The sequence below is a fragment of the Cyprinus carpio genome, chromosome A22, assembly GCF_018340385.1.
Source record: "Cyprinus carpio isolate SPL01 chromosome A22, ASM1834038v1, whole genome shotgun sequence".
Lineage (NCBI taxonomy): Eukaryota > Metazoa > Chordata > Actinopteri > Cypriniformes > Cyprinidae > Cyprinus > Cyprinus carpio.
The window spans coordinates 11,028,942-11,101,030 of NC_056593.1; the positions used below are offsets into that span (position 1 = coordinate 11,028,942).

The following is a 72,089-nucleotide window of genomic DNA, read 5'->3' on the forward strand; positions in this document are numbered from 1 at the left end:
CAAATGATTGCACAGATACTATTTAAACTGAACTGAGCTGAATGATGACATCACTGAATTCAATGATGAACTGCCTTTAACTGTCATTTTGTATTATTGACACACTGTTTCCTAATTGATGTTGTTCAGTTGCTTTGACACAATTATTATTTTTTGTTTGAAGTGCTATATAAATAAAGGTGACTTGACTATAACTGAGGGTTTGTGAAAATACCTTAACTAGCTTTAAAAAAAAAAAAAAAACTCTTCTCTTAATCCCTCTCTAGTTAAATCCAGGCGAAAACATGAATTCTCAAAGTAAAGGGCATCCTCCTCCCTACAAATAATCCCACAATAAAGATATAACAAAGTTGTAAAACAGATAATCTTGAAGGTAACTGGCCACACAGGCCAACACGGCACAACAGCACACAATTAGGTTTACTGTAACACTCTCCAAATATTTCATGGCAACTGTTCACACAGAGTTACCATACTCACATAGAAGTTAGCACACAGCATACCTTCTTTATTGTTCACGCAACCCAACAAGTTACAACATACACATTGAAAGTGGCAAGTGCTGGGACCATTCTTCTTCTTCCTTGGTATTTATTGGCGGTTAACAAACCAACTTGTAGGTGCATTACCGTCACTGACTGGACTACAGTGTGGAGCAGAATATGTTCTTATGGGATTGACATACAATTGACATACACAATTGCATCTTGCATTTTTTTTATTAATATGATATATTTCGACCCCTAATCCATAAAGCCCCATCATCTACATATAAAGATTTTCCAATGTTATGTTCAACTTGAGAGAAAATGTCATTAATTATTATATTGAATAATAACGGACTACATACACTACCTTGTGGTGTCTCATTCTCCACTGTATACACCCTGGAGTATTCTTCACCTACTTTCACTTGTATTTTCCCATCAAATAAACAGTCCTGACCCCAATTCTAAATTCTACCACCAATTCCCAAAGACTTTATCTTTATTAATAATCCTTCTTTCCAGAGCATATCATGTGCCTTTTTCACATCAAAGAAGACAGCAACTACAACTTCTTTGTTGGTCTGTGCTTTTCTGATGTCTGACTCTGGACATTATATAGAGTCCAGTTAAGTTAAGGCAATAGGCCTATAACTAGAAGGATCTGATGGGGTTATCCCAGGTTTCAGAACAAGGTACTATTATTGATTGTTTCCAAACTTCCAAGGCTATCACAGTACTGCCTCCAAAAAGTAGGCTTTTGTGTTTTTATTTATTTCCGTACTATCGCCTGGGACCTTTTATACTGGATCATAGAATACTGTTTTTTAAGTTGCCTAAATGCATTATTTCTTGCTTTTACTGCTGGTTTACAATCATCATTCCACCAGGGTACATTCTTGATACGTAACTCCTGTAGTTTTAGGTATTATTTCCTCAGCCAACTAATTTAATTCATGAACTAGTTTATTGTTGAATATATTTACATCCATCTGGTTTTCTTCTAGTTGTCACAGTTATGGACTTCTGTTCTCACTTAGTTTCCTTATTTGTCCATGTTCCTGTTCTTGTTTAGTTAATTAATTAGCCACACACCTGTTTCTGTTTTCCTCTGATCATGTTCTCTATTTATAGTCTGTGTTCTCCAGTATTCCTTTGTCCGCTATTGATGTTTGATCTTTTGGATTTGTATTTGGTTGTGCCCATTTCTCCTGTGGATTATTAAAAAGAACTATTTGTCATCTCCTTCGTCGTGCATTTTGCTTTACACACCAACACGTGTGACAGAATAGTGGACCAAAAAAGTGAGTTTAGCCGCGTTTTTCTTTCTTTTTTGTTTTGTTTTTTCCCCTCTCCCAGAACGGATTTACCAGCTGTCCAGCTCCTAGGCCTGGAGCAGTCAGACCGTTCGTTGGAGGACCACACCAGGGACTTTCTCGATCTGGCGTGCCTTACCCACTTCCCAGACTGCTCGCTCTGTACTTTTTATTATCATGGCCTCAGCGAGTGGTGTAAGGCACGCCTACCAGCGAACTGTCTCAGAGAGGAGATTAACGGATCCCCGTTCACCGTCTGCCCCACTGATGAGGATATCTCCAGCCCCACTCCCGAACCAGAGACCAGCCAGCCGTCATCCCATGGCACGGAGATACTGCCTGAGCCCACCGCAGATGGAGAGCCTGAGCCCCTCACGACTGAGCCATACATCGCCATGGAGCCTGAGCCTCGATCAGCATCTGACCAAGTGTGTGAGCCGGCAACATCGTCCGTTCCTGAGGGAGTTTTGGTGGAGATTGAGGGCTTGGAGGGAAGCCCCGCCCACCCTCCCGCCCCTGAGGGTAAGCTGCAATGAATCTCTGGAGTTTATTATGAGCAACTTATAGACGATTTCCAGACAGATTTAATTGATTGGTTTGGTGAGGCATTACACAATTCCCCTGTGTCTCTGCTGCTTCCGCCAAGCCCTGAAACTCCTGTGTCTCCGCTGGTTCCACCCAGTCCTGAAACTCCTGTGTCTCCGCTGGTTCCGCCCAGCCCTGAAACTCCTGTGTCTCCGCTGGTTCTGCCCAGCCCTGAATCTCCTGTGTCTCCACTGGTTCCGCCCAGCCCAAATCCTTCTGTGTTCCCTCCCAGCCTCCCTCTCCTGCCTCCTCCCAAACCAGCCAGTTCCTCAGCTCCATCTCCGCTGGTGCCTGTCAGTCCCTCAGCTCACCCTCAGTCAGCACCATCTGGGCACGATGATTCGCCATGAGACTTCCAGTCTCCAGCTCCAACTTGGCGTGAGGATTCCCTGTCTCCGCCTCCAGCCTCTGAGCCCTGGACTCCACCTTGGTCCTTCGAACCATCGGTTCCGCCTTGGCACCTAGCTCCCTCGTCTCCACCGTGGCCTGTCATCCCACCAGCTCCACCGGGCTTTCTCATCCCTCCGGCTCTGCCTTGGTCAGTCATCGACCATCAGCCACCTCAGGACTCCACTCCTATGGCTTCGCCTCGTCACTCCATCCCTCCGGCTCTGTCAGGCTCCTCCTTCCCTCCGGCTCCACCTCCATCCTCAGTCGCTCTGACTCCGCAGCAGGTTTCCAGAGCCCTGCCTCCACCTTGGTCGCCGGTGCCTTCAGCGCCCCCTTGGACCTCCGGACCCTCTGTGTCACCCTGGCTCTCTGTCTGCTCGGCTCCAACTTGGGCTCCTCATCCGTCATTGCAGTCTCCGTCAATCGGCCCCCTGGTGTTGTCGGCTCCACCTCCACCATGGCTCCTCCCACTGTCAACACCACCATGGGCCGCTATCCTGGCTGGCCTCTGGATTACCATCTATCTCTTCCTGCTCCGGGCTCCTCCCTCCATCCACTCCACCCTGGTACTGTGCTCCATGCTCCCGCTCCATTGCCTGCCCCTTGCCTGCCCCACGCCCGCCTCCTGAACCTCCACCCTCCCTCCGCTGGACTATCCTTTTTGGTGCGAGGACGCATCATTCCAGGCGGGGGCGAACTGTCACAGTTATGGACTTCTGTTCTCACTTAGTTTCCTTATTTGTCCGTGTTCTTGTTTAGTTAATTAATTAGCCCCACACCTCTTTCTGTTTTCCTCTGATTATGTTCTCTATTTATAGTCTGTGTTCTCCAGTATTCTTTTGTCTTGCTATTGATGTTTGAACTTTTGGATTTGTGTTTGGTTGTGCCCATTTCTCCCGTGGATTATTAAAAATAACTATTTGTCATCTCCTTCGTTGTGCGTTTTGCTTTACACAAACACGCGTGACATTAGTGGAGTCATACATCTGTTTTCACAAATTACGTAAACTTCCCAATTTACCATCTCCAGTTTCCATCTAGGACTTCTCTTTTCTTTTTCATAACATATCTTTGTACCAGCTGTAATCACTACAGTCACTCCCTATTGTAGTATGTTTGATCACACTCAATGTACTGATCCCTGCTATTACAGTAGATTCAAATGTCAGGTCAAGTGACGTTTCTGTAATTTGTATACTGTTATATCGTGTTCCTCTCCATTATTAATACACACCAAATAATTATCATCAATTAATTCTTCAATAAGTTGATCATTAACATCAGTATTACTCACCCATAATAAATTATAAGAATTAAAATCAACACACCACACTACATTGCCATGCAAAGGACCCACCACAGCTTCTAAAATGATTTGACTTAATTTTTCACATGGATTATAGTAATTTATAATACCAGTACACCCTCTTTCAGTCCATAGACCAATTCAAAGTAGATGTCACAGTTACGTCACTTGCGGCTGCATGCGCATATAGTTTGCAGAAAAACACTGGGAACAAGTGGAGGAAAATGGGTAAAATCCATGGAATAAGATGAAAAAATGTTTTTGTGCCTTTTGATGTCAAGATCTGAATGCAAATAATTTTTATACTGTCGTCAAAAATGTCATTTGAAGCTAAATGCAGACATTTAAATGGGCATATTATTGATGAAAACTGCTATGATTACTCTACTTTTAAAGCATAATAGGTCTACATAATATTCACATGCAGTTCATAGGCAATGTATTGTATTAGCCCTACAGTTACAGCATGAAATATTATTTAAACCTTACTATTACCATTTTTACATAACATTTATTTAATGTCACAATTCTGATTTATTTATTTATTTTTTTTTTTTTTGCAAATGCAAGTTTATATATCCTAATTGACTTTATAACTCGACTTAACTCAAAAATAGTGAGTGTCAATTCTGAGGGGAAAAAAGCCAGAAGAGCCGAGGGGAAAAGAGAGAATGACAAGTTGGTTTTTCTTATTAGAATTGTGAGATATAATCTCGGAACTGCGAGAATGAAGTCAGAATTTTGAAATATAAAATCTAATTTACCTTATTTTTATTCTTTTATTCCATGGCTCCATAGACTGCCACTTGAAAATCGTAATTTTCTGCCATCAGATAGGCCCTGCCCACAAAAAAACATCATCCCTTTTTTGGATCTGTAATACTATCCCACTATCTTACGTCAATTTCGTTGAATAACAGTGCTTATTGTTGGGTGACAAGCTCTTGTAATATGCGGAGAACATTTTGAAAATGACATCTAATCTATATAATCTGTTATTTTTTAAAACCTAACTATTTTGTACCGTATCCGTGTAATTCTCTATCCGTAAAGGCTATCTCTCCCGAGTATTCTGCAACCATGATGCGTGTGCATCCTGAATGTTTACAAACCTATAATTGGTCTATACCTGACTTATAATTGATGCATAATCTTTATTTATTTGTACTACCTTATATTTCATCCCATTTTGTATAAATGCAGCTATTCCTCCCCCTCTTCCTCCCCCTCTGCCAGATTCTCTATCTAAAGTGTAAATCTATCGGATACATTTACCGGAATCCCTGTAATGACTTATTTTGTGAATTTCCTACAAGCCATAGAACATTCTACTTTCTTTCTATTTATTATGTTAATTTTGATTGCTTTCCCTTGCTGCCTTTCATCCTTACACATAATTATCAGTACTCCATTCCTTAAAACTTTAGCACTCTTTATTTCACCAATTTCCTTATTTAGAGATTTTGTTAGCTGTATTGGATTCATACTGTACCTCCAAACGAGTCCCCTTCTTCCAAAAGTTTTGCAAAAACCACATACTCCTCCCACCGCTTCTCCTCCATAGCTGATCACCTGTCAGAGTTATTTTCATCTGTTTTATTTTTTTATTTTATTTTTTTTCAAGAAGATTTTTATTGGGATTTCACAAAATTGCAAGAAAAACAAATGCAAGTTAATTCACATGACCAAAACATTGCATCACATTTTTAAACATTTCATTAACAACAATGTTTGGGCACCGGGCAGGTGAAGTCAGGGGTGCTTATGTTTCTTAAAACAACCTCTACGATTCAAGTAGGGTCTTAGCACATTTTCACATGCAAGCTGCCATATTCGAGGTCAGTACATGGCGGTCTGTACTACTTGTTAGTTGCCACAATCAGATAAATCACAAATGGGCTTCCACTTCTTTGTTAGCACACCATTATCACAGAAGAAAGCAGTTCTGTCCTCAGGCACTTGCCCAGAAGTTGACACTACACCAGAACACCAACCAAGGGAAGGGGCTGTTTCCTCCACACCACTTAACTGAGCTTTACCAATGTAAAGTTCAAGTGCATTTTTACTCTCAGTTCTCTCACTAATGCTGATCTGCTCACATCTGGGAGATTCAGAGGGGGCTTGCCAGGGCAAGTCAGTAAGGTCCACACTGTCTTCAGACACGTCCAGCTGGTGGTGGGCCACTGCACACACAGAAAAGGTGGACAGAGACTTAGGGAATACTTAGTGCTTCTACTTCTACAACTTTGCGTTTTAAGCGCAAATTTTAATTTTTAATGTTAATGTTGTTTTATTTTGAGGTCTAGTCCTTTAAACGAATGGCCAAAACAGGATCATAATTGGCAGTCTCAATAACATCTATACCAGATGAACTTCCTTAGCTACACCCTCTGCTACAGGAGGTCCTTCATTCTCACTGTCTGGAAAGATGCCAGCACACACCAGCGGATCAAAAAGAGATGCTTGGATTACCTGTTCGGGAGAAATGGTAAATGCGGTCAATCAAACTTCATCACTTTAAATACTATTTCAGTGACATGACACCCATATCTGGTGCTTGCCTAAAATGACGGGTTTATGATGTGCGTATAGTTAATATTACACTAACACTACTATTAGCCTTAACTGAGTTAGTGAGTTTACCTTACCTCTGAAACTAAATAGTGACAACTATTTCAACTCTCCTCATTTCTCTTCTCCCTTTTCTTTTACATTTGTTTTACTTATTATTTGTACTTTATGGGAAACAATAATTAACATTAAAATACAAATAAACTTAAAAAACAAAAATGGGAAAAATTCAACTCATAACTAACCCTAATCAAAATAAACAAGAAAATAAACAAACAAGCAAAAATAATACAATCTCAAAATAAAAAGAATATTAAATTCAGACGTGTGAATATGAAGGTAATGAAAACGGAATTAAAAAAAGGAGTTTTGACAGAAACTATGATTACCATTGTAAATGTTTGGAAAACACAGTTTCTGTGTCCTTAAAAAGAGTATTTTATTCAGACGTGTGAAACAGAAGAAATATGAACATTGAAACAAGCACTAATCAAATGGTTTGATACCTTTATGTATTATTTAAACTGAAAGTGAATGTGACATTAAAGTTCAATCAAGTTTGATTAAATCAATCCTGTGGTAATATTCAGTATGATAATGTGTTTTAGGGTCACTAGGTGGTAGACACACATCAGAACATCACAGTTATAATAACAAACAAAGAAATCAGTATGAATCGCAACACATACTGTATCTGACTTACTGACACAGAAACACAGTGAATGTGTGAGCATTTGTGAACTGAAGCAGGATGTGACAGGAAGAGGTTTTCACAACTGTCACTCACATCCCTCATGTGACCTATGACTGATGTGTTGACCTCTTCCACAGACCTCGTTCTATTTTCTCTATACTGATGGCTGTCTTCTTACATTTTATTTATTTAAATTATTTTTGTTAACCAGTGAACCAGTTTCAGATGCACACGGACAGTGTGCTTTCTGTGAAGTTTGTCTTTTGTGAAGAATTTTCCTGTGCAGTGGTCAGTGAAACCCTGTCCTGAGTTTGCAGTGTCGCCAGGTAGTGATTGTACTGTACAGTGCTTGTTCTTTAATACCACAAAAATATGAGCACATTACATTTATTAGATAAATAAAGAATATTTGAAGAAAAGTTTCACATTTTATTTACACTGAACTAACACTGAACTGAAATGCTAATGATGCGGTGAGAAAACTCGGACAAAATCCAAACAATTTCACTGCATGCTGCTCTGTTCAGGACACTGCAGTTTAATTTGGATTAAAGAGTAATCACATAAACACAAGTGGGGCTTATAAAGTTTGCAATAGCATGCGAAGGCACCATGAGTTATTTTTTATTGCACCGTGCTCCCATCTGTGTAATTCATAAAGTGCATTTTTTATGCATAGTACAATAAGATGAATGACTTTTAAACCGAGTACGTTTTCTGTAAGGATAAAAGGCTTGTACTAATAGTGGAGTGTTTATTTGCAAAGGCTAGCACCGGTATTGCGGGGCTTGAGCTCTTGAAGCTCCGCCCTCTGCCCCGGAGCACCAGCTCATTTGCATTTAAAGGAAAAGACACAAAAATGGCGCGTTTTGGCTCATACCCTAAAAGTCGCAAATTTAACAAGCTATAAAAAATGATCTGTAAGGTATTTTGTGTTAAAACTTCACATACACACTCTGGGGACATCAGAGACTTGTAGAAAGGAATGTCTCAAGAGGAATTTAGAAAGCTCAAGCAGACTAACAAAAAACTTTGTCCCCATGTTTCCTGTCAAACGTGCGTCAGCATTTTGTATGAAAAGAGCAGCATTGCTGAACCAGAGCCAGAGCAATAGAGGACTATTATAGTCTGCATCATGGTTGTTTAAACCAATGATTATTAAGCTGTGTTGCCAGAAAGGCGTCTCCCATCATTTACTCAGACCAGTTGAGGAAGAGCAGTCGCTGACTCACTATCACAACATAATCAAACAATACATCAAACCACACCAGCACACAATTCTAACCAAACACAACCATAAACATGCTCAATGTTTTTTATTTCTTTAAAAGGAAAAAATGTTTGAAGTTTATATCTTCCAATAAATAATCAATTGCTGTATTTCTGCCTGTTGTTTTTGGGATATTCAAGAAGAGTGAAGGAAAAGGAAAAAATGTTTGAAGTTTATATCTTCCAATAAATAATCAATTGCTGTATTTCTGTTGTCTCTGACCCAAGACTTTTTTTTTAACAGTTTATCAAACATCACTTTTGATGGACTTGTCACTTTATTTCACTGCTCTGTGTAGAGATGAATTCAGACTGTGAGGTTCACAAACAGAAGGACAGGATGTTGTTACGTTCCCCTCAGTGTCTAGGGGTCAGAAGGGGAAGTTACAAAAAGAAAAAAAAAAGGTAACAAGGCAACAAAATGCGAGAACACACTTCAATCCAATGTCAATCTTCAATCCTTCAATCCTCTCCTGCACAAGCTGTTTGTCCAATGAACAGATCCATGTTTCTGAAGAAATCAAACCACAGCAGGTTTTAGTTTCAACCGGAAGCTGAACTTCATATGAGTCAGAAGAATATTAACTATAAATATGCATTCAGTGTGTGTGTGTGTGTGTGTGTGTGTGTGTGTGTGTATTAGGAGGGTCAAACGCTATCATGGGTGGATTCACATACCAGAGGAACAGCTTGAGTGTTTTTGGTTTTATTAAATCAGTCTTTTCACCGATCAATTGAAGAAAATGTTTCACATGTTTGTTTTGTTCTGTTTGTGTTGGCAGCATCTGATTTGTAAGTTATGAAAACATACATATGGCTTAGTATCAGTAACAGAAACTACAGAGAATTTATAGTTCTCTCCACTTGAGTTTGCATTTAAACATTTTAAAACTGACTTTGGGCTTGGTAAACCAACAGAATGTTTAATCTGTTCCTGTTCTTGTTTTTCAGGTGTGTTTGGTTCTGAATCAAATGAAATACAGTCAGTGTCAGTGATGGAGGGTGAGTCTGTCACTCTAAACACTGATGTTACTGAAATACACAAACATGATGACATACTGTGGAAATACGGAGCTGAAAAATCTCTCATAGCTAAAATTAATCAAGAGACTGGAAACTCCTCCACATATGATGTTCCTGACGGGAGATTCAGAGACAGACTGAAGCTGGACGATCAAACTGGATCTCTGACCATCACAAAAAACACAACACAAAAACATTTAATCTATGAAGTAAAGATAGCTGCGGCTAAACTGTCATCAAAAACATTCATTGTTTCTGTCTATGGTAATATTTTTTTCTGATCTTCTCATATATCATTTTTTTTAAAAGTTTACAAATTTCACCTGTCAGTAAACTTAACTGAGGCAGATTCTGTGTGTTAGTGCTAGTTTATGATTAACTACGGTGACTGGGAGGGGACATGTTCAGGTTCACTTAGTTTTGTCGAGGTATAATGACAGCCATATAGTGGTCATGTGAAGTTGTGGCCTCAAGATCCTATGTTGGGGAACAACATCTATATAATATTAGCCTACATGTTTTTCAAGCTGTTTTTTCTCTAACAGTATGAGGCTTATATAATATCCAAATGCTGCGTTGCCAGGCTGCAATGTAAACTAAACCCAGGCTGCAATGTAAACTAAATGCAATTGTTTTGTTTTTTGTTTTGTTTTAAATAAGGGGGATGAGTCATTCAGTGTGTCTTGCGCTATCTTCCTGTTTCACTGGAAGTTACTTCAACACATTCCTCATCACAATCTTATTTTATCAATGCTTTATCCCCCTCAGAAGTCCACACTCATCTGTGTGGTTCTACTGAAGCTGTGATCCGACTGGTCGTCTCCGCTCTGGTGGGCATCGCTACTGTTGCTGTTCTGGTTTATGACATAAGATCCAGAAGATGAGGAGACAAAACAGATTTTAATTTAAATAAGCTTTAATTTAAGTTTATTAAAATAAATCACTGTTTAAGGGAAAAAAATATAATAAGGCAAAAGTATATAATTTATTATGTAAGAGAAAGAGCCTCCCCTGTTGCCACAAATTCCATTTTATTATTGATACCTTGCGCCAATTTAACAAGATTTCTAATTCAATTTCGACTAGTCACAGTTATAGTTTAAGATATCTGAATTGCGATTGTTCCTAGTCGAATTGCTCCTGTGGGACGTCAGAATAAATTTACTCAGCTCCTCCCTGCCTACTCTACTAACTGCTAACAACATAATAAAAGTCTGCTTTTGTTGTCATGGAGAGAAAAGCTGCTGGATGAAGTGCTTCATGGATTATTAAATAAATTTGGATGCAGCCTTATGTGGTTAAAGGTCTCCAGTGTGCATGTATGTATAGCGCTGTTTTAATTGAATCGTGTTGCGAAACGGACCAAATGCAGAGTAATCACAAACTGCTCATCTGAATTTATTTATTATATATATTTAGAGATAATGAAAAACAATGGAATTGTACAAAAAAAAAATAGTACAAATAAATGCATGACGGACAAAAACAATGCCTCATAATCAGATGCAGTCAAAAAAGGTGAAGGCTGATTTTAACAAGATTACAATTTAATGAAAGTTTAACTAACATTGATGACATTTATTAGTAGGTTACGTTACATTATGTATGAATTCAGGTTCACTTGTGTCATTATGGCAGCTTGATTCTCTGCAAAACAGACCAAATGCTGTGTAATGTTCAATAAAGGCAGAATACTGCAAACTGTTCGTCTGAATTTATTTATTATATATTTAGACATAATGAAAAACAATGGAATTATACAAAAAAAAAGTAAAAAAAAAATAATAATAAATAAATAAATAAAAAATACACACATGAAAAATAGTACAAATAAATGCATGACGGACCAGAACAATGCATCATAATCAGATGCAGTCAAAAAAGGTGAAGGGTGATTTTAAAAAGATTACAATTTAATAATTGTAATCTGGTAGTTCATAATAAAGTTTATAATAAAACTTATAATAAAGTTTATCTGGCATTGATGACATTTATTAGTAGGTTACATTATGTTGTGTATGAATTCAGGTTCACTTGTGTCATTATGGCAGCTTATTTCCACCAAAAAATAAAGGTAATTTGCAGCTTTTTATCTTACCATTCATTCTGACTTTTTTTCTCATAATTGCAAGATATAAACAATGCGAGTTATAAATTGTATAATTGATAATCTATATATAAAATTTGCTATTTAATTATTAATCAATTAATTATTTCTGCTTCCATAGGAAATAGCCCACAAGGTGGGAGTATTGTATTGTATTATAGCAAGAGATCCATGATGATGATATTCTGCTGTTTTCAGTGATGAGCGCCAAATGAATTCTTTTAGGTTATTTGCACTAGTGTAAATAGCAATTCAATTATATTTACACTAAGTGCAAATAGCAATGGATTCTATTTACACTAAGTGAAAATAGTATTTTTTTAACGATATGCTATTTACACTTAGTGCAAATAGCTATATCTATTTACACTATGTTAAAATAGCAAGATTTTCTGGTATTTATACTACTTATTTCAAATAGTGTCAATTATCTGCACCTCAGTATTGTAGTTCATTATAAAACAGTATGCAGTAATAACGTATTGAATGTGAATTATAATTTTAATTCAACTTTTTAAATGGATGCCACCTTATTAGGACAATAAAGCCCTCCCTACACCTACCCTAACCCTACCCAATATTTATTTTCAAATTCCTTCATTTTTTTTTTTTATTAAATGTCTTTCCGATACGATATGAGATTTGAAAAGGGAGAAAAAATGTTCAGCAGAAGGCAGATGCAAACTCGGGTCGGTCGTGTCAAAGAGCACACACTTTTTTGCTACTCCACTGAAACTGACACTGATTTAGCGTCGTTTTTTAAGTCTTGATTATCGTAATCACACATTGGTGCGCGGATAGCGTAAACAAGGCGGGCTATATGCACTTAGTGTAAATAGACACTCTGATTCTTTTAAACATTATATCAAATGTTGCAACGGCTGACATGAGGCTTACACATGTGTTCATTTGTAAGTAAAGGCTAACAAAATTTAATCCACAGCACACACGTCTCAACATTACGATATAAAACAGAACAAAAGCCTGTTTAAGTCCCCTCTGTATAGCCTACCACTTTTACACATGCTCCAGCTACATTTTTATTTCCATACTTTTGAATTATTTCTGTATAAAACAGTTTAAAATCACCCAAAGACAGGACCTTTATTATACAACTCTTAGACAAAATTGTGGATGACAACAGTTTCCAAGCTATGATTGGTTAAATAAAGTGTTTAAAGTGGGGCTCAACAAAGGTGTATTTGCATGCACTTTGTAGATATCTATAAACGTATTTTGACTAGTCAAATTGTAAATTCCAGATATCTACATTTCAATTATGCCTAGTCACAAAGCTAAATGCAGATATCTCTTAATCTAGTTCTAGTCATAATTCCAATTCAAGATATCTTTAAATATGATTTGCCTAGTCAAAATTCCAATTCAAGATATATACAACTCTGATTTGACTAGTCATAAATGAATTGCAGATATCTACAAATGTATTTTGGATATCTTTACTCTAATTAGAATTTTGACTAGGCATCTTAAATTGTATTTTGACTAGTAAAATCAATTTAAAGATATCAACTGAAATTGGATTCTGACTAGTTAAAACTCAATTAGAATTACGACTAGTCAAAACTAACTTGAAAATAACAAAAAAGAAGATAACTCTAATTAGAATTTTGACTAGGCAAATCATATTTTAAGATATCTTGAATTAGAATTACGACTAGTCAAAACTAACTTGAAGATATCTGAAAAGATTTTTCAATAGAAGTCAATGGAAGATTATGACTAGTCGTAATAGCGTTGTAGATATCTGGAATGTGTATTATGACTAGTCATAATCACATTGTAGATATCTTAATTCCAATAACGAGGAGTCATAATTGCAATATAGATATTTTTAACAACTGGAGAAAATCTGATTTTAACCCTAAAATGGCTTGCCAAAGCCTAAATGCTTCTTTAACTTTAGCTATGAAGTTTGTTAGCTTGTATTTTTTTATTTTATTTTTTTAACAACTGGAGAAAATCTGATTTTACCTGCAAATGTAAAGTCACTCGCTTATTTTAAAAGGTTAACTTTAACAGACGAAACCAGATTGGCCAACTCTACACGCTAGCTCAAAGCATGAATGATGTGACAGGATTACCTCAGGCTGAGTGATTCACATCCAGAGAAACATAACATGTAACGTTATAATAAAGAGAAACTCATCTGTGCCTGTCTAGTCATGAAGATGCATACAAATATCAATACAACCACACAACAATTTAACACAGCAAAAAAATAAATAACTAAAAAAATAAAATAAAATAAATAATAAAAAAATAAAAATAAAATAAACATTCAGTGTGATGTATATATTATTTCAATATGTGTGTGTCATGTAATGATATAAATAGTTATTTTAAAGTATATACCTCCTGTAATGATGTAAGCTTGCAGTGACATTACATACCTTTACTTTACATACAGTACATTTCAATTATGTGAATATTTTCTAGAAATAAAAATTCCAGAAACTAATTTTGAACTTTCTGTATTTGATTTTTTTTTCTTACCAAGTTCTTAAAAATTCCAGCCACACATCAATAACAACAATGAATGTACAATTACAGATCATTAAGCATATAAATCGTCAGTTTGTTATCCATATGCACACAGACATTATTTCATACTCGACATAGTCATGAGATGCATAAGAAATTTTAACATTTTCTGAAAAGAAGTGGGCGCTGCAAATGCGAGCATTTTTGACAGTCGTTTCTGTTCAGTTTTATTGCATTTAACCAGTGCTTGAAGTGGGCCGGTGCCAGTATATTTTAACCTTTAGATTACCTGCACTTTTTTGTGTGTACCAGCACTAGAGTAAAAGCGTCAGGGTATGGGTGATTATAAGATCCCATATATCAGGGGTTTTCAAACTTTTTTGCCAGCCGAACCCCTTTGACCTAAATTATGTACTTGAAGAGATTTTAAGTAAATATTTAAATTATTTAATGGCACATTTGCATGTTTATCTTTAAAAACAATTTTTTATCAGTTTTAATAGTATTTTAGTAGTATTTACATGTGTAATAATATTGTTATTATTACACTCAACATATTATAAAAAAATAATATTACTGTAATTTAATAATAATAATAAATATTTTTTATAAAGGGTTTCCCCAAAATATAATTATTTTTATACATTTAAGATTTTACATTTACATCACATTTGTATAAACCTGTAACATTTCTTTGCAAAAAAAAAATTAATTTTTCTTTATTATTCAATTCAATCACCAAACAAACCAATTATTATTATTATTATTATTAATTTGTTAATGGTATTAACTCGCAGGCATACCATGTGTACCAACCATAGACTGTATAGTACCAACTCACAAACCCCCTGCAATTCCCTCACGAACCACCAGGGGTTTGCAAACCCCACTTTGGGAAACCCTGCCATATGTGATTAGAAAAGACACTGTATAAATCACACTACCCACGTGGGATCACCTCTCATCTCGACCAATCACGTGAATGAATGCAAGAGGAGTGTATAGGGCGCGAGTGCAAGTCAGCAGAGGCGCGCAGTAGTAGAATAATAATGAATTACAGATTACTTATTTGATTTAGTACTTTATAACGAAAATATTATCTTAAAATGAAAATAAGCAGGCTTTTGCGATCACATCATTTTAAACCAGTAGACTCCTGGAAAGTCCAAGTATCCAGTAAACAAATTCAAACAGAAAGTTCAAAACAGCGCTAATGCATAGAAAACACAATTTCATCAACGATTGCGGAGAGAATAGTGACTTGCGTCCAGATTTCAGTAAAATTATTCTTTTTAGCGTGTATTTGGCTTACAAGCAAGAGTGTTTTACAATGAGCACTGATTATGCAGTGGTCAGAGATTTAGCAATTCTGAATGGATCCGTATAGTAGTAAAAGGCAGGTGATTTACAGTTTTTTACAATCGTTATCACAATTTTTTCAATACTTTAAACAATTTTCCTAAACTCTTAACACAGTTAGCACAACATCCGTCTGTGTAGACTATACAATTAACACATTTCTTGTTGCTTTGACACAAAATGCATACAGTTAACACAAATTTAAAATGCTTGAACTTCTTTTACACACAAGCTCAACCAAGACCAAAACAATGTAATTTTACTGCCAAATTTTCAAATGCTTTCACACTGTATGTCAGATCAGATGACATCATTTTCTAAAGCTAACTTATAGGCTAAAGTCAAAGTGAATGGCTGTTTATATTGTGAATCAAACACAAATATGTCTCCTGTATTTTATGCCATTGCTAATGAGCTGATTGAAATTATGCAAATACAAATTATGCAAATTACATCTCATTCCCATCTAGAAAACACACTCAGGTGTTGACATTTTATCAATCGCATGACCATATGATATACAGTAAAAGAGGACTTCTTTGGGCTTATCTTTTGTGGAAAAGTATTGTTCTTAAATTCTGGAATAGTACTACAGTTTTTTACAGACGCTAGGACACATTTCTCAATACTTAGGTCACTTTTGCAAAACTCTTCACACAGTTCTCCTAACCAACTTTCAGCTTGGCAAAGCGGTTCATTTCACATTCAAAATGCACTACAACTACCAAAACACTTTATTCAGGTCTCAAATCAACAAAAGGTTGACAGCCGACAAACACACTTTGTCACCCACAAAACAATGACCTAAAAAACACCAACAACATGTAGCATTATACAGTGTTTTCTTATGTAAAACAAGGACACATCTCTGTATATAATTCACTGCAATATATGTTACTGGAATGAATCAGACATGTTTACATCACAATACAAAACTATTCAGCAGTTGTCTCCTTTTGTAATGAAATTGAAAGAGTAACACCTGCGTAGATGTTCATCTACAATAAGAATCAGCTGTGGCTGGTCCAATTGTCCAATTGTTTTTATAGCATTTAATTTTAAGAATTAAAATATATTTCATTAAAATATTACTGTAGAAATGTAGCAAATTGCTGTCTTATTCAGTTTTTGTATTATGTTATTGTTTTGAACATAAGTTTAACAGTTTTGAAAACAGTATGTAAGCATGTGTAAATTGGCCTGTGCGTACAAAGAGTTTTGGCAGTTGTTGTGTCTGAGTGAGAAAAAGAATTCATGAAATTTGAGAGATGTAGTCATTGAATACATTTTGTGCCAAAGCAATGATAATTGATCCTCAGTTTAGCCCACATAGACTTCTGTTGTGCTCACTGTGTGAAGAGTTCTGCAAAAGTGACCTAAGTATTGAGAAATGTGTCCTAGCGTCTGTAAAAAACTGTAATTACAGTTAAAAAAAATGAAATAAAAACTTGCCACGTGTACTGTGTTAAGCTAACTGAGACTTGTTATAGCACTTGCTCTTTTGTTGATTTTGATTGCTCCCATTGTCCTCATTTATAAATCACTTTGGATAAAAGCATCTGCTAAATGTCTAAATGTAAATGTAAATGTAATGAAAAGTGCACTCCTACATAAATGTGAGATTTTAGAAGATCTGCACCAAAGACTATATATGTGATCACATGAAACAATGTGGCATGCCACCATTCCCAGTGCAGTCAGAGACTGGTTTGACAACCATTCGAGAATGATGTCTCTTTTTTCCCTTGCTCTTACTCCCCTTTCCTCAACCCCATTGAGGAGTTTTACTGAGCCTTCAGATGGAAGGTTTTTGACCATCGTCCCTCCAGATGTCCCTCCAAATGTCCCTACAGGATGCAATGGATGCTGCGTGCCAAGACATCACAGCTAAACAATCCCAGGAAGGATAAGGCACACCAAAAGAATCTTCCCAAGATGCCTTGCCAGAGAAGATATCAGGTGTGATGTGGATGACCAAACCAGAAGACCAGGAGAACCGCAGAAGACCAGGCAGATTAGATTACATTTATTTATTTTTATTCTGTGGCTTTTTCTGTTTGTATATTTTGTGTTTTCACATAATAAATGACAGCTATATTGTACTTTTTTTCTTGCATTCTTTTTTTCTCTTTTGATTTTTTTTTCTAATGTCCTGTTGCAAATAAAGCCTTTACTGCAGCAATTCTGTCTCTGTCTTTTTTCCCCCCATAAACCATTCATTCTATAATGTTATATTTTGTATTGAATTTCTGCAGCAAAAAAACAACAAAAAAACCCTGCATTTACTAAACCCCAAAAGAAAAATAAACTGTAGTGTAACACACAATCTTTGATCAAAGCAATAGACCGTCTTTTGTATAAGGTCAGACCTGACACCTAACATAATGCAGCTTCTGTAAATCCATTTGATGTTAGTATTTTTATGACATTGTGTTATGACTGACTATGTTCCTATTGGAAGAGGTGTCTGTTTTGGAATATAATTTGATTTGAGACATGTTGCCTGTTTGTGGAAGATGAAGTGTATTGTGTTAGTGTATTAATTGTAATTTGAAAATTAATGTTGAATTTAGTTTTACATTGTGATTTTGAGCATGATATTAATTGTTTTGTCATGTTAGTGTGTTGGTAGGTGTGTTGGTGCGTTAAGAGTTTAGGAAAATTGTTAGAAGTAAAAAAAAATGTCATAGCGATTGTAAAAAACTGTAATGGTCTTTGGCGTCTCCCTGTGGTCCTTTTTGGTATCGAAGCTTGACTTGTGCTCATTTGTATTGCAAACATTTATATAATTATTGATTGATTGATTGTGGCACTGTACATACATTGTGAAGTTTGCAACTATAAACAATTAAATAACTAAATAGCCCTTCAAAGTTTGACAACAGTTTGTTTTTTTGTCTGGGTGGTGGCAGCAGGTATGTTTAAATTGGAGCCTCTACTACGTGATTTTGATTTTAGCCATGCAAATTCTCTTAAGTGTTTCTTCAGATCGCGTCACACTGCGTGATTGTCAGGTGAACGACCACCGATGCCTGTGATTCGGGCATTTTTATTATTATTCGGCGATTTCTCAAAACTTCGGCGAGCCAAAAAACTTATTAAAATCGTGCAGTCTGAACTCGGCTTTAGCTTGTTTACTGTACACCTGGTCACAAAACAAAAAATATATACATATTTTTATAAAAAAACAAAAAAATATATATACTGAATATATATCAGTATTTTTGTGTGACGATGCAGCTTGACTTTTATTTCAGTGTAGTGACGTATTTCCAGCTGAAATAGAATACTGAATAGAGGGCAATGGTTTTCTGTTTTGCGCTCCTCCTCTCTGTCTCTCACTCATAGCAATGGTTGGAGGGGTGTGTTTAGAAGGATTGCCAAGCCGTCTGCCCTGTGTATACTGATTTTCAGCTTGTTGCAACACTTGAATTGTACATTCAAGTGTAGGGCTACACAGGGATTTCTCAGGCGCAAGGGGCTTGCATCACTAACTTTATAGATATATTATAAGCAAATAATAATAATAATAATAAGTTTACAGCATTTTAGCAGTATTCTGCCCAAATAAAAGCTTGAACAAATTCTACTTCACAAATAAAAATTACTAAAACTTTAACTAAAATTAAAAGGGAAAAAAAGAAATATATAAAAATAATTCAAAACTAATTCAAAATTTGAATAAAAAAACAAGTTATAATAATGATGCTAAGATAACACATTCATAAAATCCAACAAAAATCAAAAGTAAAAATTATATACAATACAGACATATAAAAACATTTACAGCACAGATTAAATTTTATTCAGTTTCTGTTATAAAAAGCAAATTAATACAATACAGACGACGACGTGCAAAAGTAATCACAAACATGGCCTGTATTTTTCCATTGCTTTTTCTTCAAAAGGATTCACTTCTAATGAGTTCTATGACCAACAAACCAGCTAACAATCTTTTGTAATTGAAATAATGACATAAAAAATTCAACAGTATTGTGTGAATGACAAAACTGTATGACGTATTAACTGTAAAATTCCAATACTGGTAGTGCAGATCTTCTTTAATTGGAAGTTGTCCATTTAATACATTTTGTAATTGAAATAATGACATAATGTTGACTGTCCTGAGAACTCATGGTAGGTTCGATTTAAAGGTTTATTAAGTTTTCACTGATTGTAAACTGAGTGTTAAATTGTCACATTGAGTGACATTAATTATCACAAGGCATTGTTGTATGAATTCATCAAAATAAACGAATGCTCAAAGTAGGTTATTGTTGCTCTAAATAAATGATGTATATACATTTCATTTTGTGCACTTTAGCACTCCAGAAACATTCAACCTTCATCTGATCTGATGAGAACTTCTCATCCTTAAAGAATCAGCTGAAAACACATCACTTCCACAAGCACTTCTCTAATCCATAACCAGAAACCAACACACTTATTATCATAAGCATGCTAAATGCTAAATGTAAATATTATTCCAGATTTATGAGCTGAAACTACCAGGTAATATTAATAGTGTTCTTCTAAATGTACTAAATGATATGTGCTTCCAGTAATAGGTTATTATTTCCATAACAAGTTAAGGCTCAAAAGCACAAGCTGAAGCGTGTTTTTACTGATTCACGGTGATGGGAATAATGTTGCAGATACACAATCATCCTCTCAGATCACGTGAGCTTTTCCCATCTGTAAGAAAACAAAGAATCACAGAAGATTACAGAGAGAGAAACGAACAGCTGTTACAGTAACTCAGGAATTCAGCACATCTGTCAACATGTGTGAAATGATTATTTCCCATCTGGATGTTTTTGATGTCAGCTCCACTTAGAAGAGGAAAGATCAGCACATGAAAATAAAAATGTTAATGTACGTGTCCCATTGTTTTTCATCAGAAGAGCAGAAATGCTATTATATTTTCTGATTTAATAGTGATTCTTTGTTTGATGTCTGAATAAATGACCAGAATGAAGTCAAATCACACACACACACACACACACACACACACACATACACACACACACACACACACACTATAAAGTCTAATTTTGCATAATAAAGACAGTATCTGTATGTAATACTTGCCTTTTCTAAAGATCCTGCGGTGAACCTCTATAGCCACGAAGAACAGTGACACGTATTCCTGTGTCAGGCGAGCCTGAAAGTGTTGAATAGAATTATAATACACTATACAATTATATAATATTATATATAGTTTATACATATCTAATATACAATATATTATATATATATATATATATATATATATATATACCATATGTATGTATTTTTTTTTTATTTTTTTTTGCATGGAACTAATCATTTTTGTTATTTTATTTTGTTATGGCAAATAATATATACTCTTTTTAAATATTTTTTATAATAATTTTAATACTGAGTCAAATTAATTTTTTTAAAAAACAAAGTCAATAATAATAAATTACTGGGTCAGCCCAAAAATGATGTGTTCTGAAATTCTAATGACTAAATGATACTCACCAGTGACAGTAACTCTGAAGCTCCTTATGATGCTGAATCTGTGGCTGCTGATCTGTAGTTTATAGAGTCCAGAGTCTGTGGTTCTAAGGTTTGTGATGGTCAGAGATCCAGTCTGATGATCCAGCTTCAGTCTGTCTCTGAATCTCTCTTCACACTGATCATCTGTACAGATCATACTCTGATCTCCAGTGATTTCAGTGATGAGACTGTCATTAAAAGACCATGTCACTAAATCATTTGGTTTTCTTATTTCTCCAGGATCTAAAGTGCAGATTCTCCCTCCTTCACTGACTTTCTCTGCATTTATCTTTGTTCAGCAGCAAGAACACCTGAAACAAACACACACACATACACACAGACACACACACCAAAAAAAAAAAAAAAAAAAAAGCTGCTTGAGGGATTTTTATTTTGTGGGGGGGGGGGGGGGATCCACAACAGAAATAATACTGTGAAAATAATTGTACGGTACATATAAATTCCTAGATCTTGATAAATTCAGTACAAACCAAATTAAATGCAAAAGTGCCAAATATCAAATTAATTGTGGAATATATCTTCATTCATACATCTTTTTACCTGGCACATCTACTACTTTAAAATATAGCTTTCTGCATTATAATATACACTTTTTTGAATAAAAGTAAAATATTTATAATGATTTTCTATTCCCTTTGATCATTTTATTAGAACTAAAAAAAAACTATTACAGGTTCTTTTACACATTTTGCATACTTATTTTACATCAAATCCCCTGCACTTTGAACTAAAAGCTGAGTATAAAATAACAGATGCATTTAAACACAGAAAATAAGAAATGGTATGAGAGCAACAAAACTAACGGAAAAATAAAACAGTTTAAAGTAATTCTGTTCTTTTCAGTGTTGCAGGTAAAGAGAAAAACAGCTCTGAACTGAATATCAATAAACACAATGATGTTATTTAAACATAAACAGCCATTGACTACACCATGAACCGTAACATAGAAGATCAAGGGACTGTTGCTACCCCTGATGATCTGTAATTCGCAAGAAAGCTCTGATCATCTGTACAGATCATACTCTGATCTCCAGTGATTTCAGTGATGAGACTGTCATTAAAAGACCATGTCACTAAATCATTTGGTTTTCTTATTTCTCCAGGATCTAAAGTGACAGATTCTCCCTCCTTCACTGACTTTCTCTGCATTTTATCTTGTTCAGCAGCAAGAACACCTGAAACAAACACACACACATACACACAGACACACACACCAAAAAAAAAAAAAAAAAAGCAGCTTGAGGGATTTTTTTTTTTGGGGGGGGGTCCACAACAGAAATTAACTGTGAAAATAATTGTACGGTACATATTAAATTCCTAGATCTTGATAAATTCAGTACAAACCAAATTAAATGCAAAAGTGCCAAATATCAAATTAATTGTGGATATATCTTCATTCATACATCTTTTTACCTGCACATCTACTACTTTAAAATATAGCTTTCTGCATTATAATATACACTTTTTGAATAAACTAAAATATTTATAATGATTTTCTGTTCCCTTATGATCATTTTATTAGAACTAAAAAAACTATTACAGGTTCTTTACACATTTGCATACTTATTTTACATCAAATCCCCTGCACTTTGAACTAAAAGCTGAGTATAAAATAACAGATGCATTTAAACAGAAAATAAGAAATGGTATGAGCAGAACAAAACTAACGGAAAAATAAAACAGTTTAAAGTAATTCTGTTCTTTTCAGTGTTGCAGGTAAAGAGAAAAACAGCTCTGAATATCAATAAACACAATGATGTTATTTAAACATAAACAGCCGTGACTCACCATGAACAGTAACATAGAAGATCATGGGACTGTTGCTACCCCTGATGATCTGTAATTCATAAAGTCCAGTGTCTGTGATGTTTGTGATGGTCAGAGATCCAGTATGATGATCCAGCTTCAGTCTGTCTCTGAATCTCTCATCACCACCTTCACACTGAACATCTGTACAGATATAACTCTGATCTCCACTGATTTGAGCGATGCGAGTGTCATTAAAATACCAATGAATCTTTTCTTGTTTGTTTGTTTCAACATCAGTGTGTAGAGTGACTGAATCTCCCTCCATCACTGACACTGACACCCCATCTGTCTCAACACCAGATGCACCTGGAGAAGAAATATATCAATAATATCAACTGTAAATCATTTCTGGGTAAGTCAGACAAACATATACAATAGAAAAGATTTTTCAAAAGATCAATCAAACCACATAAAAGCATCACTGATTCACACATTCACTCATCAGACAAACATACATGTCATTTTGTAGGTTATGTGGCATTTATTGTCTGTCATAATATACACCATACAACACACACCTTATATATTGCATATTAAAATTGGCATTCAAACGGCCAAGGAGAGATCACTGCATACTTTCATACACGACTATAATTCAAAAGAGTGGAAAGTTCATTTATTGCCATTTCCCAACATAAAAAAAAAAAGAATGGGTTCAGCCAAAGTTTGGGTCTTTCCATTTTGTTCTTGGTCTCAACTCAACTCTTGAAGCAGTGTAAATGCTCTGCATCTAGATCTAATTATTTCTGCCAGCTGTCATGATCTTCACCATTACCCTTCTGCCTGTAAGCTGCGACAAGCAACGTCTCGCTCATCACGTAAATACAAGTGCATAAATGTGATATAATATAAATGTATTGCATGCTTTATTCGTATAGCTACATTCCAAACAACAAATTGAGAACAGATTTTTTTAATTAAGGCCCTTTGTTATGAAATATAGTTTTTTGTGAGAAACTGCTTCATTTGGTGGAGTATGTAAACATCAATAATAATAAATCCTCTCTGCAGTGATCTTGGCTTTTGAACAATGAACATACGAATGCAATAAAAAATGTTGTTTGCTCTTCAGATCACGACTTGTTTTATGGATTATTTCGATCGGGTAAAAGGGACACATGACCACTTAAGTCTCTTGGCTCAACCCCTAATGATTATACTGAGGTCAAACTGAACATTTTCATTGTATCATACTACTGAATAAGTTGAATAATTGAAAATTACTTTTGAATTCCCACTGCACAGCGAAGTTGTAAATATTCATGTTTTCTCCACGCATTAGACATTTTTTTTTCTCACAGGCACTAAATATTTCACAACACCCATGGCTGTATGATACAATTACTACAAAAAATTACTTATTAAGTGTTCAATGGTGTATTTACTTTTTTATTTACACTTGTAGTTAATTCTTTTATTTTTTGAACTTGAAAAGATGTTAAAAAGTTCCCAGCTGCCTTGTTTTTTGTTTAAAAAACTAAAATAAATGAAAGGTTGTTGAATGTTATATTTCATATTATATTATTAATATTTAGGCTAATACCAGTCTGGATCGGGGTCTCGGACTAGACTAGACCTCTGGTTTGAGCAGGGAACTCTAAACTAATCATTATTTTCATTGTTGACCTGAAGAGAAATGAAAAATAAATATCCTACCGTGCAAGAGGAATGTAGAAAACACGAGCAGACTAACAGAATACATCTTTGTCCTCATGCTTCCTCTCAAACGTGCATCAGCACTTTTATATGAACAGTCCAGCGTCTCTTGACTACAGCTGCAGTGTTGTTATATAGTGAGTTATAGTTGTCGGAGACCACAAGAACCCTTTGAGACACCACAGACATGTCAACTTTAAAGAAGACTGATGAAGAGAGCTGGCGGCTACAGTGAGAGGACTGTTTGGGAAAATTCACACACAATTTATACACATAGAAAGATTAATCAGTTTAAATATCTAATATTTTAGATGAGAACAAACGTCAGGTTTGTTTACACCAATGATCATTAAGCTGTGTTGTCAAAGTCGTCCCCCATCTTATTCTGCCGGGAACTGTTTCTCGTGGTGACAATAAGCTATTTTCATAATTTGCAGAGGTTAGAATCTGATTTTATTGCCGCCTGAATCCAAAATGTTGGTGTTTTTCATCCACCACAGAAAAATCCCTGGCTGAATTCCATACTGTTTATTATTTTTATTTATTTATTTATTTGTTTGTTAAACACCAAGATTTTGTGGTAATTTCCCAGAGAGCACATGTATGACCCCTTAGGAAAATTAACCATGGTTTTACTGTAGTATAAGTGTACTAACCATGTTTTTTAAATGTTTTGATTACCATTTATATAACCACTGTTTTACTACAGATATCATTGTTAAACTATGGTTAGTGTAGTTAGTGTAGCTTTCATCAGAGAACATAACTTTGGACCACTCAGCACCAGTCCAGTCCTTTTTGAAGCGAGACGCTTCTGACGCTGTCTGTTGTTCAAGAGTGGCTTGACACTAGGAATGCGACAGCTGAAACCCTTCTCTTGCATACGTCTGTGCGTAGTGTTTCTTGAAGCACTGACTCCAGCTGCAGTCCACTCTTTATACACTCTTTATCTCACAATATTCTAATTTTCTGAGATACTGAATTTGGGATTTTCCTTAGTTCTCAGTTATAATCATCAAAATTAAAAGAAATAAACATTTGAAATATATCAGTCTGTGTGTAATGAATGAATATAATATACAAGTTTCACTTTTTGAATGGAATTAGTGAAATAAATCAACTTTTTGATGATATTCTAATTATATGACCAGCACCTGTATGTGTGTTATCAGGGTTAATTGCCATCTGAATCCACATCTTTAAGTTTACAAGAAGAGATCAGTTCAAAATTCACTATTTAAATAAATTCTAAAAACAAACAAACTACAACTACAAGTTTACACATATAAAATATAACCAAAATGCTAGAAATAAACTATTTACAAGAACAATATTTCGTTGCTCCACCACAGCGAGAGGGAGCTGTTAAAAACAAAAAGAAAGATAAACATATACAAGTTTACACATATAAAATATAAGCCAATCAGCTTATTTTATATCAGCCAACAGGTTGTTTAAAGTCGAGCCTTGAACAGAAAGGAAGCGACTGCTGGAGCGCCACCTAGAGGATGAACATGGAAACAACGCTTTTCCAGCAATTTCCTTAAAAACTGACGCCTTAAATGTTGTTTATAATTCACTTTCACACATTAGTCACAAACATAAATTAATAGAGCATTAACAGTCTCCTCCAAACAACAAGTGGATTCTCTAAATCCGTTAACAAATGCACAACAGAATTAATCACACACAAAATTAAATTTTCATAGTACAGAAAATCTGAACTGAAAATACTGTGATGTTTCCTGTTATTGACAGTAGTTTATAAACAAATAAAAGCTTATTTAAAAGGAATGAAATGTTTGGACAGTAAGATCATCTGTAAGTCCTGTATGAACATGGAGTTTCATAGCCCTGCAGTCTTCAGAAAAACAATAATAAAATCATATAGCCATAACTCTGTCATGAAACTCTACATGGCACAATCTGATAGGTCTAACTCAATCTGATATAATGACATCGTTATCACATGGCCAGCTGATTGGTTCTTTTCTGTATCAACATTCAAATACATGACTAGTGCTTGCTGTGGCTGCAGCAGCGCTCTTCAGAAACCCTCCTCCTTCCCCAGCTCCACCTGTATAGGTCTGCTACTGGGTGTTTCATGTAAGCTATGGGGGTTATTCATATATGTTACATGTGCAGCTGCAGCAGTATTTCTTACATGCTCACAGCAGTGTGTCTGTGGATGTATTGGCAGTAGCAAGTCTTGGTACCTGCTCTGCCGCAGCAGCAGATCTATTCCACCAAGACCAAACACATTAGCACTGCCATGTATATTACCATGTCAAATCCTCTGAGAGTTATGACAGAAATTCATAAATTAACCTGCGATTAGTCCCTCAAGACCAGTAATCAATAAATAAAAGTCTTCACTCATTAGTTTTATATCACAAAAGCACAAATGGCTTGACTTTACACACTCTTGATGTGTTATAGTATATAAACTACTGCTGTTCCATTTCACTTGATTTGGGAAATTTAATCACTTAATCATCAATAAAATACAGGTCATCGCTCTCTTCTGGGGGTCTTCCAGTCTCTTATCTGTGAGGAAACAGAAAAAAAAATTAAACAGTCTGAACTCATCAAATAACACTGATGCAGCACTATTATTATAATAATGGTGTTTAATAAATTACTTAATGAAGTCATAGTAACAAACATTAAATGATAAGGGTTATGCACACAGGGTAACACAGATCTCTGTTGTTAAAACTAGTAAATGGCATTATTTTAAGTTGCGGTATCTTATCTTACTTTCCAAAGCAATATACACATCTTCAAATTGTATTTTTTTTTTTTTTAAAGACAACTCTTTAAGGTGTAGTCAAAAAAAAAAACAGAAAGTCAGCCGAAAATCGAAATGACATGAAGAACATATCAGCTCTGCCTTTATAATTAATGATGTTAATGTCTTGATGTCTGAATGAACAACATGAATGAATCCATATCTCACACATCTTACAGTGTTTCTTAATCTTGGTAAGAGGGGCTGACGACGTTCTGAAATAAAACAGATTTAAATTTATTGTAAATCTTTCATTGTCACAGGCATGTAAAAACCCACTTAGACATGAAGAGCCATTTTACTGACATGTAAAGCAGTTTTATTTAGTTTTTGTGTGCTAGAAATGTGTCTAGACTCTGTCTAAAAATAAATCCTGCAAACATGTCCCTGTGGGGCCCATGCTGGCATTTTGCAGGCACAGAGGGCTAGGGCCAGCCCACACAAAACCTAAACAGGCCCGGTGCAGGTTTGCCTAAGGGATGCCCACAGCTTTGGGCTCACCGCAATGTCTCTCTGAGGAGCCCACATTATGGGACTGCCCACATTAATCCAGTTATTGCCCATTGGGCCAGACTTGAGCCTGTTAATAAGAATTTTGTGGCCAGTTTTCTTTTCCTAGACTATTTTAGGTTTCCTTAAGTGAAGCCATATGGTAGAGAGAGTTAGCAATAGCAAGCATGGCTCACCTACTGAACACATTGTGCTTTGTCCTGGTTGGGAAATGTCATTTCAAACCCAGTCTAAAGGAGTTTTTTTTTTTTTTTTTTTAAGTGAACATTGCTGATGTTTTTTTGCAGAGATGGTATGGCCAATTATTGCATAATTTTGGACTAAGATAATAGATAAAGACAGTGTATTTGTATGCATATTAGAAGGACTCTTTATTTGTTAGGAAACCACATCATGGTCCAGTTTGAATATGGATTTAAAGTTATTTTTGATGTAAGAACATAGTCTGGATTGTTTATGATTGTTCCTGGTTACAGTCTGGTGTTTGTGAGCTGTGACGTGTTTTCATTACAAGAGGTTGGATTATTCATTTGCTATCAGCCGACTTCAGCTACGGACAGTGTTTGGACATTGATGTACTCAAGGTCGGGAGTGAGTTCAGCTTCCTGACAGCCTGATGAATGAAGCTGTCCTTCAGTCTGCTGGTCCTGGCCTGGAGACTCCGCAGTCTCCTCCCTGATGGCAGCAGACTGAAGAAGCTGTGTGTCGAGTGGGATCACCTGCGATGCAGAAGGCTTTGCGAGTGAGAGGGGTACCATAAATGTCCTGGAGGGAGGGGAGAGAGACACCAATGATCTACTCCGCTGCTCTCACTAAGCGTTGAAGGGTCTTCCGGCAGGACGCGTTGCAGGCGCCATACCACACAGTGATGCAGCTGGTCATGATGCTCTCGATGGTGCCTCTGTAGAAGGTGTACATGATGGGGGCCGGGGCTCTAGCTCTTCTCAGTTTGCGGGGGAAGCGTGACATATATTGTGCTTTCTTGGCCAGGGCTGCGGTGTTGTCGGTCCAGGAGAGGTCCACTGTGATGTGTACACCCAGGAACTTGGTCCTGCTCACTTTCTCCACAGTCGCACCGTTGATGGTCAGAGGAACATGCTGAGTGTGCACTCTCCTGAAGTAAACAACAATCTCCTTCGTCTTCTCCACGTTCAGAGAGAGATTGTTGTCACTGCACCACCCGGCCAGGCAGGTCACTCACTCCTGTAGTTTTGTAAAACTCATCTCTGTTGTAATGAGTCTCACCTCTGTGCTAATGAGACACAGTTGTGTCTTCCACAAACTTAATAAAGAAGTTGGAGTTGTGGACGGTATGCAGTAGTGGGTCAGCAGAGTCAGAAGTGGGAGGGGGCTCAGCACACATCCTTGGGGGGCCCCAGTGTTCAGTGTGATGGTGCTGGATGTGTTTCTGCCGACCCGTACTGCCTGAGGTCTTCCAGCAGAAGGTCCAACAGCCAGTTGCACAGCGAAGTGTTGAACCCCAGCTGGACCAGTTTGTGGGATGAGCTGTTTGAGGGATGATTGTGATGAATGCTAAACTAAAGTCTATGAACAGTATTCTGACATATGAGTCTTTTTTGTCCAGATGTGTGAGTGCTGAGTGGAGGGCATTAAAAAGCACTTCATGAGAATAGGGGTAAGTGCAACTGGATGGTAGTCATTGAACCGGGGGGCAGACTTGATTTGGTGCATGACTAGCCATTAAAAAGCACTTCATGAGAATAGGGGTAAGTGCAACTGGATGGTAGTCATTGAAGCAGGATGGAGACGGCTTCTTCAGGACTGGAATGATTGTGGTAGTGTTGCCTGTGTTCATCCTGCTGAGGGATCTCCTCACGCTGTCCGGGGACAGCATCATCACCTGGTCACCGGGATGTCTAAGTTTCTTTTTAGGTTAGCTTCGAGTAATGCATGACTTCTCCATTTCAAATTATGTTCAGAATGACACGGTTTGCTCTTTGATTTTAAAAAGCACAAGGTCAGTTCTGTCTTTAATATGCAGTTTTTTTTTTTTTTTTTTTTTTAATGCTGTTTAGAGATTAAAAATGTTTATAGATTTGTAATGCTGTTTAATATTGAATCCAATATGGTATCTTCAATACCACCATTATGATGAAGGTACATCATACTCCTAACAAACACAAACATATTAAAAGAGATCCAACTCTATCATAACATCTGCAGAAACTGTGTTAAGTTTGTGTTTTCTACAGACACACAGAGAGACAGCTCTCAGTACATCCGTTTCTGCACTTCGTCTGTTATTGTCTTAATGGTAACCAGGCTTTTAGTTTTTCCCATATTATATGAACTGTGTGTGTGATACTTACCCGAACGTCTTTCTAGTTCAGAAATCTTGCGGCGATAGTGAATCACAAGAGCAACTAAAACTCCAGCTGCCGACACCAGCAGAAGATCAACAACACCAATCCCTGTTACAGCAGCTGCAGACAGACCTGAACCTGAAACAGCTAAAGAGAGACAGTCAATAGTGTGAATGTATGTCTGATCTCTAACAAACACTAGAAACATCAGCACTATATAACCTGAGTAAAGATCTAATACCGTATTGTTATAGAGAGACAGTCACAGACTGTATATGTATAGACTATATTTGTATGTGTGTGTTACAGTATGTATCCATAAGAATATTTGCTATATAATGTGAAATGCAAGTGGACTACTGAAATATGAAGAGTTACAGTAAGTATACAGTATTGCAGTACTGTGCACATTGCTGAAGTTGCAATGTGTCCTATGACCTTGGCCATAGTAAAGTAATGATTGAGAACATGGTATACAACAGTGGTCCTTATTAAATCAGAAACGTGCTCTTGTCCTTGGCCTTCTTCTACTGTTTTGCCTCCCTACTAGAGGTGTAATAATACACTCATGTCACGATTTGATTCAAAGCACAATAGTGAACTCAAAATACGATTCTATCACAATATTTTAAACCAAAGCAAAGAAGAGTTTGTTTTTATTACTGTAATATTATTACTTCTAAGACATTTTGTAAAAAATGAACAGTTAAAATGTATTGTTGATTAAAATGCTAATTGTGGTATGGACTTGGGGTGGTGGAACTCGAACCTACTCAAAAACGCACATCACAACCAATACACAACAAAAAAAATACACAAGAATAAAAATATTCATGATTTGTAGAAGTATGCTTGCACTTTGAAACTGACTACATATAAATATGACCTTTTTTACTGGTAAAATCAGGCACTACACATACTAACACATGCATACACATTTTGTTGTAGATATCTGAAATAAATGATGGGTAAAAAAATGTTTTGTGCAAGTCTACTCTTTATAACACGTTTTCAGGTTTCACTGTAATCATAATTGTATAAAACTGATACCTTAGATTAAACGTAATGGTAAACTTTGACTAAATTTGATTTTAAATAATAATGTTTTTAAAATGCCTAAATATAATTCCAAAAGTAAAAACCTGATAAAAAAGCATATTAGTCAGTAGAATTATCCATAAGTGATCCTCTTCTGCCATCTAGTGATTATAATTGAAATTTCAAGGAATTTACCATAGAAATACAGTGTTTTTAACCTTTATAAGTGTTATAATGGCTACTTTTGCCCAACCTCCATATAATTTTACGTATGCTTTTTAAAATCATATGACACATTTGCTTTCCTAATTTTGTGAAGTTTAGAGTTAGTTTTCTTTTAGATTCATATGCTTTTGGATACACTAGATTAAGGCCATATTTTAAAAGGCCCTGTTATAACTTTCCAAATGCAAAATTTTTTACATATTTTTGATAATTATGGACATAGAGAGTCCAGAGAATTGTACTGCACTGATTAGCAAAAGTATGTTTTTTAAAGTTCTCAAATATTTAACGAATGGTTTGATTGACAGCAGGGGTTCTTGACGCAAAATTGTTCAGAATGACTACTATTTGTTACTATTTTGTATCTATATGAAACAATTAGCATAAAAAATCTGAAATAAATCAAATATCTCACACCATTAGCTGATTTCTTTCAAATTTCTCACAGACCTTTAGGCCTCCGTTAACTCAAAAAGGTGCTCAAACTTCATAAAGCACGATCCCCAAACCCACTATAGGATAAGTAAGTTTGGAAGATGGATTGATATCTTGTAGTATTGTTCACCAAACCTCTCTGAGAGACTAGAACAGTTTAAGAAAACAAATATTACGTTTAACTATTCAAATGACATGTAGATTTGTGACATTTTTTTTGTCATTTCACTGTTCCCAGATCTAAATAAGATAACTTTTACATTGACAGATTTGATTTACTCACCAGTGACAATGACAGTGAATCTCCTCTTTATGGCGTGTCTTCTGCTGCTGATCTTCTGTTCATAAAGTCCAGTGGTGCAGGTGTTTGTGATGGTCAGAGATCCAGTCTGATTGTCCAGCTTCAGTCTGTCTCTGAATCTCCCATCAGGACCATCATATATGTAAAATAGTTTGGCTGCTTCATCGATTTCAGCTATGACAATGTCTTCAAACATCCACAGTATCTGATCATCTTTTTGTATTTCAGTAACATTAATCTGCAGAGTAACAGAATATCCCTTCTTCACTAACACTGGCTTCACTGCATCTGTCACAACAAACACATGAAGAACAGTGAGTGAAGAACAGCTAGTCAGGCATAAATTACATACAAAAAGAAATATTTTTTACATTTCACTTCACAAATCTCACTGAGCCCTGTCTATTATTTAACTCTCAGTTTCAGTAAATTAATTAAATAAACTATTAAATATTAAATAAACAGACTGAAGTAGTTTAAGTCTTTGGTTCTTTTATTTGTGATGATTTTGGCTCACATTTAACAAAAACCCACCAATTCAAATTCAATTACAAAACAAAATAAAACAAATAAAAATAAAAAATGTTTAAAAAAAAAAAAAAAAAAAAAAAAAAAAACTTTTTAGTGAATTGTTGGCCTTCTGGAAAGTATGTTCATTTACTGTACACTGTGCAGTGACTTTGGTTTTCAAAAAAACACAATGGACCAACACCAGCAGATGACATTGCACCCCAAATCATCACAGACTCTGGAAACTTAACACTGGACTTCAAGAAACTTGGGCTATGAGCGTCTCCACCCTTCCTCCAGACTCTAGGACCTTGGTTTCCAAATGAAATACAAAACTTGCTCTCATCTGAAAAGAGGACTTTGGAACACTGGGAAACAGTCCAGTTCTTCTTCTCTTTAGCCCATGTAAGACGCCTCTGACGTTGTCTGTGGTTCAGCAAATTCCTTGACCCGTCTGTGTGTGGTGGCTCTTGATGCCTTGACCAAAGCCTCAGTCCATTCCTTGTGAAGTTCCCTCAAATTCTTGAATCGATTTTGCTTGACAATCCTCATAAGGCTGCGGTTCTCTCGGTTGGTTGTGCATCTTTTTTCTTCCACACTTTTTCCTTCCACTCAACTTTCTGTTAACATGCTTGGATACAGCACTCTGTGAACAGCCAGCTTCTTTGGCAATTAATGTTTGTGTCTTACCCTCCTTGTGAAGGGTGTCAATGATTGTCTTCTGGACAACTGTCAGATCAGCAGTCTTCCCCATGATTGTGTAGCCTAGTGAACCAAACTGAGAGACCATTTTGAAGGCTCAGGGTGAGTTGTTTTGATAGGATTAGCTGATTGCCATGTCACCATATTCTAATTTGTGGAGGCAGTGAATTGATAGGTTTTTGTTAAATGTGAGCCAAAATCATCACAATTAAAAGAACCAAAGAATTAAACTACTTCAGTCTGTGTTTAATACACGAGTTTTACAATTTGAGTTGAATTACTAAAATAAATGAACTTTTCCACGACATTCTAATTTATTGAGATGCACCTGTATGTCAGTATAAAGATCACTTTTAATATTACAGCTGCAGTGTCACTAAATCATAAAATCATATATTCAATGTGACAATTGTCCTGTTAATAATAATAGTATTTATTTACAAATCAAAATGTTTCACTTCTTTGAGAGTGACTAAACTAATAGCACCACAAAGTTTCTTAGCCTTAAACAGTTAATTTAGTGCAAAATGTGTTTTTTACATTAACTATTCACATATTTTTACACTGATGGACTCACCGCTGACAGTCAGATTAAATGTCTTGTGTGTGGTGTATCTACTGCTGCTGTTGCTGATATCAACTTCATAAAGTCCAGAGTGTTTGGTTCCAATGCTCTCAATGGTCAGAGATCCAGTCTGACTGTCCAGCAGTAATCTGTGTCTGAATCTCCCATCAGGACCATCAGATGTGTTGAATATTCCAGCCTTTCTGTTGATTTCAGCCAGAGGAGATTTCTGCTGTCCAAACCTCCATAGTATCACATCATATCTCTGTATATCAGGAACATTAATGTGTAGAGTGACTGAATCTCCCACCATCACTGACACTGGCTTCACTCCAGTACCACTCACAGCTGAAGAACAAACACAAACAGTTTCTCCGTCAGTCATCGCTTTTATAACACTGTCACTAAACAGATGTCTTGTCTAGTAAACATCACGCACCTTTCTGCAGTACAAATTTAAATTATTCAAGGGTTCTTAACTAGTCCAAATCAGATGGAGTGAATTTCACACATAATATCGTCACAAGCCGCAGGGTTTAATTTGTGTATGTTTTTTTGACTCTCAAAGCCATGATTCACATCCATTATATGACTGACCTACTGAAGAAACAAAGTCACCTACATCTTAAATGCCCTGGGGGTAAGTAGATAAGTCAAAAAAATGCCCTGGGGGTAAGTAGATAAACATCACATTTTCATTTTTGGGTGAACTATCCCTTTAAATACACTTGTAAGTCAAATTCTGGTTTGAAAAATGTCCAAACACAAGTATAGTTCTGCAGAAACATATCAGTCTGAAATTGTTTTGGTACGTGATTGAAGGCTGTTCCACATATTACTGTCTTGAAAGAGGAAAGCAAACTAATTAACTAGTTAGTAAAACAGCGCATCATCTGTGCTCAGCTATAAGCTTCACTGAACAGGACCCACTAAACACCAGCTTCAGCTCCATCAGTGAAGAGAGACTCTGAGATTCTAAGCTCTAAGCATTATGATATTCTTCTGACTTTCACAAAACAATTTACAGCTCATTCAATCAAACTGATAAGGATTATTTGTAGTGAAACCTCATGATTTGAAATGATTTGTTTCAGGCTTTTTGACTGGAAATACTCAAACTGGAAGTGCCTCCCATAATTTAAAGCATAGTTGGCTCATTGGAAAAAGGTTGATACATAAATATACATTTGCATAGACAGGCAAATATAATCGCCAGATTTGTAAATGTGACCAAACACATTTGCGTTAAACACCCAGTTTGTTCTTGTCTAAAATTTTAATGAATGTCTTACATTTACAAAATTAGCCTATAACAGCATAAATGCGAAGTCAAGTTTAAACAAGGCTTTAGAAGAAGAAGAGAGAACAGATGCGCCAGCAGAGAAAATAATGTAGCAGGTCTGTAATGCACAACATTTTTTTATGACAATTCTGATAATTGAACTGGGGTTGAGGATTATATGAATGTACCTCTAAAGGGAATGGACTGTTTTTAGCAGTAACCAAGGAAACGTTATATTGAAACTTTGTTTCATAAGCGCCACCTACTGTCAGAGTGTGAATTTGCATTTTTAACAAGTTCACAAAGGTAAGTCAGACAATTCAGTTCTGTTTTAAATCTTTAAGCTATACAATCTAATTTCCATACAAAAAAAAAAAAAACTGCTCATGCTGTCTACAGCATGTAGCATCTATGTTTGGATCATGATACAAATGCAGCGTTCGTCAAATAGCTACAAATATATATTGTTTAAAGCCCAGACTTACTTTTCATTACTTCTTGATATCATTTTTTTCAGTTATTTTAAAATTAAACCTAAATGTTTTGATAATTTTTTTACATTTATTTTAACTAAAAAAGACAATAAAAAAAAAAGAATGAATGACACAAACACCACAAATAAACACAATAACAAAGATACAAATGAAATTAATAGTGTTTTAAGTTTTTCAGGTAAGTACTACAAAAGTAATACTCTAATCAACTGGAGTTGTACAGCTGTACAGTTTTCACTGTATAAATAAATACAGATGAATTTTTACAATTAAAGTTCCATTGAGTGATTTTCTCTTTTGTTGTCTGATTAACTTTAATGACATTGACTGAAGCCTAATTTACCTGCTGCTGTCACTTTAAGACTGAATGCAGCGATCTAAAATACTGTCACACATGCGTTTTCTATAGACCTTTTTCCACAAAGACGTCAGTTAACTGTGTATCTGTACATCTGTTTTACCTTCACTAGTAGTGACTTAAAACTAAACACATTTGGACCTTTGTCTGACCTTTGTTCAGTTGGTCATCCTCTGCATAATAAATCAGAGGCTCTGATTCACTATTTTACACATTAATGTTATCTGAGCTTTCAGGTGAAATCCTGTGTTTTCTATCAGTTCTAAGTAAGTCTTTATTTTAAACAATAACAACAATCTGAATGGAGTCAGATTAACTATACTGAACTCTATACAAATAACTGGATTATACACATAATGCTTCAGCTGCTTTTTGTTTCAAGTGTGGGTTCAGAATAGCAGCATATTTGTCAAGCCTTTCAAAAGTATGGAAATACGTAAGGAACTATACACACCATCCACAAGGGTTCTTCACATGTAAAATATTAACGTTTTAGACGAATTAATGAGAGCATGAGTTCCAGGGTATTTAGCTTGTAGTTAAAAGTCAGGCATTATGCATGAAATCTTTTTTCCTGTTTATTGATTAATGCACATTAATTAAACATATAATTTTTGAAAAACTACTGAATGATTATTTGGGTTTTGATTTTGATTATTATTATTTTCTGACAGTTTGCCAGTTACATTTTGCATCCAGATGATTAAAAATGTTCACAGAGTGATAAATAGTTATGTAAATAATAATTATTGAATTAAAAAATGAAACACTTACCACTGACACTGAATGTCTTGTCTGAGGACACTCTGGGGCTGGTGATCTCAAACTTATAAAGTCCAGAGTGTGGGACTCTGAATTTTTTGATCTTGAGATCTCCAGTCTGATTGTCCAGCTGCAGTCTGTCTCTGAATCTCACAACAGCATCATACGTAGCATTGTTCCTAATAACTTTAGCTATGCGAGTCATGTTAAACCTCCACACAATCTCTTCATCTCCCTGAAGTTCAGCGTCAGTGTGTAGCGTGACAGAATCTCCCTCCATCACTGACACTGACTCACCAAACACACCTGATGAACAAACAGAAACAGTCAGACAGTCAGAGATTAAATTTATTAAACACTCAGTTGTGTTTCTCAATTATGAGTCTTGCATGCCTACTGATCAGTGGCACTAATAAATGTCTTGTGAACTGCTGCATTCCGCATTAAACCTGAGTCTACGTTAATGAATGCATGAATAAAGGTCGCTTTATGCACAGATTTCTAAACATCTATAGGAAAAAAAAACACCTATTTTTATTTTTTTTAATTTTATTTTTAATTTTATTTTACATGGTTTAACCGCTATGGTCTTTTTTGTTTAACTTCTTTTAAATTTTATTTTTAATTTTATTTTACATGGTTTAACCGCTATGGTCTTTTTTGTTTAACTTCTTTTCATTCTTCTGTAAAAGTTAAGTTTGAGGTTCTTCTGGTTGCAGATGTAGGGATGGTAGAATTCTGGGGGAAAGCATACATTATTCATGTGTTTTGAGAAGGGAACAGATGTAATTTAAGCATGGAACATAACTATTAACAGTATATAGTTTATACTTTGCATACAATATGCTTGTCAATGGGGTCTAAAACAGTGGTTCTCAGCGAGGAGACCAGTGACCACTAGAGGCCTCCGCAAACTTTCAAGATGGACCTAATAAATTGTAAAATGATGTTAGAGAAAGTTAGTTATAATAACATAATCTTGATTAAAATTATAAAAGAAAAACTATAAATAAAGATCTGTTACATTAAACTGACATATGCATTATTTTTATTACAACAGAAGCATCAGAGGTACATATCAGCCCAGACAGAACAGCCTTTAATGTTAACTAGGTACTTCCTAAAAACATGACAGCTGAGACTTAAATACTTCCCATTATAAACTGACCATAGAAGTGGAACTGTGAGCAATCTCGACCATTACATTTGGACTATATTTAAACTGCTTCATCTGAGAGAAAAGGATACTGTGGTTTAACCAAGTAAATATATAAAACACTCAGTGTTTTATATAAATATAAAACACTGAGTGGTTTTGCACATAGAGGTGTTCACTCCAAAAAAAAAAAAAGAAAAAAAGAAAAAAAAAACGAATTTTAAATTGGTCTTTACCATTTGTGGATCATTCGAGATGTAATGACCTAGAAAGATATCCTACACCTTGTTTAAACTTACCACAGTTATCATATTTAGAAATTCTGTGAATAAATTAAATAATAAAATAACGCAGATTTACACTTTGTAGAAACGTGAGACTGAAAGTGCTGCACCCATGCTAAAAAACACTTACCGCTCGCAAATAGCGGGAACAGAAAGAGTGTAAGTGCCCTCTTCATACTGATGCAGAGTGGAGTGAATATAGATGATCCGTAAAGTGTTCTTCAGCAATCCGTTTTCCTGAGCATCACTCTGAACCAGATTTTATTATATGAGACGAAGGGGGGAAAGCACGCTTTACATAAAGACTTTACACTGATGAGAATTTACTGGAGATTTAACTTTATGATATCTATTATGCTGAAAAACACACTATGTTGTTGTTTTTTATTTTATTTTGAACAATAGCAAAAATCTCAGTCCAATAGCCTGTCTACAATGGCTGAATGCTCCATTTGTTTGTCAGGATAAGTAATGAATAGTGTCAGGAACGACCACCACACGCTCAGCCACTGTTTTAGACAATAGCCCATGGTTTCCTTTAAAGGGGCAGATCAGCCCTTTCTGGTGTATTTAAGTTTTTTTGTTGTTGTTGTTGGTTTATTTTCCCTTTTTTTATGAATTAGATATTTAGGTTTAATATGATCATATTAAGTATTGTTTGTGTTATTTGTGTGGTCTTGCTCTCATCTTTTTGTGTTACAGTATGCTCTCTGGTTTTTTACAGGGGCCTGCAGATGTAAGTGTGTGAAGTGCAGATCAGAGCAGGTGTGGGGTGATATCACTTAAACCCATCTGAAATCGCATAACATCTTTCAAAATCACAATCAGGGAACGCTCCATTGGAAGGGGCATGTCTGCTGTCAGAATCAGTATATGTCATGTAAACGGTGCTGTGATCGGCTAACATGTTTGCACATTAAATGAGCATTACATGTGTAACTCTCAAAAACATTTACTGTTTTTACCTGCCATCAATATTCAACTAATCATCAAAAGTGCTGATTATAGCATTATACATGCCTAAAGAACTCATTGCATCAAAGGTTTAAATTTATATAAATAAGACTCGTTGAGCAGTGTAACCTGTGCCATTGATTATAATGGGAGTTTTGGCAAAAATGCAAAAAATAAATGCAATTTACAAGTCATTAATGACTGTATTTACCTAGTTAAAATTACATATGAATTGAATTTGTAGGTTTTCTAATTAGGCATTAAATAGTACAGTAACCATTGAAAAGCTTTGATCAGTGACCATTTTTATATATTTCATTGCAAAACACCCATAAATACACAAAACACTGGCCAGGCTTTTTTTTTTCTTTCCAAAATTTATTTTATTTATTTATTTTTGTATAGAAATCATGACAATTTCACCAGCTGGCTGAATGGAGCACAGACAAAAAGAAAACCTTACCACACTACTTAACATTACAGTGGCAGTACATATTGGAAAGTTACACTATCAAATACAGTGATACTACCACCCTGCTACAAAATCAAGTTAAACAGCTTTGTTATTTACAAGCACTGACTTAAGTAGCCTCCTAACGTTGATAAAAGACTGATCCAGTAGTTGGCGCTATTGATCTGGAGAAAAATAAACACCTAGTGGTGAGAGAAAACTTGGTGCTTAGTTATGGTTTGGTCAAACTATACAAAATGAGTCTAAAAATATGAAGAGAACTGAACTATAATCTATAAAGTCATTCAGTATCATCTGTTAACTGAGCTAGTTTGTTGTTTAAATGTAGAAATATTCTGGCAAAGGGTGGACACACTAACAATGCGAGAATATATGATTTATCTTCAAGGGTCTGATGATGATGATGATGATGATTATGTCATCTGTACTTTTCACTTTTTCTGGATGTGATGTCATACACCATAATAAAAGCGGCAGCCACGCCCACCAAAACAGAGATGACCAATCGAGTCACAACTTCAGGAACATGACAACAGAAGGTACAATCTAAGGAAATAAAAGAACAACGTGAAACAGAAAAGAACATGTCTACACAATTAATATTTCATGGGAGAAGGTTGTTTATTTTAGAAGGTGAAGTGTGCAATTTCTCTACTATTAGTGTCACACAATGACTCAATGACTCTTTACAAACAAGATTCCTGTTTCATCACTGGAGGGAAAAGTATATAACCTTTATTTTGATCTAAGCATCTAAGGAGATAGCAAAAGATAAGATAGAGATAAGCTGACAGTAAAGAGATGTTAGAATCGCTAAAAAATTAATACCTGGAATGAAATTTCTCATGAAGGAGCAATCAGTGAAAATCTTAAAAGACTGTCACATGTACCTGCACATTTTACACAGATCACTATTGTTGATAAGATTTATCATCTTGTTGAATAAATAAGCCACAACAACACAGCTGTAAGAATCATCCAGACACTCCACCTCCAGAGGTAGAGAGAGACTGAGATATACTTCAAACAAAGTACTTCTTCATACTTCATTTAGGGGCAAAAACAAGTTCAAAAAGACTGAGTGACAGTACACTGCTTTCGAAAATTACCATTACAGGGTGGTGGACGCATCAGTGTGTCTGGAGCGGTCGATTGTGGCATCTACCTATTCACAATGGATATATTGCTGTTGCTCTTTCATGTATTGAATAAAAATAAAATTAAAAATCTACTTTTGTTTCAATTCACGGATAAGATACCTCTTCTTTTTTTAAGCTTGAAGCCACTTTTTGAGAAGAAAATTTATATAAAGGAGAACTGAAAAAAATTCCATTAAAAACTAAAAACGCTATCAAAATTTCCAGAAATTTAGGAAAATTTTAAGTTTTTAGAAACTTTCGGAATATATCAGGAATTTTGGAAAGTTTTGGAAAGTTTGTGGAATTTGACACCACTTTGCTACCGCAAGTGGAAGAATTCGAATAACAAAATTACAAAAGGTACAAATGCATTTTTACTTCCTGAAGAGTCCAAAAAAGATTGTCTGTCCCGTCCAGATGCTGTTTAACAGTTTTTTTTTTTAATTCACCACTGAAAGCATTTTAACAAACCACATCCTGCCCCCTCTCTTCTATACTGCAAAAGATTTATACTTGCACAACAACAGTATTGCTGAATCATCTAATCTAATAAGCTAAATCTGTAGTATATAATAGAGATGTAACTCTCAACTCACCATAGACAGTGACATTGAATCTGTATTTAGTCTGTGAGCTGCTGTTACTGATGGACACTTCATAAACTCCAGAGTCTGTGGTTCTGGTGTTTGTGATGGTCAGTGATCCAGTCTGATTGTCCAGCTTCAGTCTGTCTTTGAATCTCCCGTCAGAACCATCATATGTGGATAAGACTCCAGTGTCATGATTGATTTTAGCTATGAGAGTCCGGTTAGGTCCAAACTTCCACAGTATCTCATCAGCTTTCTGTATTTCAGTGAGACCAGTGTTTAGAGTGACAGAATCTCCTTCGGTCACTGACATGGACTTCACTGTATCTCTATCTGTATCACCAAACACACCTGCAGAACAAACAGAAACACCTTCTTAGTGACGCATCATAAAGGTAAAATTTAAGTTCATTTAATGAAGAATTAAGATTGAAGTAGTTTTAAAATAATTACAAATATGGAAAGGTATAGGCTAAACAGAAAAAAAATATATAGAATCCACAAATAGCCTTGTGGAAAACATATCTGTATTCACACACCCTTGTTTATTGTACATTTTAAGTTTTGGTTTAGTATTAAAATAACCAGTTTTCCCCGTTTACATGCACATCAACCTGACAACGCAAGTAAGCTGAGTTTACATGACTTCATCAATAAATAAGGTTATTTCCCTGTAGTGACGTCAAAATATAATAATTTGTGTATCTGACTCCGAGTATTCCATACATTTGTCAGTTGTGATGTTAAATTAAGCTTGCAACATGTCGGGAAACTTACAGCTCGTATATTATCCTCTCATGCAGTTATAAACGCATCATTGTGACTGAAGCACTTCTACTTCTGCTGTACGAGATGAGAACACATTTTTAGCATTTTCTGAATCATGAAAAGTCTGCTTTTGTGATATATTTCCTTCTTTCTTTACTGCAGGACGTTTGCTCAGTTTAGATGCGATTACTCTGCACTAAAGATGCGTTCCTGTCATCACACATACGCACTTTAATAAGCCCACAGAAATCGGTGGAAAAAAAACAACCTGTTGCGACCGGTTTATGCTTACACGGTTTATGACCTTACTCCGATAAAAGAAAACGGGTTAACGTGACCAAGTAGCCTATGTTTTCGGATTATTAAGCATAATCGACTTAAGAACGTGCGTGATTATTTATCAAGTAAATATAAATCATTAAACTTGTCTATAACTCACCAACCAGACAGCAACAGCACAAACAGCAAAGAGCAAATGTTTGAAACATTTTTTTTCAGCAGTTCAGTGGTCTGACTTTCAAGTCTGAAAACCTGTGTAAAGAAAAAACTCCACTACTCTCCACTAACTTCCACCAGATCGAATTAGACCACACCCCATGTCTTCAAACATGCACTTGCAGTGTGCACAACCAGATACTCAATATTCAATGACTGGGACATTCTTACTGTTGCCTTAATAATGTTGATCATTACATTAAATTAATATTGTGTGTGTGATGTAAGCTCAGATTTCTGCTTTGATTGTGCTGGGCTGTTTTAACCAAAAATCTGTATCAGGGTTTTATTTTTTTATTTATTTTTTTTCTTCAAGGATTCATGGTTTATCATGTTTTTTTTTCCCCTGACTGTGTCTTTACATGAATCAGAATGCATGAAACATTTGCAGTACCACTGCATTTTAATCACGATCCAAACAAAATACCAAAACTACGGCTGAACGGCTGAAAATAAACATGACTAAGACTATTTTCTAAAACTTGAGGTTTCAGTGTATGTACACTGGAGGATGGGAGTGGTGGTTTATGAAAATATGCTTAGGCCCCCCGAAATGCTAGGACTGGCTTTGCCTCTGTGTGTCCATTTAATGGCCGTTTACAGTTGGTTTATTTGCCCAGTTAAAGAAATAGTTGTGTTATTAATAGTTCTAAAAGTTCTCTAAGCATTAGTGAAAAGTGTAGGAGTCAAACTCTCTAACCACTAGGCCACAACTTCCCGTGAATTATTAGGTTTTAAGTTTTTTTAACTCGGTGTAGTTTGTTTGTTTGAACATAAATTCATTAAAAATTGTGATTACTCAAAAACACAAACTGTTGCAATTTGTTTTAGAGTGCATGACTGTTTTACAGAGCTTGCACTGTATTTGCGAATATTCACACAATTTATACACATAAAAACATGATATCAGAAAATAAAAAACATTTTAGAAGACAACAATACATCACTATTGTTTATACAAATGAGCATTAAGCTATGACATCAGCAAGCTATCTGGCACTGCCACTTCGTCTTCACAAAGGTTTTTTGCATACATCAGCATGACACATTTCTTCCATGCATTCTGACATGCATTTTGTGGGGATCTCCAGTGATCTATTATGCACAGATTTTGCCAACCTCAAATGAGCCTAGTGTTGAGAGCGTCTGAGAGCATTGAAAAATTCAGAAATACCCAAATGCAAAATGTCAAGCAAAAAACACTCGTTAACTGTGAGATTCAGCTAGTGACTTTGTCATGACAGTTTAAAAATATGCAGATTCTGCAAGGGTTTCTGCAGAATTTAGTGTGTAAATAAATGTTTACAAACAATGCTTTGGAGTTGTTACAAATATATTTAATATTGCTGTCTGGATGCTTTCATTCTGAATAGACTGGCTGGATTGATAAGAGTTAGGCTAATTATCTTATATTATCAATGGTGTACTGAAACACAGTGAAGAAATAGCTCTGTTGTGAAACTGGACTACACTTCAACATGTTACACGTGTGCTCACTCAGCCGAGACAGAAAGGCAGACGTAGGTCTCGATTTTGTTTTCTTCCTGATTTTATGTCTACGACACTCTCAATCATCTTTTAAAGCACCCCGAGGGATACTTTTCCAAACTCAGAGATACATGAATAAATAAAAAAAAAAAATACCTTCCATCTCCCTGCCTTTGCTTTCTATTTCTAAATTTAAAATAATAATATTTTTTGGTTGATGTTTGTACAGAGCAATTGTGCTCTATTTACATAAGTCAGAAAATGTATTCTTGCCTTTACTCCCATACTTTACGATGTAATGTAGGTATGTGATTCCACATCACATCAGATATAGTGCATTTTAATCATTTATTTACAGCGACTTCCATTTATCTAAATGTCCCATTAAATCACGAATTTGATACAGCTATTTGAGTCAGATATTCACATTTTTCCATTAAGATTCCACCATCAGTAAATAAGAATAGTAAATAAGAATAATAGAATAACTGCTGTTCTATTAACTTTTGTAACTCTTAACATGTACAACATTTGAAGATGTGTGAACTCAGAACTCATCTGTTTTTCCCCACATGAACATTTATTTGCCATGCTGCAGATTCTATATATATATTTTTTTCTCTCTCTTTCTACCTTTCCAAATTTGTAATTATTTTAAAACTGCTTCAAACTTACTAAGAAGGTGTTTCTGTTTGTTCTGCAGGTGTGTTTGGTGATACAGATAGAGATACAGTGAAGTCCGTGTCAGTGACCGAAGGAGATTCTGTCACTCTAAACACTGTTTTCACTGAAATACAGAAAGCTGATGAGATGCTGTGGAAGTTTGGAACTAACCGGTCTCTCATAGCTAAAATCAATCATGACACTGGAGTCTTATCCACCAATGATGGTCCTGACGGGAGATTCAGAGACAGACTGAAGCTGGACAATCAGACTGGATCACTGACCATCACAAACACCAGAACCACAGACTCTGGAGTTTATGAAGTGTCCATCAGTAACAGCAGCTCACAGACTAAATACAGATTCAATGTCACTGTCTATGGTGAGTTGAGAGTTACAGCTCTATTATATGGGAATTATTCTTAATTCTATAAGAAGAATAAGAAGTTACTTATTCTTAATTCTGCTAAATAAAACATGATTTTAATGTTTTCAGCATCTTTGACATTTTTCCAGGACACTGTAATTCCATTTTAAATATCAATCCATATGACTAAAGCCTACAGACACGTAAAAATGTCTAAAGTAGTGTCATAAACAATTTGACCCTGTCACACCTGACATACTGTTATGATTTTTAATAGCAAAGCCATATAGCCGACTCCAAATGAATATGTTATGCAAACACAGTCAGATACATGATGAACTGGATCCACTCACAAGCTTATTATTTTTGCATACTGATGCATCTCCTCCATTGACTTCCATTCAAACAGAACAGCTTCTTGTTTTTCTATGTTAACATGCACTTCACAGAAATCTTTGAGTTTTGTGCTTGCATCTCATGTCTTTTGCAGCATCTTAATAGGCCTCCTTTATTAATAAGGCTGCTCTGATGCTGCATTTCACAGGCAAAAATCAAAGCAGCATCTGATCCGCCTGCGACATTATGGCTGAGAAGCCATATGTGTAGAACAGGTTTTATTGCCATTGCATGTTCACCGAGTTAGGAGCAAGTAGAGAACGGCCTATTAGCTGTGCTGTTATAGACCAGTCTCATTCACTCACATTGATGTCTCACTTTTGTTCAATCAACAGTCTCGTCCTCTCCTCCTCCAGACTCTGTAACCAATATAAATTGTTGCTGCAGCCGGGATCTTCTGCATCTACAAGAAATGGAGAAAAAGTGATCAAGAATGCAAATGACAAAAAAAACACCTTCTGAGATAATATTAATATTCAAAAAAAAACCTAAAATGAAATAATAGAGCATTTTTATGAGGAAATAAAGAGGTTCTGTTGTTTTATTATTATTGTTGAAACAGTTCAGACTCATACAGAAGAGATCACCTACGCTGAACCAAAGTTCTACAAAAGAAACACACAGAAAGCGGTAAGATCATTTATAACTGTCATCTGTGTCTTGCCCTTTTATATTTATTAAAGTGCTAGAAAATTACATGTTTTGGCCCATAAGTGCCCACACTTTATTTTTAATTCTATAATATTCAGATTTGTACAAGAAACCCTGTGTGATTCTGGGGAACTTGAGGAGAACAAACTTCATGCATGCAGCAAAAATCCACTGAAATTCCATTAGCATAAACGCCAATGAGCAAAAAGGAAAAAAGAAACAGAAAAAAAGAAACAGAAAAAAGGAAGCTAGTTCTGTGGACAGATCCTGCAGCATAGACGGTTAGTCAGTTGCTTGCTCTCTCCACATAAAAAACTTGCACATAAATGCATTAAATATAGATTTATATGCACAAATGGTAGAAAGCTTATTTTTAAACACTAAAATATATCTTCACGAGTCTGTGTGGAGAAAGTATTAAGCAAAAAAAGTTTTGAGATAAATTCAAATGTGAGATTTTACAATGGCAAGTGTGGCAAGTGTAATGTTGTTACACTAGAAACTAAAGTAACAACAGTTTTATTTTATTTATATATTTATTTTTTACTCTGAGGTGGAAAGGAGCTTCCATAGTTAGGAAATAAATAAGATTATATTTGAAGACAAACCAGTAAAAAAAAAAAAAAAAAAAACAGAGAAAAATCATATATAAATTTTGCTCTCAGATAAATGTAAAAAACACTTCTAAACAGTTAAATATTAAATGTTCAGTGTGTTTTGGCAAACCTGCATTGTTTAACAGTCTAAAAGAAAAGAAAAGAAAAGAAAAGAAAACTGAAGCCTTCAGGTAACCAGTGTGAGAAAAAAAGAAAGGATGTCTGCTCAACTTTTTTTTAGCAAGTAAGAGTTGAGTCAAGAAAGCAAAAGTGTAAAATAAAAAAGAAAACAGAGCAGAAGTAGTTTGTTAAGTACTGAGTCAAATCACCTTTATACCTCATGCAAACCATTAAAAAACAGAAGTGAAATGAAACACATGCTTCTGTCTAACAGAGCTGTCGCTGCTGTCTTGTATAAGGAAACAGACACAACAATTGCTTCAGTTTTTGCAGTATAGCATTAAAAAACTTAGGATAAATCTGAATGGGTTACCATATGAAATATTAGCATGATCATCAGACTTATCTCAAAACTGAATCTTCTCATAGTCAAGCAGGGCATTAACCGTGGTAAACGCTTTCATTTGGGGCATTTGTCTCTTTGTGTTTTCTTCAGAAAGTCAAACAGGAGGATGAGGAACGGTGTATGCAAGTGTCATGCAAGACGTTGATCAAACTGCTCACTAATGATGTTGTGATTACAGTCAGATGACATGCATGCTAGAAAAGACGGCTATAACGACAAAAGCTGTTAAACATGTGAAAGTGCTGTGTGGTTTACATGATGTTTCAGAGCACGGTTTGCTGCTCGCAAAAACCCAGGAAGCTTTTTTGGCTGTTTATATGCATGTAAACAGAGTCACTGACTGACACTCTGAAAATCTATATTACTTTTCTTTTTTGGGGTGTGTGTGGTGCAATTTAGGTTATCTCATCTCTAGGTTATCTCAAGTTGATCTCATAAATCCTTGTGTGAGTTCTCAGTTGTAATAGAACATAATCATACATGAAACACAAAAGAGTTGTGAAATAATGCAAAATACCATATAGTGTGTGTATGTAAAATGTAAGATAGGTGATCAGCAGCATATGCATCTGTCTATCGCTGATTTCTATCAATGGTTGATTTGCATAGTAATGCAGTGATCCTGCAGATAAGAGTGTTAGTTTCAGCAGAAGTTACTTCCAGCTTCAGCAACACTTAGAAGTCGTTTCTGAGAAGTTTCCACTATTCTTGATGTCACACATCTGTTTTGTGAAGAACGTGTCATGTTCGTCTGTTAACATCGAGGACAAACAAGCGGAATCATTTTAAGAATAAATGCATTGCAATGAAAACTGATCATTTAAGTTGAAACTGATCGTTTTGTTTTCATCCATTTTTGGGAATTGCTATAAGCAATAAAAAAAACATTTTCATAATATATATACATAAAAGATAAATATATATATATAAAAAAAACATACAACAACAACACACACATTTAACAGCCACACCATCAAAGAAAAACTTTCCATCAGAGATAAAAATAAAATAAATAAAATAACCACAAATAAAAAAAACAGTCAACAAATGAAAATAAATGAATGCTGTCATGAAGTGGAAACCTAATTATCCCTTTATTTTATTCATAAACTCTGGCCAGATATAATTCTAAATAAAGTCAAAGAAATTCATTTTAAAAGAATTCACCGAAATTAACAATGTAATAACTTTATTAGTAAATGTAAAGAAGGGTATTTACCAAAGTGTTTTTTTATTTATTTATTTATTTATTTATTTTTGTAAAGAGGAGTGAGAGGCAATTTTGCACATATTTTTCAGTTTTACAAAATCATTTTGTACCCAAGCTTCATTGTTTATTTATAGTTTGTTACGATAACTGATTCAATGGTCTTGTTTATGGACTGTGATACTGGTTTACTGGAGATGGATATTATAATCAAAATTATTATTTTGTTTGCTAAATACCATATGCACAAAGCAAAAGACATGTCAGCTGTACCAAACTGCAGACTGTTTTCTTCTGATTTTAAAGCTCTTATGTGATTCTTTAATCTCAATACAGAAGAATCGTAAAGCTGTTAAGACATCTTTACTGCTGAAAATGAATGTACTAGATGTATATAGGCTATGGATGTTCTTTTGTCTTTTACTTATATAAGATGAAAAAGCTTAGCTTTCATTGTTTGATTGATTTCTGTTGGTGTATAACTTTGTATTTCCCTTTTGTTAGCTCAATAAAAAATAAAAAAATAAAAATGAAAGAAAAAAGAAAACAGTTCTTAAACTGTTAGACTGGCGCTCTCTACTGTTCACACATTAGAAATGTACTCTACAAGAATCGCTCTACTTTTAACAATTGGGGAGCTATAAATAGAGCTCACAGTAGAGCAGCAAGTCAATGACACACCATGGATCTCCCACATTGGAAACTTTATGAAAATTAATAAAATACTGATTATTCACAGACACTTTACATACTCTTGTGTACTGTTGGTGTTTTTAAAGTATTCAGGTCTAAAAATGGTTTTATCTGCAGTGCGGATTCGTTCATAAATACGTTTATAGATAAATAAGTTAACTTAATAAAGACTATCTTAGCTAAGGATACATTTGTAGGTTTGATTTCAAATGAGTGTGGATAAAGATTCATTTCATCTAGTGCTGCTCCAAACGATTCAGTGCGTCAGAGCTGAAAGATTCATTTAGACTGAATCGCGAATCACTTTCAACCGCTCCGCTTATCTGTTTGGCCAATTCATTGAAAAGAGCAGACTCAAAAGAGTGATTCACTCACTAATCGCTGGTTCTGATACGGTTTAACTGGGGCAAGTTCAAACGGTCTAATTATATAATGGTAAATATTACAATAACATAACACAACAACAGTGTTCAGCAATAATGATAAGCCTAATACTCAAATAAAAATAAAGATAATAATAACATATAGATCATAACACAGTCTCGGAGGTAAGAAGTGGGTTACCCTTCACCTGAAATGTTTGTCTTTTCATCCTGAAAATGCGAGGCAAATGTTTAGATCACAATAATTAGGAAGCCACAGTTTCCACAAATCCCTTCAGTCAATTTTGATGTTCTCTTTCATTCTGGGCCACAATGGCAGTGACTGTAACATCGAGAATTTTATTTTCAACGCTTTCGGCAGGTTTAATGGAATATATATATATATCTATATATATATATATCTATATATATATATATATATATATATATATATATATATATATAAAGGGAATTATATTTTTTGAGCATTGCGCAAACTTGTGCCTAAACTACTTTTGTACATCGTAACATTCTATGATGTTTTTTATTAGTTTGCATGTTTTGTGCAGTCCTCGCTGAGGACTTTTCTTGGTGTAATGTTAGGATGAAGTCCAGCAAACTTCCACTAGTTGTATAGATTGCTTTCAGTTCGTTGTGCTCTTCATTTGTAGATTGCAATGCTATAAACTGTGGTCTGTCAGGTGCACATTTTGAGGGGCAGTGGCCCAAACCAAAAAAGGGGCATAGAAGGGTGGGTGCTTGTTTTATAGTAATGATCCAGTTGTTACAAATATACAAATAAAAGACAAGACAGCACACTCTGTAATAATTGACTTTATTGTAGATGTTTTGATAAGAGTGGGCTCTCCCTCACTCTCTGAGCTTGCTTCTGCCTCATCTTCAATTAAAGTTAGGGGAGAGTGGGGTAAGTTGAGCCATCCCCAGCATCTTGGCAACTGTACACTTTTACTTTCATGTGACATTGTATTTTGTAACCACCCCTCAGTTTCTGCCAGACTGTGAAATGGAGAAACACACGGGAGGAGTGGAAGGCACCCATTTACTTCAAAAACTGTTTTTGGCTTGTCAAAGTAAAATTTTTTGCATAACAGATGTGATGTTTGTTACATCAAAGCAAATTTATCCAGGTCAAAAATATTTATGATACATATAGGTGATTTAGCAACACCATGCAAATAATTTAGCTAAATATTAGCCTGAACTGGTAAGCTACAGTAGCTAGCCTTTTTTTTTAATTTTTTTTTTAAATGGCAACTTTGGGGCAAAGTGAGACAAATGCTGTGGGGTAAATTGAGTCAGCATTTTGACTTACCCCACCATAAGGCACTGTAGTTCAGTTAAATCTCTGAATTAACCTGGTAATTTAATGTGATATTACTGGTTTAGTTTATCATATATCCATATTATTTGTTGTTTATTTGATAGGGACAGTGTACAAGTGCACCAAATCCTTCTCTAATGCTTTTAATCACATTATAATCAGATATATCCTTCCATCTGTAGTCACTAATGGCCAACACACTCTCTGTTTAGTCTGGTATATTTTACAACATAAATTCTATATTATATACTAATAAACAACTTATTTAGAACATTATTTTTTTTAAAAAACTATTTATAGGCCTACTATTAATTTGGTTATATATTACTAGTGTCAAGTAATTATAATGGCAAATATACTTAATTACAATTTTGAATTAAAGTGTGACAAACTGCTAAATATTGTATATGATGATTTACCTGCTCGCTTGCTGTCCTCTTGTATTCATGTTTGCAATGTTGAACTGTCTTTAGCAGCCTCTCTTTGCTCTTTCTCTCTCTGTCTTCTTTTTTTGTGAGGGGCAGTGGCTCTAGCCACCGGGGGCCGCCCCCCTGTGCAATGGCCCTGCCTGGTGGTGTTAACTCCAGACACGATTTGTAAGGGTCTGATGCAGATCTGCACCTGCTCCACCTGCAAAAGTGTTCTGAGGTTTCAGTGGCTTGCTCTGCGGTTACTATGATGTTCTGTTTGGTTGCTAGGTGGTTGTGACGTCACGCAAACATGGCGGCACGTGGCGAGATGTGATAAACATTCACTTCTAAACAAATAAAATTCAGTACATATGACACTACGTTACCTTAAAAGCTCCCCAGTAAACGTTTGCGGAATCAACTGTGTGAAACCCTCGCTGTTGTTGATAACTGCACGCAAACGCAAGTGCAATTCTGCTATGATTCAGATGTTAATAGACTTTTATGTTTGACAGCAAACAACAGCAAAGCTGACATGTTTTTATGGTATACGGTGTGGGGAAGTCGTGGCCAAAGGTTGTGGGTTTCGAGTCTCGGGCCGGCAATACCACGACTGAGGTGCCCTTGAGCAAGGCACCGAACCCCCAACTGCTCCCCGGGCGCCGCAGCAAGAATGACTGCCCACTGCTCCGGGTGTGTGTTCAGCAGTGTGTGTGTTCACTGCTGTGTGTGTGCACTTTGGATGGGTTAAATGCAGCGCATGAAATTCTGAGTATGGGTCACCATACTTGGCTGTATGTCACGTCACTTTTTTCACTTTTTATCAGGAAATAGACCGCCTTTGGACAGAAGGCGGAAATATTAAGCCAAAATATAATATATAAAATATATTTTTATGTTTCTGTACCTTAAAGAAAACAGTTTTATGAAAGTGATGTCCTTCCACACATGCTAAATGTACCTAACGTTACCTCAGTGTCTTTCTGATTCATGTGCTGAAAGCAGATGTAAACTCCCCCAGAAACTAAACTGTAACATAATTTTGACCACTAGAGGGAGGAATCATGTTCGCTCACACACACACAAAATAATAAACAACTAAATAAACAAATACATTTTCCCCCCCCTACTTACACTGGCCAAAATGATTATTTCTACATATAAAGGATATAAAGTACACCACTTTTTAAAAAGTAAATTAGCATTCAAAAACCATAAATAATTTACCATCCATAGTTTTTTAATATGAAATCTTATATGTAAGACGGGTTCAGAATCTGTCATTCATTTTTGTTGATGACAGACATCTGATAACATTATTACCACACTTTTACAGTCGTGCAATCCATCTTCGAAAAATGGCATGTTCCCATTGCAAAACTGCAAGGACAAAACAGCAGCCCTGATAGCACACCTACCTGGAGACGTCTAGTTTATGTCTGCAGATGTATTTTTTTAGAGTGTTTTGCTTTCACAGACATCTTTGCAGACGTACACGTGCTATCTGAGAGGCCTTGTTTGGAATTTCCAGACATCAATCTTATTTTGAAATGTCTAAAGCGAAAGAAAGCAGCACACATACAACACTAGAGCGCCATCTAGTGGTCTTGACCAGGATCGTAGGACCTCCCACGATTAGCTCCACCATCCAATTTAAATATAAGGAAGTTTTTTTTTGAACGCATTTATTACACGAATCAGCATTGTTTCAGGTTTCTTGCTCAGTCTGTGGTTGAGCTTTAAAGGCATTTTCCTTGGTCAAAATGAAGCAAAGGTAAAATCTAAAATATTCACAGAAGGTAAAATAAATGAGCAGGATCGATGATAACGTTTCACAAAACTATAAAATGACATTATTTCTGGAGATGAACTGACAATTGTTTTTTTTTTTTATTTAACTGATAGATGGCGCCATCTAGTGGATTTTAAGGAACAATTAGTCATAAACAGCATTGGCACTGTGATCTCAACATACTAACATGTGTCTCACTGGACCTCAACAGTCACTGTTGCAAAAGGTAAGTGAAGGATTTTTTTCCTGATGAACAGTGGACTGTTTTAACTTCTCAGGACAAACAAGGGACTCATGAACAACCATCACAAAACACACAAACAGTCATTGATCTTCCAGTTACAACACAGAAATTTTGAACTGGTTCATTTGTGAAAAAAAAAGAAAAATTGTCTTGTGGACACATGTATCAATCATCTGTTTTGTTAAGTAGCTATTCTTGTGAGTGCTATAAAAAAAATAAAAAAACATGCAATATGCCTCATGGTGAATGCAAACTTCAAAATGCTATACATAACACTCGTCTATTGGCTATTTTGGAAACAACATAGTGTGCACTATGCTGATAAAATATTTTAGAGATAAGCTTAACTGAGCAGCAAAGCTGTGCAAAACTATTAGATAATAACAGCATAATATAAAATTCCATCATTTTTTCAGTCCCTGAAATGAACATTTTAAAATTTCAGATTTTCATGAATATTTCTGTGTATGAATTATCAGTGGTTTAAGTGCTTTGACTACAGACTTAATCACAACTGTGAGAGAGAGAGAGAATCTGGGCAGCCGCTGGACATTCATTTGTTTTTATTAGCTTTGCATCAGGCTAAAAAAACGGTAAAATACAAAAAATTCAAGCTGAAGCGTGAAATAAAATAACCTGACACAATCAGAAATACAAAAAAATAAAAATACAAAAATAATAAATCAAATCACCAAGAAATTTTACATTAACAATTGAGAGAAAACAGATAAGCAAGATACCCTCAGAAAAATACAAAATATAGATAGATTCAATGTCAGTGGAATTAAGTGCAATCAATTTGTTATAGCATAAAAATAAGTCGCAGTTTCCTAATAAAAAGCAAATAGAAAGGTAAAATAATATTTAAAAAAAGTTAAACGTGCCTTGCACTAAAAGCGTCACAACAAACTTTTCACAGATTAACATTCAACTGGACAATTTTGGAATTATACTAATGTTTCCAGACATTTTTAGTAGTGAAGAAAATGTCTCATGACATGTTATATGAAAAACACATCGAACAGAAACACTGGCTTTCATTTAACACATGGCTAGTGATGAACTAATGAAACAGCAAGCAGTTTTATCCAAGTAGGCATTATATGCAATTACTAAATGTATGAAAAGTGAAATATCATATCAATTTACCTGGATGCAGAGGATTTTAAATAGTTCACAAGAGGATAAATATGACATTTATTTTGAATAATGATAATGTTATATAAATGTTATGAATAATGGTTTGTAAGGAAGCTGCTGGAAGTGTCCTCAAGCTTTCTATTTTGTCCACGAATCTGACCCAAAAATAAAAAATAAAAAAATTACACAATATATATATATATAGAGAGAGAGAGTGAAGAACTCAGGTGGGAAGTTCTCTATTTATATTACACATAAACACAATATCAATACAATATTATTAATGTTAAGAACACTTCTCCTAATTATCTTACGTTTGTGTTGTGTAGGTAACATTTTGGTTCAAAACATCAGGTCATTTCATTTAGAGATTATTAAAACATATTTAAAATAAACAGAAAAATCAATTAGCAAGTGCTTTTTCTGTCACACATTTTTCAAGGAGAAACTATTGACATATGACATTATTAATCTGTAAGTCATCCAAACTATTCGTCACTCTGCTAAAATAAGAATCATTGTAATGATGATAAATGCACTTCTGACACCGAAAAGACCTGAGTTACTTGCCAGCGTCAGTCATCACCTGTCACAGAAGCTCATACTGTGGAAACAGAAATACAGAACAAAGATCATAAACGAACGGAACTCAACAAAAGAAATCAATCACTTGCTCCACATCTGCCTCCTGCTTTCCGTCATCTGTCATATCACTGGGGTTTTTAATATTTGTGTATTAATGATATTTCTTTCTAATGCTGCTTGATAAAGAACAGTCACACACATACAATCACAAAAATGGTTTAAACCTGACTAAACATCACCTGCTACACCTTTGCAATCTACAGCACAGTGTTTTTCCTCACACTGTATCATCTGTAATACTTACAAACTTGACTTTTTTTCTTGTAGCAAATCACACCAACAACAGTTGCAGCCACCAGCGGAACAACGCCACCACCAACAACAATCCCTGCTATTTCACCTGCAGACAGACCTGAGGTAACTGGAGACAGAGAGTCATTAGTGTAAAACCTCAGTAACACTGACAGGGATGGAGTTCACAGAGCTGTTGCTAGGCCTGTCGCAATAATCAATATATCGACTTATAGCGCAATATATGTCACTATGTTTTGTACATTCCACTTTTGCAGCTTCTCGTACATAAACGAGCGTTCAAATTTAAAAAATGCTTCTACAAAAAAGTTTCATCTGCAGATATGGCCTTGTTTAGGGAACTGTGCCTTTGTGCATACGGACATCTAAGTAGTGATTGTGTTTTTCAGCAATAGTGTGCACCCTTCATTTACAGAGAAAAGGAAGGTCTGGGAAAAATCTGTAGATGGAAGAATCTCCATACAAGTTCGTTGTGCAGTTTTCTTTTTTTTTTTTTACTCGTTACTTTGCACTTTTTGTTAAAAAAAAAAAAAAGAAAGAAGAAGTTTATTTACCATTTATTAAAAACCTTAAGGTATCTAATACTTTGGATACTTAATTTCCACGATCTAAATATTCTCAAAAATGAAAAGTTTGTTGTCTTTTGGAAGTGTGTAGGCCTTCTTGCATTTTATGCTGTTACGTTATGATTTTGGCATATAATGGTGTTTAAAATGCTATATTATTGCAGTTACTTCTGGGGCAATATATCGCACAACAAAAAGTTGTTATCATGACAGGCATAACTATCTATCTGTTGCAAAAAAAATAAAAAAAATAAAAAAATAAAACATTATTGGAGGATGTTTTACAAGAAAACTTTTTTTCTTTCTCAGATTTCTACTTCAAAATCTCATTTATTTCGATGTGTTGCTGTTTCTTTGTAACCGTTTGTAAAATCACTATTTCTAAGTGGAACTTGTTTTTACACTATTTTTTAATACTGCAACAGTGTATTTGTTTAATAGTTCTAATAGTGTATTTTTTTAATAGGGCATCAGTCTGTATCAGGGGACAGGTCTCTTTCTGCATTCTCATTGTCCGTCATCACATCACTACTCATTTGCATAAAGTTTCCAACTATCAGCCGTCACTAGAATTTCATTTGCTTTGTCCTATTGATTGTAACATCTCAAATTAATAATGAGTTCCATATTCACTACTGATGCTGTTTTGCTGAAATACAGGACTGAATTACAATATTGTAAGTAGTAAATAACACAGATTTAACAGTTTAAAATACTCTGTAAACATGCTAACAGTTGTTACAATGCTGCTGGACAGACAGGTGCCACAATGCATTTAAGGCATTGTAAAGGCATATTTTTTTTTTTTGTTCTTGTGCTGAACACAAAGGAAGATATTTTGAAGAATGTGGGTAACTAAACAGTTGCTGATCCCCACTGACTCCCATAGTATTGAAAAGAAATACAATGGGAGTCAATGGGTACCATCAACTGTTCAGTTACCCACATTCTTCAAAATATCTTCCTTTTGTGTTCAATAGAAGAAGGTTTGGAAACTGAGCACGAGTAAAGGATGACTTTTAATAATTTTTGGCTGAATTATTCCTTTTAATGCTGTTTTGTGAGGTATTGTTTTATGGGAAAAGTCCCACCACCTTTATACATACAGTTCAATTAAAATAACATCCTGTTGATTTCCTATAACTGGAAATGAGATTCATCAAGTACATCTTGCATGTTTAACAGTTCCATTTCAGAGAATTTCGGTTGAGACATTCTGTTGAAACTATGTAAATAAATAATCTAATAATAAAACTCACCAGTGACAGTGAATGTCTTCCTAAAGGTGTTGATGCTGTTGGTTATTTCATAAACACCACTGTCTGTGGTTTTGATGTTTGTGATGGTGAGATCTCCTGTCTGACCATTCAGTTGCAGTCTGCCTCTGAATTTCCCATCAAGAGCATCCTCATACGTTGAGGGGTTATTGTTATTTCTACTCTAGCTATGAGAATGTCTCCGAACCTCCAGTCGAACACATCATCTTTCTTTATTTCAGTAAGACTAGGGGACAGAGTGCCAGACTCTCCCACAGTTACTGACACCGTTTCACCCAAACACACCTGGAAAACAAATAGGAACAGTTATCTGGGAAATATGTTTTTCAGGCACAAATGCACATTTGAATGCTATGATTATGTTACATTCTCCACCTGAATACATTCTGAAGGCAGCATGGTTACATTTCTACTAATTCCTACCAATAAATCAGTACTTAAGTAATTAAATATTTGCTTGGTTTTCAACAGATGTCTATGGTTTGTTGTAGACCCTTTTACTGCCTCAGAAGTCTGTCTGAAATACCTCTGTATGTAAAAGCTGCCTTAGATTTTGGCAGTTATAATAAATTCCAGTATACACTAAATATTTAAGTAAAAGAGTAATAATCTAAACAATTTAAATCTGGATATCCCATTCTGTGCTCTTAAATTGAAACTAACAGGGTTCCAAAAACAAGCTGATATAAATATAATTAATATAGGAATGTAAGAATTGATCAATATGTATATTATGAGTATCAGCATCTGCATATCCAAATCCAAAATAAAACACTAGGATAAAACACCTATACGGAAATAACACTAATAGTACAGCCCTAAAAAAAAAAAAAAAAAAAAAAAAAAAAAAAAGGAAATAAAAAAAATTTATAACTATAATAGATATCTTTTAAAGTGCATTATACTTGAATTATTACGCAATATAGTTAGTTACAAAAAAAAATTACAAACATTTTTTTTTTTTTATTTTACAAAGAGAAACCGAAAGTGTTTAGAAAGAGAAACATAAATATTACCTTCCATATAGAATAAGAACACAAAGTACAATGTGATGCTTTTCATACTGCCGTAAATTAGGCAAAAAAAGGGAGTTTCTGAAGACGGTCGGCGGATATTATTGTAATCTGCTCCGCTGTGTGAGAACGTAGTCACAATCAAACCGATCGACAGATTCAAAGACTGAAACACAGACCGAAGATCCTCGAGGAGGCTTTAAAATCGACTGAGAATGCACTGACGAATTTTCCTGATTATATCTGTGTTTAGAGAGTAAAGAGTTTATATGTCTTTATCTTTTATATCCTGAAAGCGCACAAACACTTCTTCTTCTTCTTCTTCTTCTTCTTCTTCTTCTTCTTCTTCTTCGGTTTTATGGCGGTTGGAAAAACTAATCTCAAAGGTGCATTACCGCCACCTACTACACTGGAGTGTGGGTATTAGAATGACATCAAAGGAGAGGTGAAGAAAAATTAAATAAGTAAATAAATAGAAATAAAAACTTATATAAAACCTTTACAAAAGAAAATTCCTTCCTATTAAATTCTTTCACTTAATCCAGTGTTTTTCAAAAACAAAATTAATAAATTGTGTATACTCCCAGATGATTTCCCTAATAAATGCTCAAGTGTCATGCTTTGTTTCATCCATTTGTGCCTTTAATTCTGCCCGATCTTCTTCAATAATTTTTTGCAGTCTAACAGTATATGCTTCACTGTCTCTTGCACATTACACTCAGTGCATAATCCAGTGGGATCTTTTCCTATTCTGTGCAATGTTGTATTTAAACCAGTGTGACCATTCTAAGACATGAGACTAACATCTCCTCCCTAGGGCTTCTGCCCTTCCTCATGCTTGTGGCTACTTGATTTTGTATGCTGTATAGATGACGTCCTGTATCCGCTGTGTTCCAATATTCTTGCCATACAGTACAGGTCAAAAGTTTGGAAACATTACTATTTTTAATGTTTTTGAAAGAAGTTTCTTCTGCATATATTCAAAATAAAAATAAAAATTCCTAATAATATATTTCTTTACTATCACTTTTTATCAATTTAACACATCCTTGCTGAATAAAAGTATTGATTTTATTTAAAAAAAAGAAAAGAAAGAAAAATTACTGACCCCAAATTACTGACCAGTAGTGTATATTGTTATTACAAAATATTTATATTTTAAAAACATAGCTTCTTCTTCTTTTTTTTTTTTTTTTTTAATTTTTATTTCCTCAAAAGTATCCTAAAAAAGTATCACATGTTCCGAAAAAAATATTAAGCAGCAGAACTGTTTCCAACTTTGATAATGAATCATCATATTAGAATGATTTCTAAAGGATCATGTGATAATGATCCTAAAAAATTCAGCTTTGCATCACAGAAATAAATGATAATTTAAATTATAATAAATTAAAAAACAATTATTTTAAATTGTAATAATATATTACAATATTACATTTTTTTTTTCCTGTATTTTTGATCAAATAAATGCAGGCTCGATGAGCAGAAGAAACTTCTTTCAAAAAAATTAAAAATAGTAATGCTTCCAAACTTTGGTCCTGTACTGTATATTTCCACTTACCTGATCAAAAATGTCATTTATCATAATATTAAACAGTATGGGGCTGCAAACACTACCTTGTGGGGTACCATTTTCCACTATATGCCTACTTGAAAACTCTTTACCAACCTTAACTTCTATTGTTCTTCTGTCCAGGAAATCTAATACCCAGCCAAATAATTAAACTTTTATTCCTAATTTGACAAGTTTTATAAGAAGTCCATCCTTCCACAGCATATCATATGCTTTTTTCGACGTCAAAAAACACAGCAATTACACTTTCCTTATTAGTTTGTGCTTTCCTTACTTCTGCTTCTAAGCACAAAACAGAATCCATTGTTCCCCTACCCTTCCGAAATCCAGACTGATATGCTGAAAAGAGACCCGTAACTTAACCTATCTGTTACCATCCTTTCCATGACTTTTCCCTAATTGTGATGTTGTTTACCCCTGTCATAATGTGAGAAAATAATAATAATAATAATAATAATTATCTTAATCATCTCGGTTCTCTTAAGATACAAAAATAAACTCTCTTATCCATAAGTAAATATATTTTTAATCTTTAGTTAATCCAATCCCATCTTTCTAACTTCATTTTACATTGTTTCTCGTTCATTAGTATACTTTTGACAAACACAAGTAGCATGTTCTACTGATTCCTCCATTCCACAGTGCTCACATAATCCTGTAGGATGTTTATTTTTTATTTTTAAGGTTTTATTCAGCATAGCATGCCCAACCCTTAATCTTGTCAGAATATTTTCCTCTTTGGTGCTTCTTTCAGTTATTCTCACGACTCCTACTTCTCGTTGTATTTTGTAAGTTGACGTCCTGTATTTCCTGTATGCCATTTATGTTTGCCACTCCTTAGCTCCTTAGTGGTATTTACGGCAGCGTCTTCTTTTGATATGATCAAAGATGATGAATAGATGCATTACCGCCACCTACCGGACTGGAGCAGGAAAAAAAAATAAAGTTTTAAACATTAATTAATCAAGTTTTAGTTTCTGTCATACATTTCTTAGAAAGAGACAGATGGTTTGTTAAGGTTATTAATTTGACTACATTTATTGGCTACGTTTGCTAGTTTTTTTTTATGTTTGGAATGAATAATAATGATGATAATGATAATAATAATAATATTTAGTTTTATTCAGCATCCAATGAAGTTTTTTTTTTCTTTTCTTTTTTTTTTTTTCTGCATGCTACTTGAATTTTTAATGATTAATTACATAGGCTTATATGTACTTATGTAATTGTAGCTGATGCAATATTTAACATTTTCCACTCCAAAGCCTTGAACCTTGCCAACCAGCTAAGATGAGAATCACAACATTACAAACTTTTATTTGAAGCATAAAAATGAAGTAAAAAAAAAAGAAAAGAAAAAAGCATAACAGCATCTAACAGAAAACAACATTTAATCTTTATTGTACAATATACATATATATACAAATATTTAAGTATTTTGAGAGAGCAGGGGAACAACTCAGTTACGTAATTTGCAGTGCTTCATGGGGGAGTGGGTGGAGCAAAAGTTGTCTTTTGGCAGTCTTTGCTCAATGCAAACTCTCTGATTGGTGGAACTTTCTGTACAACATCATGGGTAATGTAGTTTTTTTAAACACAGTTATTGTAAAAAAATAAGTTGAATAATGCAAACTGATGGCTACAACAAAAGCATATATAACCGATTAACAACATGTCTCTATAAAGGTTTATCAGTTAAAAAAAAAAAAAAAAAAAACATTTTATTACATGTGTTATATCTGTTTTTGTTTATTCTATCATGAATAAAGAGTTTTTTTTATTTATTATTTTTTAGATTAGTCTAATACCTCTTTAGCATTTTTATATGACATATACTACTTCCTTTTCATTTTCATTTTCAGTATATAAGCTTTTAACCTATAAACTACCATTAACATTTGCTCTGAATGGGAAGCTCATTTACTTCTACCTGAATTTCAGCATAAACTAAACACAAACAATATATGTTTTATGACTTTGAGAAAATGGTTGGAGAAGCAGCTGAGTATGGTTTCAGATTTGTTGATTAAAATAAAGTTCTCTAGAAGTTATCTAGAAGTTACCGGGATGTTGATCAGTCCACTGTAAAATGCTGTGTCTATAAATAGAGAAAGTTTAGCACTGCTTTTGCTGCTCTTAATGTTAGAAGAATTTTTAGCTCAAGTGTCAGAGAAAGACTTTATATCTGAAAGAAAATCTGGTTGTTTCTATAGAAAAAAACAGCACGGAAGGACACCACAGAAGTAGCCATACCATGGACAAAGCACAAGAGTATTACATTTTCAGAAATCAGATTTATTGCCAAGGATTTACAAGACTGTATTGCCAAGTATTTTACTCACACAAGGACAGGAGCTTCCGGTACAGAAGAAAGTACAGACAGAGTGCACTAATAGGAATTACACAGTAGAGATGAAATATAACACTAATATAAGAAAACAGAAAATTAAATAATGCTATCATACAGAAGTAGAAATATAGAGAAAAAAAAGTAATTGTTTTAAATGAATGTACAGATATGTTATTTAATAGTATACAGTCTATGTAATTTCCTTCTCTTTTTTTTTACGTTTATCCTAAACAAATACAGCTTCTGGAGCTGCCCATATTAGTCTATTAGAATATTGCTTAAATAGTTAGTGGAACTTAGTTTAAGTTTTTAAATAGAACTAAGTGTTTTCAAAAGAGAAATGGTGCAAGGTTCCTCTTGACCACTGTGTTGCAAATACAGGAAACGTTTGGTGGAAGTTACTGCAGCCATAGTAGGAACAACCACTTAAAAATTATTTTCTCAAAGCCATGACTTCCCTCTCAAAGTCAAGAAAACATACATTGTTTGTGTTTAATTTCAATTCTATCACTAGTTTATGCTGAAACTTATGTAGAAGTAAATGAGGTTCCCTTTTCTTTAGCCTAAAATGGCCTCTTGCGATATTTTCATTTTGGAAACTGACAAATAAGCTATAGTATTTGATTCTAGACTATAGCTCACTAAATGTATCTAGTCCAAACAAAATTGGGAAAATATGTTGTAATGGTGTAAATCAATACAGTATCATTAATATGCAGCTCTGTGAAAAAATGAGAGACTGTGGTTTTAGGAAAAAAGAAGAGCAGAATAGAAGTACAAACCCACAACAGACACGTACTAACAGACTGGAGCAGTTTTCAAGCTCGACAGAAATTTTATTTCTCCTTTTCTGAATTGCTGAAGAAAATGTTTCACTTGTTTGTTTTTTTTGCAGTTTGTGCTTTTGGCATCTCGTTGGTAAGTTAGAAACACTTTCATAGTTTCTATTGTACCAGACTCATAAAACAAAGTACGATTTCACGGGCATTTTCTTTTGGCATCATGAATGATGAAATTGGAAACCGATGAAGTCGTAATTTTCTAAACATCTGTCAGCTTTTTAAGCTTATATCCTATCAGAATTTCAGACTGGAAAGGTCAGAAATTGTATTTAAAAATGTAAAACAAAAACAAAAATCCGAAAGCCAAATGTACAGGTACGGCATTATTACTGACTTTATTGATATCTGTTTAGTCAGGTAATATACAGTTTATGAGACTGTATAATAATGTTTATTCAGCTCCTCTAGAGATTCTGTAAAACAAGTGTCTTTCTTTGTTTGCTATTGAAATAACGGATCGTTATAAATGCCAGTCTGAAAGAAGATCATTCTGTTGTGTTTTGATGAACACTGAAGAAGTCTGTTAGCCAAAACATTTGTATTATTTTATTCCCTGTCGTGATTCACTAAATATCTTCTGAAGGATATCTTGTAGAGTACAGAGCTTTTTTTTTGGATTATGCTGAACATGAAAATAATGGTGTGTTGATAAAATAACTGTGAGAAAATAATACACGCACTGATGAAATCCCAACAGCAGAAGAACTATTTGACATTTCAAAGTTTTAAAAAGTTGCCTTAAAAAGTTGCCTCATGTGAAAATAGTGCAATAGAAAGGTGCACTTTGCGATTCTTTGCATAAAACTTCATATACATACGATGCCCTGACCTAATGGTTAAAAGTTTAGTTTTCTGCAATTCTGCTTGCCTAAAATCATCACCAGAGAAGCTGATGCCCAGTTAAATGTACTCAAAACAGATCTGTCCTCTGGGTGTTTTTGCTGCTGCAGCTGTATTTCAATTCTGATGTTTAAGTTCAATGAGAGCCGTTGCCAAAGGTCCTTCACACACAGTCTGGGTTGCGTTTCCCGTACAACTACGTAACTCGCTGATTAACCACCATAGTACGAGGCATCATTATGGAAACGAAGTAGCTAGTCACGACTGTTTCCTGAAACCATGGTACCTGTGTCGCAGATCCATCGTTCAAACTACGGTGGTTTTGAGCTGTCGTTCTTCTTCTTCTTCGATCTAATGGCTGACTGGAGCCATGAGCACATACCACCACCTACAGTAATTAGGTTTTATTTTCTCTTTTTCATTGACTCGAATTATGCTTTTGAAATGACATTACATAGGAGTCGAGTAATAACGAATCTTTATTTTGTTCTGCAAAATGTGCTCTTTTCTGATCTGACCCCAATGTCTATAATTTCACATTTCATATAAATACCATTTCTTATTTAATATTGATAGGCCTACATAAGCACAGTTGAAACAGTTTGAAAAACTGTGATGTAGTGGTTGTGGACACCTGTTGCTTATTTTGCTCAGTTTTTCCTATTTAATAGTCTCCTTGCCATTCAGACCATGTGTTTAATGAAAATTACATGATGAAAACCCCAATTTTTCAAAGCATGAAAGCGCGGTTCTTTTGGAGGAGTGGAAATAATAAAGCCGGCTATTTTCAAGCTGAAAAAATACTGCTTACAATACTGACAAAAATAAAATCTGGGCAGAAATCACTTAAAAAGAAATGATTCTGGCTATGGACATGAACAAAGCCCAGAAGAAGTCAGGAATAAGTGGAGGGACTTCGCAAAGGGTGACAAAAAAGGAGGGCGTGTGGCATGTAAGAGGGAAGCAAACAAGACTGATGGGGTATCAATTTCAGTTCCTCCTCTCCCCTACATAGAAGAAAGAGAAAGTTTTGGCCCATCCTGGGTTCCTTTTTTGCATTGAAGGATCCTTGGAGGTATAGATAACATGTGCAGTCACCAGGCTTTGCCTTCAAAGTTCCGGCTGCCCTCCACCTCAGGCATCTATATCTAATCAACATCTATCTATCTATCTATCTCTCTATCTATCTATAATCTATATATATATATATATATATATATATATATATATCTATATATATTATATATAATATATATATATATATAGATATATATCATAACATATATTCTTTTTGTTGTCTCTATGGACCTATGTGTCGTGAATAAAAGTTGATTGATTGATTGATTATAGGTACATTTTTTGTTACTTTATTTGGTGACCTTCATTTAAAATATAGTGATTTTGAGTGTTAACATTTAATATAGTGAAAACCTCTGACATACTGTTTTACCAATATTGTAATGAGAAATATGCATTTATGTATGTTTTAAAATACTCAATTGACAAACTCACCTTTTCTTTTCGCACAAACGAAATGAAGGCTGCGTTCTAATCGGCATGATTAATCCTTTCAGAGGGCACTTCGAAGGACAAATAATTGCGAGGACCGGCTATATAGTTTCAAACTGAGATTTGTGATAATAAATATATATATATAGTATATATATATATATATATATATATATATATATATATATATCCTATATAATATATATATAATATATATATATATATATATATAAGGTGAATTTAATATACGCACCACAACTTATCACTCAAAGTGTATGGTGAAATCTTCGAAAGGAATAGGGCATAGTGTGGATAACTCTGAATAGAACACAGCCCACGACGTCGACACAGCAAACTAACAACGAAACTATTAGTGTTAGTTCAAAAACTGTGGACATAGAGAATGGAACCCCACAGGAAGTGTAATCAGTCCAGTTTTACTTTAATATAACATGATAATGATATCTTTGATAAAATAGAGAGAGGATTCGGGCAATTCATATTCACAGGATTATTGGCAATTTTTTTATGGGCTCTCTATGGTGGATTGAGGAAGGAAAACCTAGGGAAGTCATTATTTGCTCTGATTCTGTAGCTGCTTTAGAAAATTTAAAAGTAGGAAAATCAAAAGCTCGTCCTGACATTGTAAATGATATTTTGATTGTGTTGTTTAGAGTTAGATTTGTCTGCAACATCAGGTTTTGCTGGGTTCCCGGACATGCTGGAGTGAGGGGGAATGAGGGGTGGATAAAATTGCAAAGGAGAGCTTAGGAAAGAAGTAGATGTCCATGTAATTATTAGGGAGAGTGGAACTGAGGAACGAATTAAAAGCGGGCTTAATAAATGAATGGCAGAGGGGGTGGGAAAAGGAAATTAGGGGGTAGACACTACTTTTTCAATAAAACCTATAGTTAAGAAAAGATGTTCATGTATCATTTTGACCCGCAGGGACTCAGTTATAATGTGTAGATTGAGGTTGGGGCACTGTGAGTTAAATTATTATTTGTGGATTGTAGGAAAGCATGTTTCTGGATTGTGTGAATGTGGGAGTCTTGAGACGGTAGGGCATGTTTTCCTAAAATGCAGAAAGTATATGGCAGAAAGAAATATATTATTATTTTTTTAAACAGGCAGGACTTGGATTCAGGCTTTTACTCTTTTATCTTTGTTTGGTCACAGTGATGAGCATAAACTGATGTCCAAGGCAGTTCTTCAGTTCTTGCATGATACAGGACTGTATGTAAGAATTTAGTTTAAATTTTTGACCTGTGGAGGGCAGTAATATGCTCAGCAGCGTCTACACTGACAAGAAGAAGAAGAACAACGACCTATGCCTCTAACCACAGCTGAAGAGCTGTCTTCCAACGACACAAGTTTGCGAATATTAGTTTTGAACTAAGGTTTTCGGGAAACACCGGATCGTTGAACAATGTTGGTAACGATGGAAATTGCGACCATAGTTGGCTAACGATGCTTTTGGGAAACGCACCCCTGGGCTGAGCTGAACTAGACTAAAATTCGGCTCCAGTAGTCACTTTTTTAAATGGTCTCAACTGCAGTGTTCAGAGTCCTACTTTAATGGTAAAGCCAAAAATAAACGTTTGTGATCATTTCAAAACTACAAGATTAAAGATAAACACTGATTAAAGCAATGTTAAGATATTTTTTTACTTTAACAAGATCTAATGTGTGAGTGAGAAACTGTCTGTTTTCCAGTGTTTGCTGATCCAGATGCAGTGAAGATGGTGACGGAGGGAGATTCAGTCACTCTAGAATCTGGTGTTAGTGAAATACAGACACGTGATCTGATAACATGGACATTTGGACATCCAGAGACTCGTATAGCTAGAATCAATAAAGACGATGGAATCTTCTCCACATCTCTTGGTGATGCTGTTGGATTCAGAGACAGACTGAAGCTGGATCATCAGACTGGATCTCTGACCATCACAGACACCAGAACCACAGACTCTGGACTTTATAATGTAACCATCAAAAGAACAAATACACTGATCACAAACAGATTCAGTGTTTCTGTCTATGGTGAGTCACAATTACAGCTGTGCTTGTTCTGTCTATGCTATTTATTAGAAAACTTAACCCTAAGATGGACTTCTTACAAGTGGCTTAACTTTGATGATTTGGCCTTAATTTCTAAAACATTTGATGGTCCTCCATCACTTCCACAGCTTACAAGAACAAATGCAAATACATTTTTGTAATACCCAAATTCTAGAAAAGTTGGGACGTTTTGCAAAATTCCATAAAATTAAGACTATGTGATTTGTTCATTCTCTTTAAACTTTATTTACTTAACAAAAGTACAAAGAACAGATTTCCAATGATTTCGCTGACCAACTTAATTGTATTCTGTAAATGTGAACAAATTTTGATATTGAGAGCTGCAACACAATACAAAAAGAAAAAAAAGTTGGTACAGAGCATGTTTACCTCTGTGTTACATCAACTTTCCTTTTAATTATTTTAATAGTCCTGGGAATTAAGGATGCTAAATTGTAAAGTTTTTGCAAGCAACATTTTTCCTCAAACTCACTTGATACAAGACTTCAGCTGCTCATCAGTCCTTAGTCATCATTGTCTGATTCTCACTTTCATGACTTATGAACTTTTAATACGAGAGAGATCCGGACTGCAGTCTAGCACATACACTCTTTGTCTACGAGACAAACCACACTGTTCTAGCACATGCAGATTGAGACCTGCCATTGTCTTGATCTAATAACCACAGACTTCCCATGAAAGATTGCATCTTGATGGCAGTATATGTCTCTGTACATTTCCAATATATGCCTCCATGTCAATGGTACCTTCACACATATGCCAGTCACCCATGCCGTTTGCTCTGCTGCACCCCCCGTACCATGACTGATGTTTGCTTTTGCATCTGTTGCTGATGAAAGTCTGGATGGTTTCCTTTTGTCTTTGCCACTGACAATTTGATGTCAGTTTCCCCCTAAACAAGCTGATATATGGACTCATTGGACCCCAGCACACATTTTTCAGTCTTTATGACTATCTGAAATGAGTTCAGAGCCAGTGAACTCATTGGCGTCTCTGCCTAGAATTGATGTATAGATTTTTACTTGTGTAAATAGACATTCAAGTAGCATTTCTTGATGCATACTGTGTTAAGTGACAATGGTTTTCTATAGTACTCCCAAACCCATGTGGCTATATTTAACACAGTAATGCCATCTGAGAGCTGACAAACCTCAAGTTACTGCTATTTCTCTGGATCCTCTGAAACGTTTCACAATATCATGCATGGTAAATGGCGAAATACCTCAATTCTTTTGCTGTTTTGCATTGAGAAATTTGATTTTCTGACAGTTCTGTCATGAAATTTGGCACAAAGTGATGAGCCGTGACTGAGATGCTTCTTTTACACACCCAATCACGACCACTCACCTACAGTATTACCAGTTCACCAGCTTATTGTTACAGTTGCTGGTGTGCTAAGTAAAACGCTCAAAGAAGGAGATATGGAAAAGGGTACTTTTAATATTCCACAGGAGAACCGAGGCACAACCAAACACAGATCATCGAACATGAATATCAAACAATCAACAATAGCGGACAAGGAGGAACTAAACAACCAGGGTATTTAAACACAGGAAAGTAATCAGAGGAATGGAAACAGGTGGGGAGTAATCAATTAACAAAACGAGGAACGGAACATGACCAAATAAGGAGAACACAAAGGAACAGAAGTCCATAATTGTAACACTTATTGTGGACTTTTTCAAAACAGTTTAAACGTGGAAATTCTATAATCTTTTCTCTTTTATTATGCCTCTGTGCCTACTGTTTTGAAGTGTGTTGCAGCCATCAAAATAATTAAAACACACACACACACACATATATTATATATATATATATATATATATATATATATATATATATATATATATATATATATATATATATATATTTATATATATATATATATTTACATATTTACAAAATACATTTAAGTTTGTCAGAAACATTGAAAATCTTTTCTTTGTATTTTTGTCAATTAAATAAAGGTTAATGAGAAATAACAAATCACAGATTCTTGACTGCTTTTTACAGATTTTACTGCTTTTTACAAAACGTCCCAACATTTCTAGAATTGGGTTGTACATGAAAATCTAACACTGTAATTTTGGGTTTATCATTCCAAACTGGTGGTCTCTAAGGCATCTTTACCCATACTGTACTATGAAAAGTTCAGTGTTTTTTTTTTGTTTTTTTTTTTGTCTGTCCTTATACTGTATAACACTATTTCTAAAGGAATTTCCCAAAATACCTAATTATATTTACTTATAATGAAAAGTTTAATTCTGTTTAGGCTAAATTTGGGTTAATTATATTTGTAAATCATTTTTTCACAATGCCCATAGTCTTAAAGCAGCTTTACAGAGAAGCATATGATTGCGTAATACGTAATGAATGTTTGCAGTGTCTCAGACACACACTTGAGGGATCGAATATACTTAAGAGATTTGAATATTAAAGTTTTTTTAAATGTTTAAATCCATTTACCTGACAACTGGCCCATAACACTTCTTTTACAAAAATGTGAAAATCTAGTTAATGTGGTTTAAAATTAGTATTTTCATAAATTTTAGAGTACCATGTTAGACATAATATATTATACAATGTATTTTATAAAGTTGTATAACTTTTTAGTACTCAAAGAAGTGTCATGAATACATAGATTAAATACAAAGCATCTGATGAGATGAGAGTGTATAATAGTGACCAGACTGCTGTCAAACACCAGAAACATGAGCATCATAGAGGAAGAACTGACCTCAGAGAGACAAATTACTGAACAATATTTCAAGAAGCATTTCAAGATATCAAAATTGTCTTGACAATTAAGGGTCATGTGACTCTCTCCTGTTAAAAAGTAAACTGCCTGTTCCTGTCATAAGAAGCGACTGTCTTCTCATCATCACAGCAGAATTGTTCATTGGTGTGTTCAGTGGTGAATGTGGGTCATGTGACTCTCTCCTGGTACAAAGGAAACAGTTTATTGTCCAGCATCAGTGTGATCAGTCTCTCTCTACCTCTGGAGGTGGAATATCAGGATAAAAACAGCCTACAGCTGTGTGCTCAACAATACAATCACCAAACATACGAAACAACATAACAACACACAACCATGTCACACATTTTCAATTACATGAATTGTAAAATGTTGCGCCATCTTTTGACAGCAAAAGCTTCATCTGAAGTAGCATATACGTACATTACAAACTCAGCTGTGCTACTGTTTATAGTGTTTGTTGTAGATCAGACACATCCACTAACATTAATGACTCTCTTTAGCCGTTACAACACCAGGTCTACAGTCCACTTCAAACTCTTCTTCACATCTTCCAGGCTCTGGATATCTGATAGAGCTGATTTCTGCTGCTGCTGCTGTATTGCTGTTGCTTTTAGCTGCAGTCGGGATCTTCTGGATCTACAAGAGACACAGAAAAACAGACAGAGAAGGCAAGAGTTACCTATTCCTGACGCATCTGCAAAAGTATTAAAATAATAATAATAATAATAAAAAAATTTATTTTTTTTTTTTTAGAAAGAAACTATTGAAGATTGAGTTTTGTTGTTGTTTTTTTGTGTTGATTTAATTATTACTGTTGAAACAGATCATACTCGTAATGAAGAGCTCACTTACGCTGATCCAACGTTCTACAAACAAAAAGCACAGAAATCGGTAAGAGAATTACTAGTAGATGTTTATTAAGTTACATGTTTATGTCCCATAACCTTCCATACCTATAACAATAATTCAACAACAATAATTCTGAATAATAACAATAATAAATATTTATAAAAAAAACAATAATTATTAATTTTATTATTTTTGTTTCGTTTTAAATTATTATTATTATTATTATTATTATTATTAAGTAAATACTTTATTAAATATGAATTAAGTATTTACTTAGTAATACATTTGAAAACTATCATACATAATGCATAATATTCTCTAAATGCTTTGTGACACTTCCTACAAGAAACCCAGTGTGATTCTGGGGAACTTGAGAGGTACTGACATCACACATGCACTAAAAATGCCTCAACAGTATAAATGTCAATCAGGAAAAGATTAAGTTAGTTGTGAGAAAATATCCTGAGGCAAAGATGGTTAACATGAAAACAGGAAGTCCACAGAGTCCAGACTAATTAAAATAATAATAATTAAAGTTAATACAGTATACTTGACACAGCTCCATGTCGGATTTTAATCATGCAAACATGAATTCATACTTACAAATGCTAACAGATAATTGATTTTTCCCTAGAGCTATAGAATAGTACTATAGAACAAGCTGTTAAGCATCGAAGACCTTTTTAACGGCCCTGATTGTGGGGATGATACTGATACTAATACAAAATGTCAGTTTAGAGATTTTGCTATATAGTTTATATCTCATGTAACACTGACTGACATGTTAGAACAGGGTTTTATCAAATCTTATCCTGAGGGCCAATGCACTGCAGAGTTTAGCTCCAACCCTGATCAAACTCACCTAGCTGTGATTTTTTTAATGATCCT

At 34.9% G+C, this 72,089-nt stretch overlaps 2 protein-coding genes and 1 long non-coding RNA gene across 5 annotated transcripts in view; 1 reads left to right on the top strand and 2 right to left on the bottom strand.

The window, feature by feature from the left end:
- Positions 1-22,102: 22,102 nt before the first annotated feature.
- Positions 22,103-24,928, bottom strand: LOC122135016. The gene is made up of 3 exons (XM_042712452.1): positions 24,617-24,928; positions 22,940-23,266; positions 22,103-22,326 (listed from the first exon to the last, which is right to left on the bottom strand). The coding sequence occupies exons 1-3, from the start codon at positions 24,672-24,674 to the stop codon at positions 22,103-22,105; spliced, it is 609 nt and encodes a 202-aa protein (XP_042568386.1). The 5' UTR covers positions 24,675-24,928.
- Positions 24,929-26,171: 1,243 nt separating this feature from the next.
- Positions 26,172-38,829, bottom strand: LOC109084643. Of its 3 annotated transcripts, none has more exons than XM_042711878.1 (7): positions 38,484-38,828; positions 36,926-37,219; positions 34,030-34,365; positions 32,223-32,528; positions 30,248-30,379; positions 27,585-27,622; positions 26,172-27,163 (listed from the first exon to the last, which is right to left on the bottom strand). In XM_042711878.1, exons 1-7 carry the CDS (start codon positions 38,527-38,529, stop codon positions 27,128-27,130), a joined length of 1,188 nt encoding a protein of 395 aa, XP_042567812.1. In that variant the 5' UTR covers positions 38,530-38,828; the 3' UTR covers positions 26,172-27,127. The 3 variants fall into 3 exon arrangements, with proteins under 3 accessions (XP_042567812.1, XP_042567811.1, XP_042567813.1); XM_042711877.1 differs by having other exon boundaries at positions 30,248-30,388; XM_042711879.1 differs by lacking the exon at positions 27,585-27,622 and having other exon boundaries at positions 30,248-30,388; positions 38,484-38,829.
- Positions 38,830-71,173: 32,344 nt separating this feature from the next.
- Positions 71,174-72,089, top strand: part of LOC122134879 — a 2,285-nt gene continuing 1,369 nt past the window's right edge. Inside the window, exon 1 of the long non-coding RNA XR_006153171.1 lies at positions 71,174-71,243. This is a non-coding gene — a long non-coding RNA (uncharacterized LOC122134879). The remainder of the gene's footprint in view (positions 71,244-72,089) is intronic.

Excerpts from the sequence above, each read along its gene's own strand:
- LOC109084643 (XM_042711877.1), bottom strand. The coding sequence starts at position 38,529 with ATGAAGAGGGCACTTACACTCTTTCTGTTCCCGCTATTTGCGAGCG. Across the intron at positions 37,220-38,483 it reads GTTCCCGCTATTTGCGAGCG|GTGTGTTTGGTGAGTCAGTG; the intron begins GTAAGTGTTTTT and ends TTTGTTCATCAG. Across the intron at positions 34,366-36,925 it reads CAAGACATTCAGTGTCAGTG|CTGTGAGTGGTACTGGAGTG; the intron begins GTAAGTGTTTCA and ends TTTGTTCTTCAG.
- LOC122135016 (XM_042712452.1), bottom strand. The coding sequence starts at position 24,674 with ATGAGGACAAAGATGTATTCTGTTAGTCTGCTCGTGTTTTCTACATTC. Across the intron at positions 23,267-24,616 it reads TTCTACATTCCTCTTGCACG|GTGCATCTGGTGTTGAGACA; the intron begins GTAGGATATTTA and ends TTTCTTCTCCAG. Across the intron at positions 22,327-22,939 it reads CTTCTATGTTACTGTTCATG|GTGTTCTTGCTGCTGAACAA; the intron begins GTGAGTCACGGC and ends TGTTTGTTTCAG.